The following is a 65,973-nucleotide window of genomic DNA, read 5'->3' as shown; positions in this document are numbered from 1 at the left end:
CCTTGCATACTTAACTTGTAATAATTGGTAGAGAACACCCATGCGACACGTTTTTGTGTACATCAATGCATAAGCTATGGTGTCATCGGTGGCTGGTGCCACCTTAGTGAGTTGAAGTCCTTATCTTTGTCTGCTCATTTTTTTTTTTCATACAAATTACACGTTGCATGCTGAAAATAGAGAAAACTGTCTGCGTGACGTTTACGGAGCAACCTTATCGCAAGCTAAATACTTCCAAGAGAAATGATAAGCAAGCTGCCATGTCAGTTAAACAAAGGGGATAAACGAATCCCCACGTTTTATACAACTGAAAGAACTATACTTGTTAATGTTCTGCTTTTAAAAAATTTGATGGCGACAGGATCATTGATGCTTACCTAAATCTAATCTAATCTAATGAAATGAAGTAGATCAAATTTTGGAGCTAAGTAGTTCTTATGGTTTTTATAACCACCCACTAATCGTAATTGCCAATAAAATCGGATCAAAGACAACAGAGGACACCCTACTTGTAATTATCAAGGTGGATTCTATTTGATACGGCTGGTGATGGAGGTTTACAAGCCTCCACAATGTACTCAAAAGCATCAACATTTCACAAATTTTATTATAACAAGGTGTAACTTCTGAAACCTCACATGCTGCAAACAGACTAGAAGAATGTAAAGGTATATCAGTAATTCTTTCTCCACCACAGGCTGCATCGAACTTTTAATTAATTATCCAACTAACAATGATAGCAATGTAAAGGTGCTTTTGTATCTCACTTTGCTAAGCAACTGTGATTTTACTTCATGTTCCTAGAACGTCACGATTGAGTCTTTCTTTCACAATATTAATACATACAGCCAATAATTCCAATCGTATATAAGCTCAATAGTTAGTAGTGCAACAAATATATAAAAAAAAAAAAACAGAAAATCCATTTCTCATTAACACAAAATCGAAGCCAAATCCTAGCCCAAAAATTCTCTGTAAATTTGATAGATTTCAAAAGTTTACAAAACAAAGTATTTCTAGAGACTAGACGTTGACTGTACATTTTTTTCCTAATTCCTTGCTATATGATTTTACATACCTTTCAAACCTATTCAACTCTTTCCTCCCCAGCCCCACCTTCCTTTCATCTGTTATCTGATCTACACATGGCATGCTGCTAATACATTTGTTGAACGCTTGTTGTATAGCTTTGTCCCCTTCAACTCAAAAAGTCAATCCAGCGAGAGAGAACAATCATGTGCATGAAGAACGTTACAATTCGGGTCATCTCTCTCCCAAACAATATACATGAGCACAAAGAAAGGGGGAACAAGGACTGGATGGAAACGAGGCTAAATAGGTAAAATGCAAGCAAATTAAGCTGCCATCCGTCGATAGCTGAGGATCGTCTATGACCACTTCTTTGTTATACGTTCTGATAACCTGCATTGTTCTTCCTTGGAAGAATGTGGATCAAGCTTATGAAGGCTGTTAATAAACATGCTGGCCTCATCATGGCGATTGTGCTTGCAATACCAATCTACAATAGAGTTGTATGTGTTATGGTTTGGTTTACATCCATGCTTGATCATGTACTGAACCACATCAATGGCCTCCACAAACATTGAATCAGCGGCATAGCTTGCAACAAAGGTATTATAAGTGACCACATCAGGAGCAAGTCCTGAATCCCTCATTTCTGAGAATATCCGTGAAGCCTCTCTCATCTGACCGTTTCTACAATAGGCATATATAACGGTATTGTAAGAAATTCTATCAGGCTTTATTCCTTTTCCCAAAAGTTGCCTAAAAATTTCTTCCGCTTTCTGAAAGTTTTCAGAGCGGCTGTACATATACATCAAGCAATTGTAAGTTGTCAAGCTAGGAGTAAACCCACTCTCATTCATGAAATTCAAAATCTCATTTGTTTTGGTAACCATTTGCCTTCTGCCATATATAGAAACCATGGAATTAAGAGTGCATAGGTCAGGTGAAAACCCTCTTCTCCTCAACTCCAAGAAAGCACACTCCGTCTCCATTAGAAGGTCACTTTTACTATTAACTAAAACAAGGGTCTTCAAAAGCACAGCGCGCGGTTCAATTGAACCAGAATATATCTCTTCTGCCAGACCACTCATGCGCTCCGTCGCCTTGCCATTAGCATAAGCATGAAGCAAAGAACAGTATGTCAGCTCATTGGGTTTACACCGACCACCCTTCATTTCAGCAAGTATTTTCTCAGATTGTTCCCAGAGCCCACCCCGGGCCAATGCTGCCAAAACAGCATTATAGGTGGAAAGGTCTGGAGTAACCCCAGCTTCCAGCATCCTCTTATAAACGGCCATGGCTTGGTCAAAAGAACCACACCTGCTGTATGCACTGATTAATGTGTTGAAGGTGTCCCTTTCAGGCACAAACCCTGCCCTCTTCATTTCCTTAAACACTCCTGATACCTCTGAGTCCATTCCATTCTGCCCAAACACTGCTAGAAGTGTGTTCCAAGTAACAATATCAGGGGCATACTGACATATCTTGATCTCTTCAAACACCTCCATCATTTCTGCAAACTTTCCACGGTTACCATGCATCTTAATGAGTGCATTAAAGGTGCAGATATTTGGTTTGCACCCAGCACTCCTCATTTCCTCAAAAACCCTCATTGCAGACTCATCCTTGCCAGCTTTCTCAAACCCCGATAAAAGGGTGGTGTAGGTAAATACGTCAGGTTTAATCCCTTTTTCCATCATTTGGGTTTTGAGATCCATTGCTTCATCCAGCAAACCATCTCTAGCATAAGCTGATATCAATGAATTGTAAGTCACTACGCTAGGAGAAAACCCACTGATTTCCATCTCTCTCAACACCTCCATGGCTTCCTTTGGCCACCTAGACTTCCCATAAACATCCAATAACGCGTTATAAGTAACCTTATCTGGTGTAAACCCTGCAGACTTCATCTCCTCAAAAATCCCAGCTGCCTCTTCATACAAAGAGCCACGCCGACAACAACTTATAAGCGTATTGTAGGTGTACAAATCAGGGTAAACTCCGGCACTCTTCATGCTGGCAACAAGATCCAAAATCTTATTCCAAGGCATACCCATTTTCCCATACACATTCAGAATCACATTATAAGTTATCAAAGTAGGTTCGCATCCCTCTTCTCCCATCTTCTTAAAAACCTTTACAGCCTCTCTATACCTCCCATTACTAGCACAAGCAGTAATCAAAGAAGTATAAGCATAAACATCAATATCAATCCCAGCTTTATGTAAATCATGAAGCAACGACGCTGCGGACGAAACTCGACCATCCTTGCCAAGAATACTAATTACAACAGCAATAATAGAGCCATTCAAAATCAATTCGCAATCTTTGCGATTCCGAACCCACTCGAACACACTCAGTGCCAAGTCACATTTCTTGCTAAATCCTAAACCCTTAAGTATACCCAATACATCCAAAGACAACAATTCAGAGCTAGAACTTACTTCTTCTTCGGGGGACGGTTCAAACAATTGAAGCAAGACTTCACCCAGTTTAGCGGAATCAAACTGTGGGTCAATAAGAGATTGGAGAATTTGCTGACCTTTGAGGGAGAGCCGGTGGTGGGACCAGGGCTTGCCGCGGTTGGGGTCCCGAGACTTGCCGATGCGCTTGCGGCGGGTTCTGGGGATTGGGGACTGGGGCGAGAGGGGTTGGGAGTTGGGGTTCTGGTGGTTGATGAGGAGGTCCTGCAGAAAAGGGGTTACGGATTCGGCTGAGGGTTTAGGAGGGTGGTGCTGACTTTGGTGGATGTTGGGGAATATGGGTCTTGAGGGTGGTGGATTTGCGAGTACGAGTGGTAGAGCTAATTTCTCTGCCATGAGAGAGAGAGAGAGAGAGAGAGGTTTTACAAGGTGGCTTAGGTGGGTATGGCGAACACGGTTGGGCTGTGTACGAGTTAGCAGCCAACGAGAGAGATCTTTTTGGTCGAGGGACAAAGATAGATAGGGACGCGGGTGTTAGACCCAACTTTTTAATATCTTTTCTTTTATAACTTTAATATCTGTCTTGAATTCTAAATATAAATCTCAATTTCATGCAAACTATTTAAAAATATGAGATTTTATTTTTTTATAAATATAAAAAATAAAAGAAAATTATATATTTTTAAGTGGTATGTAGAATACGAGACTTCTGTATAATATTATTCTATTTGTCTTTGAAGTTTCAACCAAGGATAACATCCGGTTTAGTAGTTAAACTCATTTGAGTTCAAATCAATTTAGTCTAATTTTAATATAAGTCTAACATTAAAATACTCAATTCTTAAATTATTAATTTATCTTAACTCAAAATTTTTTTATACGTGAGACTCAATTTACAATCTTTTTCAATTCAACATTTTTTTATATGTAGGATCCACAACTTTTTTTAAATTTCTATAAATACATCTAAACTCATTTTAAAATCTAAATACAACTCATATTAGGTGGAGCTCACAAAACTCACCAAATCATTTCAACTCATTACTATTCATAAAAAACTCAACTCAACTCAACTTCGATTCATCCAAATGCATAAATTATTATTATTATTATTTTTTTTTTTGAAGAAACAATAATCAATCTCACACCATAGAGAAGATTTTAGGAAGAAAAATAAGGGGTTAATTTAACAGACTTTTTTTTTTTTTTTTTAAATATACACATAAATATACGAACCATTTCAACCGTATGCTAGGCTGATTAATAAGCATACCAACGTGACTGCGGACGGCAATGGTCTGCAGAGACGTGACCGCCGCTCCATTCATCTTTTTGGTGACAGTTCGAGCAACTGCTGCTGATAAAATTTTATGAGTGCGGCCAAACTATTCGCATCTAAATTCTAACTGATTTTGTGCTCCATCAATTGAACGTGTAACAGACATAACTAAGATCATTCACAGAAGTCTTGGCGTCTTTTGTAGTTTGCTCTTCTAGACTTCTCATTTAGCAAGTTATATGGACTTCTCATTTGGCACCCTTTATTATCAATATAGCTATAGATGGCCTTATAAAAAAATATATAAATAAAATTGAATACTATCTAACTTATTTAAATTTTTTTAATATCAATCTATTCCCTTATTCGTCTGTCAAAACCAGGATTGATTAATAAGATTAGAGGATCGTCTATTTTTCAAAAAGAAAAAAAAAATCTATTTCTTTATTTAAATAAAAAATCCTAAAAAATAATCCAACACAATCCAAACTAATAATTATGAATTTATCTTTAATAGGGTACATAATCCCACTGCAGATCATGTTTGGTGAAACCGCTGGCCATGTACATATTTACTGTTTGGAATGTAGATATTGAATTGAGTTGAGATGAATTGAATTCTTTATAAATAATAATAAATTGAGATGATAAAGTAAGTTTTGTGGGATCCACCTAAAATGAGTTTAAATATATTTATAAGAAATTAAAAAAAATTATGAGTCTCGTATTTAAAGAGATATTGAGTAGAAAAGTTAGATATTTTAGTTATTAAATTTAATTTAAAATTAGACTAAATTAAATTAATCTCAATTCTTTCAACATCCGGACTCGTGGAGTCGGACCGTCGAGTCGAGATGGAGCCACTGTTATTTAGTAGCGCCCATTAAGACAAACGAAATCCATACAATTCTCGTGTACTTGGGTGAATACTGCCAGAAACTCTATAAAAGGAAGATTTCCTGGCTCAACCTATCCATCCTTAATTGGCATTCTCATCTTTATAGCTCTCATTTTTTGTTAATTCTCCTTGTTCAAAGTTTTGATCAGCCAGATGGACATGGGAAGAGACGCTGCTGCAGTTGTTGCCACAGTTCTGCTGCTGGTTCTGCTCCTCAACAGTGAGAACGCTTGGGCGGCTACCTTTACTGTTGGAGATGCTTCCGGTTGGAATTTCAATGTTGATGGTTGGCCGGAGGGAAAGACCTTCAATTCTGGTGATGTACTAGGTAATAATGACCTGTAGGAAACTCCTCTACTTTGCTGTGCCTACCAGTTTCAGATTAATTAGGATTGATTTCGTTAAATTTATTTAAAATATATATTTTTTATAAATTTAAAATTTTTTTATTTATAATTTCAGATTAATATTTATTCGATTCATTAAAATAATAATATAATATTATTTTTTTAATAATTTTTTTTTTTTTTCATATTTTGTTAATTTTTTCTTTCATATCTAAGTTCGGATTTCCATCTTCCAAAAAATATATTCATCTTGACATCCCGCAAGTGGATGAACGATAAAGAGAAAACATAACTGCCACTTGACCCAAATTCAAAAGAATTTACGAACCTATCTGCTTCTAACTGTACAGTTTATTTTGGAGAAAATATGTACCAAATGAACCAAACAAGGCAGGATCCTGCCATTAATCTTAAAATAATGCCGATAACCAATGAATGGGAAGTCTTCAAATTTGAAGATAAAGGAAAATATACTATAGATAAAAACTTGATATTTGAGCATATAATAAATCCAATATCAAGATTTTAAAGTTAAAATCATTAAATTTTGAAAGTTAGACTCATTTGATAAGTCTAATACTAGTGCTCTAAGCTGTGTTTGGATACTATTATTTAAAATTCCATCGTTAGTCTTCACTTACTTTTCACTATTATTTAATATTTTATTATTAATTTTTCATCATTTTTTTACTATTATTCACATGTCATTTGAGATCATCTCTCTATCCAAACGTAGCCTTACTAACTATTTTCTCCTTGTATCTATACTAATTACAGTGTTCAACTACAACCCAGAAAGGCACAATGTGGTGGTTGTGGACAAACAAGGTTATGATGCATGCATGGTATCCGAAGGAGATACAATATTTCAGAGTGGGAGCGATCGGGTCACGCTTGTGAAGGGACAGAACTATTTCATTTGCAGCTTTACTGGGCATTGTGAATCCAAAATGAAAATAACTGTCTATGCATTGTAACTTAAGCCAAAGAGGTCTCCTTTTCAGTAGTACAGAATGGACTAAAGTTCATATATTAATAAGAAAATATATTGCTCTGGGTTCTAAATTCATTTTGTCTGTCAAACACTTAAGAAAGTGAATGTTATATTCGCTGATCAATTGATGACATCCTGAGAAATATAAATCCGCTAGCTTTCATCCTCCAAATATTAAGAAGAATGATACTTGCAGTCGTGAGTGTGCAAGTATCGTACAGTCGTTTTGAAAAAATTGAATAAATATAAAACTTACATAAAAAGAAATTAGTTTTTTAATAATGGACTCCACTCTTTTTTAAAGTGACTGCACGGCATTTACGCACTCCACAACTGTATGTAGTATTATTCAAATATTAAATATGTATCTTCTTCAGCCTCTCATCGCGAAGTATCATCTTGTTTTGTCCTAAAAGAATGAAAACAGAGGACAAAACCCAGAACAAAGTAAGGGTATTTATAGCGTAGTGGATGTTACGCATTCGAAATCTCTTTGATGCACAAAGATTTAGCAGCTTAGCCCCAGTGCCTAAAGTGCATAATAAATCATATTCAAAGAACCCAAAAATAAACTCTCTGCAATTTCCAAACACGAAACTCTCAGCCATGTGGAATCTGTAGGGTCAATATGGAACATCAGCCAGTGCCACGGCATGCTTCAACTAATCTAAAACTTGCTTTCTCCTTTTGTCAAAGCCGTTACTACATGCACAGGAGAGCAGCTTGAGGAATATATTGGGAAAAACAAGAAAAACTATCCTTATTTGACAAAACCAAGTCTCTTTAGTAAAAATTATATCTACTAATTTTGTAGCCGACTATGATCATGTTTGGGAAAATGAAAAAAAAAAAAAAAACCATGAATTCATGTTTTTGAAATTTCTTGTTTCCGGTAGATTATAGATTAGTAAATACTCTCTCTCTCTCTCTCTCTCTCACACACACACGTACACCTGCAATCCTACATGACCTCTACATTACTCAACTACTAATTAGAGCAATGTTATTCCCATGTTTGGTGATCAGTGCAGAAACTCCATAAAATGAACATTTGCAGGGTCAAGTTAGTCACACATTTAGTCTTCCATCCTTGCCTTTCAACACTTCATCGTTCTTCTTGTTAATTTTTCTTTGGTGGGGAAGTTATATTGGGCATGCAGATGGCCCAGGGAAGAGGTAGTGCAATTGTTGCCACAGTTGTGCTATTAGGTATGCTCCTAATTCACTGTGAGAACGTTTGGGCAGCTACCTTTACTGTTGGAGATGCAGGCGGTTGGACCTTCGGTGTTGATAATTGGCCTAATGCAAAGACCTTCATGGCTGGTGATGTTCTGGGTACGTACATATGATCGATACCGTACACTTGCAACTTGTCATGAAATCCCAATTCAAAAATAACTCTGATTAAGTTGATATATACGAGGTTAGAACATTAAGCGATTTTCCGACAAATTAAGACTAAAGTACTGTTTTCCATGTTTCTATATTACAGTGTTCAACTACAGCTCGGCAGTCCACAATGTGGTGGTTGTAGACAAACAAGGTTACGAAACATGCAAGGCAGCTGAAGATTCTCAACAATTTCAGAGTGGAAGCGATCAGATCACGCTGGTGAAGGGACAAAACTACTTCATCTGCACTTTTCCTGGGCATTGTGAATCCAAAATGAAAATAACAGTCAACGCATCGTAACTGGACCGAAAAATATGTCCAATTCTGTTTGCTTGGCTTTGTTCCCAATAAGACACGGTGGAATCAAACTCATTTGTACTATGTTTGAATTTTAGATTGCTTTCATTCGGAGTCATTTTTGGAAAGTCATGCTGTGTTTTATTCGATATATTTTTGCCTTGGCAATGAAATTACTGCGATATTTATTATGTCAAGCCATTAATTCTTTCCGACGAATGAAGAAAGTCTCGTAAATTAAAACGAAAAATGATTCAGGGCCTTAAGTTGAAAATTAATTAGACTTTACTTACTTCTCTATCATTTTGAGGCATCCGAACTTGAAGTATCTTAATCCCTCCTAAAGAGAAAACAGTGCAAAACAGTTGATTCAGGCCTTACTAGTAACAAAAATGCTTCTGTGGCAATTCTGGTCTGGAGTTCCTCTCAACGAAACTGTTTCTTTCTGTTTTTCCAAAGGGAGAGAACCTTCAAAATCGTCGCCAGTCTTAGAAATCAGAAAGAGTAATTGATGACAATTCACCGATTTTCTTTCTGTTCAGGGCCCATATATATTGGTCACGTTTCGCTTTCGAACTCCAAAAGTAGGAAATAATACACTATTTTATTCTACGTGTGGGCATATTTAGATCGTCCGGGAAGGATTCTCATACAATAAATCCAAGATTAAATTGAGCAGAACAAGAAGATTTATGTAGGCATGGGGAACATAGCATGGGAACATTTGACAAAACACGATTAATTGATACGCGGTTCCACCAAAATCTAAGATGTGGAACAAAACAAAAACTAGCCGCCATAGCCGATATTGCAGTCGAAGCCTACATTTCTAAGAACCTGGAATTTAAGGCTGCCGAATACTCCTAAGACTAAGATAACACTACTGAGTTGCAAAACGTAGCTGTCTTTAATTATCATCAACCAAATCACAGGCGTCAAGCACAAACGATTAGCTTCATAACACTTCCACCAAGTTCATCTTGGTTCTCTTGCATCCTTGGTTCACTTAAGAAAGTGAGGACTAATCAACCCTGCAATCTCGAGAAACCCAATCTGATCTCTCCCTCCAAATATCTTCTTCAGCTTCTCATCGCAAATTATGATCTTCTTGTTCTCCGGGTCCTAGAATAATGAAAACAAAGAAACCAAATCAGGAAAACAAATTAGGGGTACTTAACACAGACATGGCACAGTTGACATGACATGTTATAAATCCACATTGATGCAAGAAGACTCAAGTAACAGACAACCCAAGAAAACTAAAGTGCGTGATAGAACAAAAAACAAGGGGGAAAAAAATTTTAAGCATAGAAATAGTAAATCTATCACCAAAATGGAACCAACAATATCTTGGTCTGAAGTATTTCTTAATTGAAGTTGTCTACAGTGACGAAGTGCTACGGTTATAAAATCTATTGACAGAAGGAATGAAACAAGACACATCTGACCTTCGATTATTAAATGCATTTGACTTGAGAGCTACTTCAAGACTAACTTATTGGCCTGGGAGGATGAGGATTTAGATCTTTGCCACACAACTCAAAAAGCACTCACAGAAAGTGAGATACTTGCAAAATGCACATTTCATCAACAAGAACACAAGTTATCCACACATGGAAGCACAGAAAATTGATATAAAAATGTTGCATCTTTCTTTCCACTACAATTGACACACTTTTCCTGAAAACTAATAGAGTGAAACCTATATTTTGTCCACCGCCATAGTCTATGCAGATTACAGCAAAAACAAAATGCACATATGAAAACCCAAGAGGTAAACTTTAGCAAAAGACACTACATTTGTCCAACTTATAAAACCGCATAACCAAACCAAACCTGCCAAATGGTTTCAACACACAAAGTGTTACTTACTCTATAAGTTAGAAAAATAACACCATGTTATTGGCTGAATATAATACAAATAATAAAATCTACCTCTTTCCATCAACTTAACTTTTGAGACAAGTGGTGATTTTACAGTGACATACCCCAACTTTCAAATCCAACGCAGCCTTATCTAGATATAAATACCCAACTAAACCCCAACAAACAGAAACCAGCGTCAACCACAGTAAAGAGTTGCAAAAATCAACAAGCACTTGAAGATATTAAGAAGAAAAATCAGAGTAGCACCAAAGCCTAGATTTCATTTACACACAGCAGTTATTCAACAATGGAGACTCGTGTAAAACCCAAAAATAAATAAATAAATAACAAAAAACCAAAGCCCACATCAAACACACACTACGGTTTAACAAACAGCATACTAAGTACTAGACAATTTGAGGCACAACCACTGTTGCCTAGCCTTCTTTCATCTGCCCAAACAGAGCCTTATCCAGACACATAAACCCATCTAAAACCCCAAAATACGAAATCCACAAATAAATCGCATTTATTAGCATCACCACAACCAACAACAAATCCAATGTTCAACTCACTGCAGAACCGTAGAACCCCATGAAAAACCACATAAACGCAGACCATTTCAAATCATACGAGGCACGCTGATAGAAAAACATAACCCACATTCCATTCGCACCAACAAAGCCGTATGTATCCAAACATAAACCCTGTCTAAAAACCCCAATAAGTAAAATCCACTTCAAACACACAAGGGGTTAAAAAAACTATTACTTTCGAAATAATAGAGGAATAAAAAGGAAAAACTAAAATTTACGATTCAGACCTGAAGATTGTGTTCCTTAATGTGGGCCCAAATCTGCTTGAGAGCTTGGGTGCGAGAAATCTCGGGGACTCCAACGAGGGCTTGCATCTCCAGAGAGATACGCCGCGGCTTCATAATGCCTCGGGGGGCGCGCTTTTCTTGGGCTTCGTTTGAAACGGTGGCGGAGGTCACCATGCGCACCATGCGCGGGTGAGCTGAAACCCTGTGGGGATGGGCGAGGATGACGGAATAGGCGGATGAGTGTTTGGCCGTCAGCCACGCAGTTTTGCCGGAGATAAAGGTCGAGAAGAACCCAAGAGAGGTCGCCATTTCGTTTGCTCAGTGACGGGATAGAGCGTGACTCAGACACACAGAGAGAGAGAGGGAAAGGATACTAGACAAGTCTGTAAAACCCCCCTAAATCCTCTGGTGTACAAATTCTTAGCTTTTCCAGATCAACATAATTACGGAAATATCCTGTCCTTTTTGTCTCATATATTTTCGTTTTGCTTGTTTTTCTGCGACGAACAATCTAATATAGTAATTAAACTAAAACGTATTATAAACGTTGATTTTGTTGCGTAGACGTGATTTTACGGAAATAATTGGCGTGGAGGGAAGGATAAACAGATGAATAAAGGAGGGGAGTGTAGGCCAGCTAGGTCATGGATGAAGTTTCTCGTGTTTGGGCCGATATATGTTTATCTGTCTGTATTGGGGCTAAGGAATAAGGATAGGTTATGAATTTTGATGACCATCCAACAACCATTTCGAAGATCCAATGTGTGATGGTCCGGCTCCGCTCACTTTAGATGGCCCATAGCTCTACCAAAACTTCAAATAAATAACACACACAAAAACAAAACAAAAAAAAAAAAAAAGGGAATTTTTTGGTTCGGCAATTGAAGTGAAGTCTTTGGTTGCGGAGAGTGTACTGGCTTCTAGAGCTTCCAACCAATGTTTTGAATACCGTACCGGATGGCGTACCGGTCAAGACACTGGAACGAAATATTTCGATACCGGTACCGTTTCGTGTATCGTTTCGGGATAGTCGATATATGAATAAATTATATATATAAATATATATAACAATTATATTCTAAAATAATAGTTTATATATAAATAAATTATATATAAATACATACATACATATAAATTATAAATAGTCTAATCTAAATTGAGGGTCAAAAAATAAACTTGTAGTTTGAAAAAACGAAAAAAAAAAAAAAAAAACACAGGTCGAAATATCGGCCGGTACCGGCCGAAATATAGGCCGGTACAGGCCGATACAGGCCGAAATTTAGGCCGAAACGGCCGGTACAGTATATATCTAGTACCTGTACCGGCCGGACGGTCGAAACGAAAAATTTCAACTGTACCAGCCGGTACGGTACGAAATTAAAAATATTGCTTCCAACGCTGTAGCCTAAAGTAACAAAAATTTTGTGGGCAACCCAAACTTGAAGGAAAAGTGAAAGAAAGGACCCCACACCACATTCCCTCTTAATTGCTCTAGCAGATACGTAGCAGCCTGGCTTTCTGGCTCCTTATTTAAGTTATACGTTATTATGAACTAAAATTCAACAAGTCAATGTTTTGAAATCTACAACACCATGAAAATATGTTATGTATTAACTCCATACCATAAGCTCAGTTTGGTGCACAACAACCAATCACAGAATAACACATGATGCATGCCGCTAGCTGATAACAATGATCATTCGGCATTTCGATTACGATGTCCGCTACGTACGTTATTGTCATAAAAAAAATAATAAAAATTGTTGCCTTGTAATTGGCTTTGTGTTTCAGATCTGCTTTAAACGCATCTAGCTGTTTCTGTTTGGTAATTCTTTCACAAGCTTTTTAGTTTTTGCGTGACGTGAGTTGAAAAGAAATCTGATGATAATAAATTCAACTCAATCAGTGGCGGATGGTGGCGGTGGTGGTGGCGGTGGAGGTCATTTTGAGCTTTTGAAAGAAATGGGCCAACAGGCGGAGGCTAGCCAGTAAACATCATTCATGCTATCGATATGACCGTTAAACCAACATGGCCCATCCGTAGCTTTAGCTTTCTCTCTACGCTGGTTTGGGCTCTGGGCCCACCTAAAATTGTAGCTGTCCTCCATTACCACGATGATTGTTTCAGGAACTTTGTTCATTTCCTCCTGTCATGATTGTCGTGCTTTATGATTCTTTCTCGAGCTGCAACAACTGCCGATAATTTAGCCCTATTTCGATGCAGAGTTAGTTTATCTCGTTTCATTTTTATTATTATAATTTTTTTAAAATTTTCATATTAAATATAATAAATAATTTAATTTTTAAAATTTTAAAATAATAATATTAAAAAATAATATTTTATTAAACTCATCTAAAACTATTTTATTTCATATAAAATATAAAGTTAAAATTATTACTATTATGTATTAATATTTAAACTTCAAGAATAAAATATCTCATGCCCGATATGGCCTTCCAGGCTTCCAAGCTCAATCTAAGGATGGAGTTCTCTTCACAAGGGAAGAGAGAGATGAGTAAATGAGGGAAAATTGTTGAAAAAAATAAAAGGGCGTTAATAAGATATATGACATAAAGGATGGAAACATGTGACGTAAAGAAGGAAATGGGTAGAAGAAAAAGATGGACTTCAAAGTTCAAACTGCTATTTTGGTTTCTTCAATTTCGCGTTGAGAGCTTTGAAAAAATATTTCTTTTAAGAAATATAACTCAGACTTTAATTGTATAGTAAAAATAAAAGATCACGAGAGACTATAAAACAATTATATTATAATAAATTTACTTATCTCAAACAATCTGTGCACGTAAATATTATACTGAACTATATAAATTTGTATATCTACATATTTTTTTTATTATTATCTCATATTTATTGTTATGGATGTACATATAGATATAGTATATCCATATTAGACAGTCATTGAAGGCTTCAAACCACACAAATTAGATGCGTTTGAATGTTAAACTGAATTGAATTGAGTTAAGATGATAAAATATTATTATTTATTATTATTATTATTTAAAAATTTAAAAAAATTAAATTATTTATTATATTTTATATTAAAATTTAAAAAAATTATAATAATAAATTGAAATGAATTTAACTTCAAACGAAACCTGCAGCTCGAATCGAATCGTAGCAGCTGATCAGGAATGGCTCTTCATCTCTCGGCCTGTTGTGCGACTTTTGGCGGCCCTTAATAGGAATTAAGCATTAACAGGGGTAAAGCCGTTATGAGGTCTTGATTGGATTGTAAGCAAACTAACAACCCTTTCTTTTTCCATCAGTTTTTTTTTTTTTTTTTTCATGTGTCCTAAATAAATTTAGAGAAGACACGTAGATCCAGATAATGATGTTCACTCATTGCCAAAGTTTAGCTGTAATTATTATCTCTTTCAAACATATATATAAAAAAAAAAATAGCAATATTTCCCATTCAAGGCCCTTTATCACGGCGTGACAGACAGCTCACAAAGCCCACCAACTGAGTTTTTATTTATATTTGTATTTTCATATTTATATTTTGCATTTTGATTGGCGATGCTTCATCATTGCTCATACCGGCTCAGTTCGTTTGATTTTTTTTTTTTTTTTTTGCCAAAGCTTGGCGTACAGATCACATTTGCAATAAAACGGTCGATAGCATGAAGTGGCAGGCCACCCCTAATCATAATCTTGCTCCATCTTCCAACGGACGAAAATCCTGCCAACTGTGCATCAAATAATATTACAAAATATATATATATATATTTTCCTATATATATATTCCAAGATAGACCAATTTATTTATAATATTATAATTAAATTGCTTATATCAAAATTAGATTCGCGGTATATTAATTTTACCCATCTTGAAAGCTCATGATTATGATCCCCATCCACATTATAGAATCATTAAACAAAGACCAACCGTGTAATAGTCACACCAACCAAATTGGACCTGCTTCCTTGTTAATTTGTTAACGACCACAGTCCATAATGTTTCTAACTTGTTACTACTTCACAACTTGTGCTTCATGCCAACTAAGGTTCGCCAACACCATTAGGAGACATTTAGTACAGATCAGCTACAAATTGTAACTATATTTATTTACATTAAAAACCAAAGTGCCACGTTCCAATACATTAAGGACACACGAAATAAGATTAAAAAAAAAATTAACTAACCAGATTTTAAATAAGATTTAGGCCTCATTTAGTTGTTGGATTGTACTGAGATCAATTCAGTTCAATCTAATTTTAAGCTGTATCTAACATTTAAACACTTATTCTTAAATCATTAAATTCATTTTAACTCAAAACATCTTTAATTTATACGTGAAATCCACAATTTTTTTTAATTTAAAACATATTTTCAAGCAAAACTCATAACTTTTTTTAAATTATTATAAATATATCTAAACTCATTTTAATATATAAACATATATAAATTTATCTTAAATATATTTCACAAAATTTACTCTATTATCTAACTCATTATTATTTATAATGAACTTAATTCATCTCAATTTCTAATCGTGAATCTTAAATACATGTCTTAATCCGGTACGATATCAACCGTCCAACCACGAGGGGGTCCCGCAGCATCACCGGTCACCGTTTTTAACCAGTACCTGACTGGTTAAAACTTAAGAGTCAAAGTGAAAATCACTACCGTAAATAAAGGTGCAACGTGGCGCCCAGATGCATAGTGGGACCCTGTACTGAGGCCTAGGATTGGACACCGCGGATCCGTGTGGTAGCGACGAATACAGTTAGGCCATGTGGACGGACGAACCCGAACCTTCCCCTCACGTTTACGGATCCGAAACTGAAAGGCCCTTCTTTACCCTCGCCGTCACATAACGCCTATTTAATCCGTCCCATTTTCCCACTCAAAACACACGCATCAACCCAAACACTCTGCACTCGCTCTTGCTCTTTAGCCTGTGCTAGACTACTGCGCAGGTTAAGCAGGGAGGGGTGCGCATGATAAGAGAAATGATGAATCGGAAGGCTGTTCTCTTCGTTGGTTTTGTCTGCATTGTGATCGCCGGTGTTGGTGGCCAGGCTCCGGCTACTTCTCCTAGCACGACGCCGGCTCCGCCGACGCAGACTAGTCCTCCCACCTCTTCTCCACCGCCAACCACGACCCCACCTCCAGCCGTTACATCTCCTCCCACGGCAACTCCTCCTCCCGTCAGTTCTCCGCCTCCGTCTTCACCTCCTCCAGCAACACCTCCACCGGTAACCTCTCCTCCTCCTGCGACTCCACCACCAGCAACCCCACCCCCCGCAACTCCTCCCCCAGCTAGTCCTCCCCCGGCCACTCCACCTCCAGCATCTCCTCCACCAGCGACTCCTCCTCCCGCCAGTCCACCTCCGGCAAGTCCTCCACCGTTTGTGCCCCCTCCATCTCCACTTGCATCTCCACCTGCGATGGTTCCAACTACGGCTCCTGCTCCCTCGCCAAGCAAGAAGGTGAAAGCTCCTGCTCCGTCTCCCTTGGGACCGAGTCCACCTGCTCCTCCGACGGGAGCTCCGGGGCCGAGCCAGTCAGCGCTCTCTCCCGCACCAACTCAGAACGACAACGTACGTTTCCGTTTCTTTATCCATATTTTTTTGCTCCCTGCTAAAATGCTTGATAGTATACTGTCAACAATCAGATCAGAGTGTTCTAGATACGACATTGGTGGTAAGATCCTTTTATGCTCTTCTATCTAGTTCGGGTAACGATATGGGTTATAGAATAGTTACAACAAAAACGAAAAATATAAACTTGTTTTTGGTACCGATCTCGGTTATAGTGTTATAGACTGTCAGTGTCGGAATACTTGAGCACTTGAGCGTGATGCAGCTAGCACAGGAAAAAGATTTTTCTGGCTTAAGTTACTGGGGCCTGTTCGTTTTCCGTTCTAGTGTCTCGCGCTCACGTGAGCTTGGGGAGCGGTTTAGGTCTGATCGGTTCGAAGCGCATATAGAAAAGCGAATCAAACAAAGCCACGTGTTTAAGACCTCACGATCTTGCTTTTACTGTTGGATCAAGTAACAATGACATCTCGGGTGCTCAGATATATGTTCAACAGTTCATGGAAGAAGCATGAAAAGTATTGATTGCACTATCAACAAATTTAATCGTATTCTTGTAAGGCATAAGCCACAGATCAAGGTAAACGGTGAGTGAGGAAGAAGGGTGACCATGTTGACTAGTTTGTTGGTGCTGGGTAGCATTTCTGAAGAAGGTACAGAATCTAGTGGTAGGGAGAACACTAGGTTACAGAACCCTAAGGATGTGTGCTGAAGTCCAAGGTGACGACCAGTAGCTCGATGCCTATACTAGCCTTCAGCTCTTGTTGCTATAGATACTTTAAATTTGGTTGATTGAGATTTTGGTCGGCATTTATTGCAACTTAAAAACTTTTTTTTTTTTGCAAGTATTTATTGCAACTTAAAACTAGACCTATCACTCTGAGTACATTAGCTACTAATTAAGAGCTTCATGCAACTCTTCTTGGCGTCTGATGCGGTTCTTGTCCTGATACAACGTCAGGCCTGAAATGGGTAAAAAGGGGAAAGGCTAATCGAATATGCAACAGCTGATGAAATGGTCATTGATAATGTCGGATTATTGTGTTTGAGATGTTATTATATATGTATGTATATATAGTCTTCTATAAATATGCGATCCTATCGTTCAACAGGCTCTGATACAATCTTGTAATATTGCAGAGTGGTGTTGAGAAGATCTTTTCCATTCAGAAGATGGTTGGGAGCTCGATCTTTGGTTTGGCTCTCCTCTGGTTGGTGCTTTAGAGCTACATCTCAGAGTTCTCTCCTTTTTTATTTTTTTTTAAATTTCTGTTTTATCACTTTTGCATCTATATATTTACTGGCCATCATGGTAGCCCCACCTGATGATGGAACTTGCTACTTGTATTTGGGATATTATTACATTCGGTTGAATTCTTTTGGGAGATTTTTGAGGGGATCAGTTTTTATGTACTAGAGACTATTGAGGGAGTTGTTTTTGTATTGGATTGGTGGCTGGCTACCTCTTTCTCTCATTATCTCTTTATTTGTTGCTACCTCACTTTTAGTTGATAAGTATTTTTTCTTTATCAAGCTTTTTGAGCACTCTCTTTATAGTTCATACCTAGTCGATCAACTTGGAACACCTAAGAGCATTGGCAATGGTCTAGTTATTGCCAAGTCTAAAGTTTGGCTAGAATCTTAATTTTTAACTATAATATCAATTTTTGACTAAGTGAGTTCACATTGGACTAGTCATTATAAAGTTAAAATAATAATATAATATTTTATTTTTTTATTTATTTTTATTTTTTTATTTGCAAATACAATTTATATATTTCTTAGATCTTCATGCTTTGTAGAAATAATGTGTCTACTATATCAATCAGTAGAAATAATGTGCATGTCATGCATGTTTTACCATTCAAAAAGTGATGAAATAATTAAATATTAATTTCCATTGTGAATAGTAGCTAGTCATATTTGGAGAGGACTTAAGATTTACTATTCATCAAGTCTTAAGTTTTAGACTATTGGCTAGTCTAATGTGGAGGCTTTTTCTCACATCTAGCTAAAGTTTAGACTTACATTAACATTTGGCTAGTCCATTGTCAAGCACCCTTTGATTTCATTCGTCTAAGAAAACGACGACGAAAACAACAAAGTAACATGGTGACCCATTTCATCGCAAAAGAGCTGGCTAATGATAGCAATGGCAGTGCCATGGGCTAACAAGACCGAAAGCATCACATGCACGGGCCATCTGCTTTACAATTCACTTTCCAATTCTGAATTGGTGATGCTACACATGTAAAATTTGTCAAAACCCAAAATGTCAAAACCCAAAATTTATGACTCGAAATATCAAAATGCAGAATAATTATAGGTACAAGAGAAAATATAAATGTAAGCCTACTGTTTATGGAAGCCTGAGCACAACCTAGTGCATTGAGTGAAGAAAAAAAAAAAAAAAAATTGGGCAGTGTACTGCGGTGTGCGGCTGATGCGCAGCACAGCCCTAGGTATATAAATCACGAATGATGTCCAATCGGCCTCAACGCAATTGCACCCAATTCAGCCCGCCTGCACTGTTACAGCTGCAACAAGAGCCTAGCTATATATATGCACATGCATCTTAATTCAGTTGTACATTCTCGAACGGGATAGTCATGGGCTATGACACCCCTTGTGGGCCTGTGGCCTGCATGGCCTCGTCGTTTTTGGTCTGCAGGTTGTTTCAGCAACCAAACTCCGTGGGCTGCAATGCAGTTTCACTGCCAGGGAAGGTTCGCCGTCTGTTTTTGTGCAAACAGGAGTAGCTCCTGCCTCGTGTTCAATGTGTCACGTTCTTGAAACACGCCGTATAATTTACAAGTCTCTCATGCGTAAACCTCTCATCTTCTTGCTAGAAAAAATGTCCATTCCTTTGAGCTACACCCACCACGATACATTGTTTGGAACTTGGAAGGACAACAAACCGATCAACCTTTACAATTCCTCTTTTCTTCGCCGTCTTTGGTATGTTTAGAGTAGAAAGTGGCGATACAGAGGCCGTTTCTATCTTCCTTCAGGGTTTCAGTTCTTGTACTTTTTTTTTTAAGTGTTTCTTCGTAGAGAAGTCTAGAAGTTGGATCGATTATTCTTTCTCCTTCGTCAATCATGTTTACCTATGCGTATACTTTTGTATATATATATGCCAAGTCTGTTGATTTCTCTTCTTTTTTCAATTACATGTAATTCACCTTTTTTGAATGAATGATTAACGATCTATATATCTTTTGATTTATTAATCATTAGAGGCTCGCCAAATGGTTAATTAGCAAATTATATATCTAATTCATTAACATATGTTTTTCCCTTAGCAAATCACATTTCCTCTCATAATTTTCTCTCCTTTTTCTCCCTTTATAATGTTACGTTTAGATAGTAAAGTATTCTCAAGTATTCTGTGAACAGTAATGAAAAAGTAATGATAGAATATTAAATAATAGTAAAAAGTACCGTCCATTCAATTTTTGAAAATCAAAAGGTGAACTATTAATTGATGGATAAATATCTTACCAACACAATATAATAAAAGTATAGTATAGAACGATAATTTTAATTTATTATTTCAACTTGGGCTTAATATGGAAGCTTTGCAAATTTTGATTCTGAGTTGAGCCCAGATATCATCGCATCATCACATGTAGAAGCTGATGTGCATTTCGACCCATTCACCTTTAGCCTGACCGATTACTACGGGCGAAACGAACCTTTTCGTGTGGCTTTTTCCACTAGGAGGAGGCCCTTTGCGAGGCCCATCAGAACCACATTGGACAGCTTTAGGTCGTTGTCAAACGAAACGAGTAATTTTCAACGAGACCAATAGCTATAATGAATATTAACTATAATTTTCACCAAACAGAGAAGAGGAGATGGCCATTTCATCGTAATGGAATCCAACCGACAACTCTAAGTAGGACTAAGCTCCGACTCTAACGGAGTTGGAGTTGTCGTTTCCGACCTCCGAGAGTCGGAGCCAAATTGTCCCTCCGACTCCGAACTGGAGTTGGAGTCCAACGGAACTCCGACTTCCGAGCGAAACTTTGAACGGAAGTCGGAACTCCGACCTCCGAATGGAAGCTTCGATCTCCATTTAGAGTCGGACCGTTTATTTCTCTACATTTCTAACATATTGAAATGTATTTGGACGGCAAAATTATATGGTGGAGAATATATAATAAATTACTTGTTAATGTCAAAGGTAGTACTTCGAGCTAATTAAAGAGTACTTATCTCACGTCTTTGATCAGGATATAATTACATAAATATAACTACATAAATATAATCACCAAAGCCCAAGTCCAAATCTGTAAAAAAAAAATACTGAAAAGATAAAAAAAAAAAAAAAACCTTAAATACAATAGTTTAAAAAGTAAATAACATGTATGATGTAGCCATAAGTTATAACAGTCTTATTTATAACGTAATAACAACATTGACTTAGCTTTGAAATATAACTACATAAAAATTAAACATGGATTTCACTCAAATGCTTTTTGTTCCATTGGTCATGCCTGAAATGAAGATAGAAAATTGCAATCAATAAATGAAAAAAAATTGATAATAAGAAATTGAACAAGGTAAAAGTATAATTTGATTCTTACCAAGACTATCAAGGGGCGTCCGTTCCATACTCTCAATCATCGGCAATTATGTTAGGATTCACAATTAAATCTATAAAATCATAAAAAAGTAGAAGTTAGAAACATTAAAAATAAATTTTGGTTCCTTAACTCCTCTCAACTCATTATTACAACTTTTTCAAATCTCAACACAAAATATAATAAATAATTCAATTTTTTCAAATCCCAAAATAATAATAATAATTTTAAAAAATAATATTCTAACAATATTTTATCATCTCAACTCAACTCAACTCAACTCATTTCAACATCCAAATACAACCTAAATCATCATTTACAAGCATATAAACTTATCCGATTCAAGTCTATAGCTCTCGGCATCAATGCCAACGGTATCTAGTCCAATGGGTATTTCACTTATCCAATTCTGTGTGTAAACGAGGGTCTCTACGGTTGACGGTGACAATGAACTCCGATAAGCATCCAACACGCGACCTCTAGTGCTAAATGCCGACTCTAAGGCAACTGTAGTGACATGAATTACTAGCACATCTCGGGCTACATGAGAAAGGACTGGATACTTGGTGGAATTAACTTTCCACCAAGTTAATAACTGAAATACATCACTAGGTGCCTCGACAACTTCCATAAAATATCGTTCAACCTTAGATGTACAATGCATAATATTCCTTGTTGACATGAGTTGATGATACTGTTGTATAATACGATTGCCTCTAACCCCTACAGATGGGTCAGTATCACCTGAGGAAACTGTCGATCCCGTCGGCCTCGAATGTAAGGAGCTACCAGCGCTCGAGCGGAACCCATACAAAAAAGTTCGCTTGAAGTGCGCTCGACGTGGTGCTCGAGCAGAACTCTTCCATAGAGGTTCGCTCGATGTACGCTCGACTCAGCGCTCGAACGGAACCCATGCAAAGAGGTTCGCTCGAAATTCGCTTGACATGGCACTCGAGCAGAACTCTTCCATAGAGGTTCGCTCGATTTGCGCTCCACATCTCGCTCGAGCCAATGTTCAAAACAACGTGCACTCAACTTACGCTCGACACCTCACTCGAGCCAACAGAGCAAAAATCGTAGGTGTTCTGTTCTTGATTCTGTTGCACATTTTATTAAACACATTGCATGCATACAACACAACATACAATTTATCAAACACATTTCCTTATTACAAATTTACAAAACCAATTTACAAGAATCACAACAAAATACCAATTGATAAGAGACGTGCTGTAGAAAATCAAATTGCTTGAATTAAATTTAGGGGTCGGAACCCCTTACTCTCACCGTAGGTGGAAGCTGAACGGAGGAGCAACAAGGAATGGCGGCACGGAGGAGCAACGACAAACGGCACTGAGACGCGAGAGAGAAGGGACGCGAGACGACTTCACTGGTTCAGACTTCAGACGGACTTCATGAGACGCAAGAGAGAAGGGAGAAGGAAGATCGAAGAAGGAAGATGGGGGGTCCTACGTTTTGGACCCCCTAGTGTGATCAAAACGACGCCGCTCCATATTAAGTGGAACGGTGTCGTTTAATTTTTGGATTTTTGTTTTTTAAAAAAATCGGAGTTGGAGTCGGAATCGGAGCTCCTTGGAGCTTCAACTCCGACTCCGATTATCTATTCTGAATTACTCCGAATTTCGACTCCGAATTCCGATGACTTCGACTCCGTCGGAGTCGAAATCGGAGAGGATGTCGGGCAGAGTCAAAAATTTTAGAATTTTACACTGCCCTAACTCTGAGAACGCTAATGAGATGAGATGATAATTTTATTAATAGTAGTAAAATTATTTGTAAATAATAATAAAATGGTTTGAGTTAAGATGTTTTATTGGGTTCTGGTAAATGAGAGAAAAAAAATTAAATAAAAATATTATAAAGTTAAAAATATTGTTAGAATATAATCTTTTAATATAATTTTTATTTTAAAATTTCAAAAAACTGTATTATTTTTGTGTTTTATTTGAAATTTTAAAAAATTATAATAATTAGATGAAAAAATGAAATGAAAAAGTGTTTGTATTTAAGAAAGAAATTATAAGAAGTTTTGAAATGGGATGAGATGATCTCAGTTCCCAAACAAGCCGTTAAATATATTTTCCAATCGGAACATAATCTGAAGCATACCACGACCTAAACCAAGCTGGCCGTACGAACTCGTCCGACTGTTCCAATCATGCAACACCCATAGCTCATTCCTGGAAGTATCAGGAACAATAATAAGGCAATATGTCTTCATCCCTCGCTGTAAAGTTAAGCTTTGAGATACAATTTGGCCACATTGTTCAGTTGTTAAAGAAAAATTCTCTGTTTGACAATCGCAGAAAGAAAGGTGGATTTGTAAGACAATCGAATTCTTGGTGTCTCCATGACCAAAATAACCACATCATGAGATGCTGCTAATCCATACTGTAAGATTCTGCAATTGGGTCTAAAAAAAATGCAGACTTTGCTATCAAACCAACGACTTCATGACTTCATTTCTCACATTCTTTGATAATTAAGATGCTGCCACTGCCACTTGCTTTTATTTATTGGAAACGTGAGTAGACCCCCACAAACAAATTTGCAAAAAAAATGGTGCATACGCACAGATTAACAAGCTACGTTTTTTTAGTATCTAGACTGAGATACGATTGTGGAGTAGAGTTGTAGGCTGTAGCTCGGTATGGGTCCAGCTTAGACATAATAATAATAATAGTAAGGGTGTGGCCATGGGGAGCCAATAAAGCCTCATAAATTGGATTGCATCAGTTACAGGACGTTGGTAAATTAAATATCATAAATATGCATCCATTCTTTGGCATTACAAGAAGTGGAAAGCAAGCTTCCTTTGCCGACAGTGCTGTGATTTTTATTTTCTTTGCTTTGTCTACCATCTTGATTTCTATATGTATGGTTTGGTTGAGATGATCTACATTACAAGAAACTTCCTATATATACTCCTCCTTGAAACGCTCAATGCACCTCCTAAAACCCCGCCGAGTTGCAGGATTATAGTAAACATCCCCTTATAAATAGGGGCTACAAAGTCAATGCCAACCTTTGAAGCCCTGCCTTTCACTGCCCTCTATTCCCGTTCGTGAGCCAAGGTTAAAGAAGTGGGTCACTCCCAATAAATTGTGGGCATATATAGTTTTTTTTTTTTTTACAATAAGGTTGTCAACAACCGAGGAAATTAGGAAAAGGAAAGTAGGCCATTCCCCACGTGCACTTCAATAAAATACAGTCAAGATCCAAATTCCTGATAAAACTATTTCTTAGAAAACACTCTGAACCTTCTACAGTTACATATTTTGAGAAAGATAGATGGGTAGATAAACTACTCATAAGGGATTTTTAAATGACAATATGAAGTCAACTTTAGAATCTGGCTCAGAAATCCAACTGATCAAAGAGAAGTGTTTAATTAGTGTCCATAATTAAATGACAGGAATTGAAACTTCAGTTCCAAGTCAACCTCGGAATCTAACATTTCAGTCTAGTAAGAATGGAGATCATGAGGTCAGAGTAACCTAAAACAATTACACTTTTAAAAACCAATTCCCATATGGAGGATATATTTTAAATTGTAAAGGACCCAAGGCTGTTTAGTCCTAAGTTTCATCAATAACCCCACTTCTCAGAAAGTCAACACCTTTCTGTCCTAAGTTAGCTAGTGGGTTCTACTCTCAACTCTGGTAAATACATGTTTCATAATTATAATGTTGTGCTTTAATTTGAAAGAATTTCATGAGTTAGTATAACTGACTGACCCAACATAATTGGGTTGTGCAGATTTTTTGTGTTTTTACTTTTGACCAACCTTGATTGCATTGCCTTCCCCACAGCCCGAACTGCACGATGGTCAAACGAAGGCACACATGAGCTGCTGCCCGCTAAATGGGGTGTGAAAACGACAGCTCTAGATTTTTGTCCGTTGTGTCGGTTTTCGCATTTACTCTTTTATTTAAAAAATAAAAAATTTTGTTGGGGGCGATTTGTATATTTAGGATTAGTTTGTTTTCAGAGATGAGATGGAATGAAATGAGATTAAAGTTAAAAAGTTGAATAAATTATTGTTAAAATATATTTTTTAATATTATTTTTATTTTAAAATTTAAAAAAATTGAATTATTTATTTTATTTTATATTAAAAATTAAAAAAATTATAATGATTAGATGAGATGAAATGAGATATTTTTTGAAAATAAATTAAATTGGCACTTTTAGGTTTTCTATGCCACATCTACCTTCAAGATAATAAATACTGTAAACATTTGTTTGTAAATGTGCACCTTCCACCAAGATTTACCACAAGGCCTCTCGGTTCCAGCGGCCTGGACCTTCAACCCCATTGTCCCCACTGAAAAATAAAGCCTAGGGCCTCGTCTGTTCACTTTGACCACTCAGGAACATCATCACGAGGTGGAACCTTCACACCCGCAGACAAAAAACTTCAAAAAAAAACAAAACAAAAAAAGAAACAGAAAGGCCCAAGTCGGGGGTAAAGAAATAATGTCAGTATTCTCAGAATTGCTTTTTATCTTGGTGGAAGGTGCACATTGACAAATAATATTTTTTATTATTATTTAATATTTTATTATTTCTTTTATTACTATTTATAACACTTCTCACTACCCAGTCGATAAATATCACATATACTGATCATAGGTCTTTGAGGACTGAGCAAATACACAGACTACATATCTTATTTCACTCATTATGCAATCCAATATATTCATAAAAAGAGTTCAAATATCAAGATCATTTTTTTATTTTTTATGTTGACGTGGCACCCTTCCACACATATGCAATGAATACCAAATAAGCGATTACACACCAAAGAATAATGTTATATACTATATTTTTATTTCACTTTCATCTTACTATGTAACATGTAATATTTATTGCTAACAAATAATTATTTAATAATAATAAATATACAACATCTTACATAATAAGATGCAAGCACGAGAGTAATATGATGTATAGATTTTTTCCACCAAACCTGTAATAATATATCAAGACAGTCGTTTGGTCTTAATATACATATCCATCTACAGTCTAACCCTCGCATTAGATTCAAAAAGTAATTTCACTTGAAGTTGCATAGACCCCACGATGGAGACTTCTCAGTTCTAGGTGGGGGGGACAAAGATGAAGCAAAAAGGTCCCAAAGAGTCAAAGATTTATGGGTACTTCTAAGCACCATGGAGATGAGAAATAGAAAGTTAGAAACATACCACAGAGAAATGGAGCATTGCCAGAAAAATCTCATCAGCTTTCAAGATAGCAAAATTCTAGGAGACCCCACAGATGGATGATATTAGGAAAAATTAAGCAAAAAAAAAAAAAAAAAAAAGAAACAGATTCAATATTACAGATACTTCTTTCTCCTGGTAAGTCAATATTGTAGGCATTCACAATGTGATGCGACAGAAGATATTCAAGCATTAAAGATGCTGATCTATACATTCATGAGCATTCAACATGTTATGGACAAGATGTTTCGTTCGCATTTTTCTAAAAGAAGCACCGACTGTCACGATGCAATCGGAAACCCATATCCGATATGTGCGGGTTACAGCCGCTAAAGAAAAGAAATGGAGCTTCAACTCCTTCACCAAGCCCTCCTTCCCAGACAAAGAAACAACTTTTGAACCCATGGATGATGGAACAACCACACAGAAGTTAGCAATCTTACAAAGGGCAAAATTAACAAAGTAAGTATTACGATCAAACCCGTCGGTTGAAGCCAGTTTCCTTCTTATCGTCCCAACCAAATTCATTCAACGAAATTAGTAGAAAAATTATAAAAGGTTAGCGGCTCTAATATTCCCAGAGCTTCACCACCTTCATAATAAGTTGAAGGTAAATTAAAAATTAACCTCCACTTGCTCTATTCCTAAATGGAAACCTGAGCTCCAACTACCTAGTTGGATTCTGCATTGAGTATAAAGATTCAACCAGGCCCCAGTGAAACCTGTGAATGATTATGCTCTATTTACAGATTAATTTAGGAATAAACCAACTTCCAAAAAACTAGCTGAACTCCTAATCCGCGACTTCTAAATGTTAGTCAACTAAAACTAGCTACCAATATAAACAATTTCCCCTATTTGGATCCTATCCTTTCTTAGGCTTCCATCTTCCAAATCATGTTATCAACTGAGCTGTCATTGTCTTTCGCCAGGGCTGCAACTTTGGCCCGATGTGCTGCGAGTGCAATTGCCCCCTTTCCCCTTTCGTCCTGGGGAAGTTCACAGGTCTCGCTGATGGATCCAGATCTCAAATCTGCTGGCGGAATGAAGCAGTCTACCGACAGGCCTGGAACATTAAATGCAACCTCTTCAATTGTCCAAGCTTCTTCCATCTTTGTTTTGGTATGGCTCATTGCCATCTCACCGAACCTGAAGAGTGTCACCACAGAGCGCCCAGAGTGCGCAATCATGATCCCCTCAACAGGCCTGTAATCGTCAAGGAATGAATTGATAGTAGTCTCCCAGTAGACTGCATCACCACCAATAGATTGGATGCGGGTCAGATGCGAATCCTCCATGTGAACAAGAAGCCCAGTCTTCTGGCTGAAGTAGCCAAACAAGACATGCCTAATTATCTCTGCCGGACCTTCACTCCTGGCCTTCAATGTCCGAGGGTCAGCACAAAGCTTGAGGATAAAGCAATCCTCGCCATCGATCTTCTTCTCTCCTATGCATCTTGCATCCGCAAACATACTGGCGGTAGTTCTCGGATCAAGGCCCTGACATATATAAGAGGAACCAAATATTGAAACGGCCATAAAACTAAAACAAACTTGCACAAAAAGCCACAGTTTTTACCTGAAGTGCTCGACGCAGAGGCCTCACGGGTCCTTTTGCAGTGTGGGCACCAAGCCAGGGAGTGTGCCTCCAAACAAGCTCGCCATTGCAGCCAGCATGAACCTTGCTTCCCCCAACTGCAAGCTCCACATACCACATGTCGGGGTTCATCTGCCAGAGCACAAACCCTCCCGATTCAGCACATCTAGAGGCATTCCGGTTCTTCATCACCTTCGTGGCGGTTTCAAACTCGGAAGCTAACATCTTGATCTTTCCCATCGCATAGGCATTTTTAATCGAGCTCTGCAGCTTCTGTCCACCAGAAGCCGCTGTGTACTGCTGCAATATGTACTGGGCGGATGAGGTCTCCTGCATTAATAACCGTCAGGGAAAACGAAAAATTAAGACTGGGTTTTACTAACTTTACAGTATTTTTGTTTTAAATTTCAAAGAGGAGAGAAACACTAATTCCAAGTCTAAAATGCAAATTGTAGTATATTTTTCTTTTCTTTCTTTCTTTTTTACTTCAATAAAGTAGCAAACTTATGCTTATTTTCATTCCAACTGAGGATTCTTTAGTGTGTTTTCCTCTGTTTTCTCATCAACCAAACGAGGACTTAAACTGGGAAAAAAATTAAATAATCCAGCATATATATATATATATATAAGGAGCACTCAATATCCCAATTCCACGTATATAACATATACCACTAAAAAAACCGAAGGTAACAAAACGAAACCAACCCAACTCTTTACGACTCTGGAGTCACCCCACAAACGATTGAGAAAAGCTCAATATTATCATTTTTGCATGAATAAGTGAGGATCACCGTAAATGAGAGAGGCAAATGGGTTTGTAAGAATGAGAGATGGGAGGAGAGACTGACAATGGGGGTGTCCTTGATGCTAAGATGAGGCAATGAGTCAGTGGTGCTAACGTGCACCGGGGCGAGAGGAGCACCCATCACCCCAATCAACAGCCTCAAATCAGACCTCTTGCAAGCCGCCATGGAAGAGGTTACGGAAGGCGTCCTCGCCAGTTGCCCCTTCATCCACTGCCCCAAACTTGATCCGCTCCTCCTCGAGTCCCCAATTTCCCCTCCGTCCGGGTCCGGACCCTCCATCAGCGGCGCCAATGCTTCCCCCAGTGGCCTCAGACTGCCGGATCTCGCGATCAAAGGCTCCGGATGCGCCACGGGATTTTGGTGTTGGCTGCCCTTCTTTCTCCGGAGCAGGCCCGATATGATAGGCGAACCGGTTCTGGCAGGGCTGTTGGCCCGAGACCGAGACGGCGAGAGGCCCCTCACCACCTCATCTTTTAGCGCCGAGAAGAACCCCTGCTTTCTTTCCATTTGAGACTCTACTTCCCCCCTATTCAAAACGAAAATCTTACCCAAAAGAAGTGATACGAGAATGTTGTTTTCTGCTTCTGTGGGGGAGGGAGTAGTGAGTGTTTGGTTGGTTAGAGAGCAAGGCGGGTTTATGAGCGAGGTGAACGTGAGTGAGACTTGTTCTTCAGAGAGAGAGAGTTTAGACTTTAGTGAGTAGGAATGTGGGAAACCGGTTATGGAGAACGGCTCGAAGACTGACTTTGGGGTGATGGTAGTGTGTGAGACTTTCGAGCGAGGTGTGTGATTCTAGAGAGAGAGAGAGAGAGGAGTGATGTATTTTAGAGATGGATCGAAGAGAGTGGGTCTTGCTGGAGTGTGAAAGAGAAGGCAGGAGAGTTTTTATACTTTTACCGGATTTCTTTTTTGTTGGCGAGGTATACCGGATTATGCTTCTTCTTTTTTCTTTCGAATTCAAAGATTCATCTGAGATAAATACTAAACATAATAATTCTATGGACGTAATATTCTGATGCAATGATTGTATTAAATATAGTCCAATACTCATTCTACTTTTAGCTAATCCACAAGTCCTTGATCATTATTTTTTGTTATGATGATCGAATGCTAATAGCGTTTTATTATATATAAGTAAGTTTGCATATTAATCTGTATATTAATATTATTATTTTTATATTTTAAATTTAAATTAGTACTGTTTTAATAAAATTTACTTTTTAACCAATCATATTGAATGAATAAGCATATTAGTACGTATAATCGCTTATAATTAGATTTTTTCATGCTAATAACTCTGTGTTAACTAATAGATAAATGATAGTTATAACAGTAGAGTGCACAATCTACATATAATCATTTAAAAAAAATATATCTACATAAAAATTAAATTTTATTTTTTAAAAAATAATTACCTAATATTTATGTACTTATAACTATACGTGATATTATGACCATTATCTTTTTGGAAAATGCTAGAGCTCCCGCTGGGGGCTCCCGCTGGAGCTCTAGTGTATTTTTTTATGTGTATTTTTAAATTTTTTTTTATATAGATGTTTTTAATGATTTTAAATATTTTTAAAAAATAAAAAAATTTTATAATATTATTAAATAATACTTGCTTAATCACGAAGTAAAATATAAAATCATATTTATATGATTTTATATTTTACTTCGTGATTAAGGAAGTATTTTTTAATAATTTTTTTTTTTACTTCTTGATTAAGAAAGTGTTTTTAATAATGTTCTAAATTTATTTTATTTTTTAAAAAATATTAAAAAATATTAAAAAAATTATATAAAAAATAACTTAAAAAAAAACACACACAAAAATACACTACAGCCCCAACGGGAGCTCCCAGCGGGAGCCCAAGCGGGGGCTGTAGCACGATCCTATCTTTTTATTTTCGCTGCCTACTCATTTATGCTCAATTATTAGTATTATGGCCATTATCTTTTTCGAAAAACGAGACTGATAAACATTCAATTTGTATGGGAGTGAAGAGGAGTAGAGAGGGATGCAATTGGCTTTTTCTCAATAGATAGCGAAAATCTTGAAATATAAATGGTTTGGAGGCATGGAATACATTGGCAATGTAAGGAAAAATCTTGCATTAAAATCAAGGTTGGTGATGTTCGGAAGAGGAGGGCGGGCTCCAAGAGGATCCAATCCATAATATGAGAAAGTACTGTAGTGTGCTGGTGATGAAAAATAAATCATAATTTTATATTAAAATGACTGCTCCCTATTCTTTGAGATATGGATAGTTTTCTACATGCCATATGTCTAATGCAATATATTGATATTGTCAGGCATGTATAGTAATTTTGTTTATATGCTTGATTTTAACTTTGGATATAAAATATGTGCTTAGCCTAGGTTTGGGTATAAAAAACATTTCATCTCATCTCATTTAATTATTACAACTTTATTAAATTTACATATAAAATATAGTAATACACTAAATAATTCAACTTTTTCAAATTTTAAAATAATAATAATATTATAAAATATTATTCTAATAATATTTTATTCAACTTTCATCTTAACTCACTATTCAAGTTTCTTCTAAATTTTGATCTTGAAGATTTTTATGGTAACCCCAAAGCTTTGTCTATAATACAGTATTACTCTACTACAAGTGAGAACAATTAATGAAGATGATTGCTACTCATTATCTCACACTACACACTTTATATATTTTAAGATTATTTTTTATTTTATTTTATTCTTGTGGAACTAATTAAATTGTTTTACTCATAATTCATACATCACATACTTATTATAAGAATTTTTTTTAGAAGACGGTGTGTTACTTCTATTTTGGGTGCATTATATGTAGAGATTTTCGTTTTTGGAGCAAACTTGAGCATTTTGTTTTATATGAAAAGTAATGTTACTTGTTATTTTTTTTTATCATCATCCTTTATTATTTTATGAGTTGATATTAAATAATTAAAAATTATTTATTATATTTTAATTGTGAATTTATTATTTAATGATGCATAAGAAAATAATTGTTGTGAGAATAATGATAAAAATGATATTTTCTTAAATGAGATGGATTTAAATTTTCTTTTAAAATTGGTATATGGGAGGGTTTTGTTTTGAAGACTTGAAGTTGGCTAAATGCCTCGCGCAAATGGAGAGCAACTGTGCATTTGTGCTCCAATAGCCAAGAGAATGTGATGTACTGATGTTCGTACTTTTTTCGTGCAATGCATGCAGACTACCAACTGAGAGAAAGCCCTGACGTGGAAGGTGCACTGTTCTTCAACCTGGTAAGGAGGAAAGTATCCCACGGCCTTTCGAAGCGCGTGGCATACATTTCCAGAAGGTGGCATCGAATCTTAATCTGGATTGGATTCTGGTAGAGAAACAGACGCAAATCCGTTCATTTTCAGTTTCAGACAGAGAGTTGAACAATTCCTGGCTGCGCAGTACTCTCCCCCAGGCTCCAGCAGTATTTGAAAGTCCTTCTCCGTGAGTTTTATATAGAAAGTGGTAATAATTAAGATGAAAAGAGTTGAGAAGAATTTAAGTGATTTTTTAAGGAGATGTTTGGATTTGAAGATGACTTGAGATGAGTTGAGATGAATTGAGATGTATTATAAATAGTAATGAGCTGAGTTGTGAATAGTAGTGAGATTTGTGAGTTAAAATTGTTGAATAGTAATAAATAATAGTGAAATAAGTTGAGATGAACTGAGATGACTTGAAAATCCAAACGTCTCCTAAATCTAAACCAGATCTTATAGCCTTATTCACATTTACTGATTTACATGTAACTATATTTTGTTTAAACTTTTTCTCTAATTCTCTGTCCTAAAATTTAAAATGAAAATTTCTAGAAAATCTTGATACATTGGACCAACACGTTATAGGACGCATTTAATTTAAAGAGTATACCAATATAATTTTCAATATAAATATATATATATACACACGGACGAGATGAATGTAGTATTTTTATTTATTTTTATTGATATCTAGTGTTCGGGAACAATGTTCTAACTAATCTTGAGAGTGCATAGGTCATTTGTAAAGAATTTTCTATAAGTGCATCTTAAATAATTTAAGGAAAAAATCCCTTAATCCGATAAATTCTAGAGATTATTTGCACTTAAAAGAATTTAGACAGGAGGAGAGCCTATCCCAAATCTAAGATCTTTATCACTTGAACCAACCACTATAGATTAAATGCAGTGATTTGTGAGCGACAAAAACATCAGTTAACATGTTGGACATACAGAAGATGGTCCTATATATATATGATAAATAATATTTACAATCGTAAAATATGTAAACGCCGTGTAATTTTTTTTAAAAAAGTATATAAATACAATATTTACATAAAAAAATTATTTTTTTAATAATAAATTTTACGCTTATTTAAAATGATTACATAACGCTTACGCACTTCACAATTATGACTATATATAACATTGCGTAAGCTTGTGCATCATTGCGTTTATTACTTATATATCTCTCCACTCTTCTAGATTTTCTTTCCTTGGTTTTATTTGCCTTGATAGCGATTAGACGTGCGAGTTTTCTTAGTTATCACTTGTAATAAGCCTCGTCGCGATAGGCTTATTGCCATGAACTATATAACCGATAACGTGACAATTCTTCCGCGTTTGAGGCTAAAAGAAATTACGCGTTTTAACTTTATTTATATAGTGCGTACAGCTAGAAGCATGAATGATGAATGGGCCTACTTCCCACTTTGTGAGGAATGAGAACCTCCTGATATCCTACATCGTACGTCCTGCTTAATTAGTTTTTTTTTTTTTTTAATTATAATTATCCAAAAGCATTATCATGCACGGTATAAACACGACACTGTGGCATAAGAGTGTTACTGTTAAATTTGTACAACAGGTTAGAAAGATTGGAGAGACTAGAGAGTCCTCTCCGACCCACATTGTGGTTTGAGGAATCAACGGTATAGTTAAAAAGTCCATGATAGTGGTTTAAGTGTCGATACGGTGCTCGAACGTTCATATATAAAAATAGATAGTATATAACCATATAAAATATAAATAAAGAGAGTGGTGTAGAGATTTACGTGATTCAATATAAATACTTACTTTCACAGATTCTTTGGGAGTGAAATCCACTAGACTTGATAATTGTAAAATCTCTCATAGCCTCACATATCTCTCAATACAATTAAAGATGTTAAGATTTATAGAGGTTAAAAAAAATACCATCATCTTGAAGAGAAGATTTTAAAGGTCTTTGTACGTAGTTAAGTCTCCCCAAATTTGAGAAGATTCTCTCCCTTTATAGATGTTTCTTTCATTCATTTGAATAATTGAATCACACTTGTCTTATGAAACTTTTTCATTTTATGTGCCTGAGTGAACTTGCCTCATTTCCTTTTGGTAATAGACTCTCAATAGGCTGGATCCAGCATATTTTATATCCAACAAAGAGTATCTAATAATAAAAATATTGACAAGTAATGCTATTTGAAAGTGTTTATACCGCATACTATTTATGTGAAATGCTTTAATTTGTAAGATTAATTAAATTTTAAAATTTATTTTTTGAATTAAATTATGTCACGTGAATGATGTGTGATGTAAAAGAATATTTTTAAATAAAATTACTCAAATATTGATACATGTGATTGTTGCTTTCACACACATATATTGTTATTTAAATTATACAAAATAGACGAAATGCGTCCAATGTACGACATATATAGCGTGGGTTCCATGTATATTTTGTTATCCTGTTTTTTCTTATATTCCGACAAAAGGATCCACGTAAATGTGCTTGATTCGGGAGGTGGCGGCCTGGAGATCATCATGCTAAATGCCCATGGCCATCCTTCATGTGTAGGCCTGACCATGCTTCATGGGGGCCGTTTGTTCAGTTGGATTCATGTCCTGCAAACACCTTGTCCATGTTCCAGTACCTGTTTCCTTATGTGTTGTTTGTTTTTAGTCGATGCGGCTAGATTTCTTGTCTAGGTTAACTTCCCTAGCTAATTTCTTCAATGCATGTAAGATATTTTTAAAATCAGAATTAAAGATTTTTCTCACGTCTGATTTGAAAGAAAAGCTCCTTCAATTCATGTATTCGTACATATGGCGTTCAAGCCACGATGTCTGTATTTTTTTAAAAGCAAAAAGACGAGGAGCCGTCCAATCATATTAGAAGTAGGCTCCACCGAGATCAAACTCAAATAATCAAAGGGAATATCACTCTCAAGAATTTAACTCAGGGTCTATAATTAGGTACAAAGTCCAATAGATTAATGATTTCAACTAGGTTAATTAAAAAATATATATACATATATAATTATATTAATTGGTAGCTTAGTACTTATTTGTTTATTTTTTTCCTATTTCATTGTCGCTTCTCAATGGATTTAAATAAACCAAAACGATACGTTTTACATCACCAATTCTTGATGATCATCACAATAACAAGAACTTTAAAAAAAAAAAAAAAGTTTTTATAGGTATTGGCATCTATATATACGTTGTTTTTGAGTGTGTTGGCATCTATGTAATGGATATATATGCGATTCCTCCGATATATGCTTTGGATTTTGATTGCGATCTTCGCTTTATTTTAAGTCATGATAATGCTGTCCCTAAGAGTCCCATCATCCATGCAAAAATATCTTAAACCCCCGATCCAATAGCTAACATATATCCGATAATATTATTCAAGCTGCTAGCCAGGTAGCCCCATGTTCACCTTTTTCGTGTATATATATATTCCTGCTTTATTAATCAAACCTGTCACGAGTGGGCCACTGGAATTACAACTAAACCATAATTATTGATCTAGTGCATGGCCCACATTTAAAGCTTAAAGAAGGTAGCCAGGCAGACAAAAATACTGCATGTGTTGTTCCTTATAGACAAAGGCATATATACCAAACTCCTTGCCAATCTAAGTCCAGCCTTCATCTGTTTACTGTCAAAAAGGTTAAACGATGTTTTGTAGTATGAACAGATACTCTGACAATATTCTTTTCTCTGAGCTGTAACTTGCAGATCAATTTAACATGAAAAAGGTAAAGCAGATCTCCCTATATATGCCATAAATATATATATGAAAGATTTTAATGATATATATTCACTTAATTTATTCTAAAATATATTTAATAAATTATATAAAATTACATAATTATGTTATGATTGTAGGGTTAGTACTAATTTTATAATGAAATTACAAAAGCCTACACTTTGTTTAACTTTACCACACATGTTAGTATATACAAAATACATATACATAGAAAAAAATTCTTTTCATCAGTTACTATTCACCACCCCACATCTCACACCTTATGAAATACACTCCATACCATATGAAAAATAAGCGTGATGCTTCTACTTGACTATTACTAAATGTAACGATGATCAAGTGACCATCCGCTAATAGAAAAATACTTACCTTATATGTATATATTTATGTACGTATTATTAGATATCATGATATGATGCCTTCCCTCGTGCACAAATGATTAAGTTGGGATCTTCATTTGATTGTTGCCAACTATGTTTTCTTTGGCCTACTGCTTACTGAAAGAACTTATCCGAAGCAACGCGTACGTACCAGCTATATATATATATATATGCTTTCACACTTCAGTGATCATCTGTTCCCACTTATATATCATGTACAGTGTTCTTAATCAATCTCCAACTTAAAAAATTGAAGTTAGTTTGTTGCTGCTTTTGTTTTTTTGTTTTTGTCTGTTTTTTTCCCTGACCAGATCAACAGGAAACATCCGAGGCTAATGTGTTTCTTAATTATCAGTTGTTGGGGTAGCATAATAATTAATAAATTAGAAGATATAAAGCTAGCAAGCTGCATGCAATTAGGACCTTCCCTTTGGCTTTGGGACCCAGATCATGATACGTACCCTAGCCTCTTTTGTCTTCACCAACAACCTTCCTGGCCTCTTTACGTCCCAAGCTAGGCACGTGCAGTAGTACTCATCTAGCAAATTAAGACACGACTTATACTAATCATGCATAATTAATGAGAGAGAGTTGAGCAGCTTCGTAGAAAATTAAAGCTTGGTCATCGTGATTCATGATCTTTGATGGTGAGATCAAGTGAGGCGAGCTTTGCTACTTTTTTTTTCCTTTGAAGAAGAGTCTGTTTTAGCTAGAAAGAGAATGGGAGAGAGGGTGACCTTTCTTCAAGTTGGGGGCTGTCCAATCTGGGATGACAAGAGACTGTCGTATAATATATATATATATATATATGTATGTATATGACCAGTATTAATTATCATATTTAAGTTAATTAATTATAAAGTCATCGGACATAGAGTCTAGACCGGTAAGTAAGAGGTGACCCTTTAAACCTTTTTTCCCTGCTTGGGGTTACATACTGCATATGTTCCTGCTTCTTTTTCATACACTTGTCGTCTATGATTCCCCAACTTTAAAATAAAGTCGATCCGTATGGTGTTGGCCTAGAGAGACGATTCAATGCTTTGTTTGTGTAAAGCTTGAGCACTGAGATTGACTGGTATAAAATGTTACCATTTATAATGCCCTGATCGTAATTTGTTTACCAATATTAATTCCATTATATTAAAATTATTATCAGTTTATAGAAATGAAAATTTTAATTTTTTAATTACTATTCCATTAAATCTTAAAGAATTAGCTGGGGCTTCTCAAACTTATATTTGGGCTTAGAGGAGTGCATGTTGTTGGGCTCAACTGAACGGCAATCCCCAGTTCAGTGAGTTTTTCTATGGGCCCAATTCTTGGGCTTAAGGTCTGTATTCTCTCTCTCGCCCATCACGGAGAAAGGTTTTAATTTTAAATCAATACAAGGAAAGGTTTAAAAATAAAAACTGCCATTCTTAACTCTGTATAAATGTGTGTGTAAAGAAAAAAAAATCAGTCATTTTCTACTGTTTTCTGGTAATTCGAAAGCTCCGGTCATTGAGATCAATCGTCATGGCCATCGATATCTCAGCTTTGGAAGAAAGGTTCACTTCCTGTTTTACCTCGGTGTATTACGACTTTAATTTTGTTTGAATATTTGGCTGAACTTTCAATGATATCGTTGCAGTTGTTCAATGTTGTGTAATCCGATTATTCTTTTATTTTGTTTTCGTGGAATTTTTTATTCGTCTCTGCATAATTTGAATTGCTGGTTGTAGACAGGGCGTGTTGTAGTAAAATTTACGCTCCAAGTTTTATTTATTTTTGTAGTTTTTTTTTTTAATTCGCTTCTGGATAATTTGAATTTCTGGATATAGAGAGGGTGTGTAGAAATAAAATTCACCGTTCAAGCTTTAAATTCATGGAAAGGAGTTTGCACTTCACTACAATTTAGACAGTCCTAGATTTTAGAGATGGAACTTCAATTCTATTGCTTTTTAACTAACTTCTATTATGGTCATCAAGGGTATAAGAGACATGATTGTCATTAGGTGTTTCAAGGGCCTACTCATTGTGACCATTTAAATGTATTGGGGCTTGTTTGGACACTGGGTTATTGCAAATTAATCTCGGGGAAGTATGTGGAGGTTTTTTTTCCTCTTTAACAGCAGCCATTTACTGTAAAGGCTTTGCATTTTGCTTCCCCCCCCAACCTTGAACTGGTTACTGCAATTTTTTTTCCTCCCACTAATCTCTTTCATGTCCAGTCTCTTGCTACACCTGGTCTTCTTTCGACTTCTTGCTCTCCGACATCTCCATTACTTTGCATCAACTTGTTTATGATCTAATTTGATTGAACCGATCACCTTGTCTATAGGATTGATTTATTTCTCGTTTAATTATTCATTTATTCTTTTGGTTCTAGGTACATTGATTCTTGCAAGAAGCATGGTGTCATACCTAATACTGCAATTTTGTCTGGTCTATTCAAGGTTTGTATCAATTGTGTTGTGTTATAGGTAAACAATTTTAGTTTAATCATTCAATTTTAGTGGACGTTCTGTCTGGTCTAATCTGGTTTACTTATTCAAATTTTCTTTTCTTCAAAACGGGATATTATCATTGGCTCATTGCTTTTGTTATTGTGCATGTGGATGTTGCATGGATAACACACGTATGAACACAAATGTGTAATTTGAAATAAGTTGCTTTAGAGATTGAGCAGACAGTCTGCCCGAGCATTTTTAACTAATTAAAAATTAATACTTATCAAGTTTATCATCTGATTCTGATAGTTTTAACTCTGTTTTTCCTACCATCTTAATTTTTCCTAGAACGTTATTAAAAATTTTGACACTGTTTTGTTCTTATGTTTAGATGCAAACTTCTTCATCTCTTGTAGAATACTGCAAAGAAAGAATTAACATCTAACATTTTCCTGAGCAAGTTTTATGAATCGAGTTTTGTATGCTGGATGAAAATTTTTTTTGAAGTAATTTTGTATCTTGGAGACTGGTTCTAGTGAAATGTCAGTTTTCTTTGTTTTTCAGGCTGTGGTGAAGAAATCCCGCCATGAGCCGTGTAGCCTGGAAATTTTCTTGGACCATCTCAAGGATACCGATTTTCATCCACTTCTTGACATATTTATGGAACTTGATGCTTCAGAGATTGAAGCAATTGACGTACGTAATGAATCATCATGTATGTTTGATGGAGAATATGCTTTGTCATTGATGCGTGCTGTCAATCAAAAGCTTCGACGAGTTGATCTCCAAGATTTTTCATTTGGAAAGAATTTCTTACGGTATCTATTGTTCCCAGTGCCTTATTCTTAATTCATTAACGTAGTTCCTAATTTATTTCATCACAAAATATCTTTATTTGCCACCTTTTTCTAGCAGTAATAAGATAGTGAAGCTCTACGATTTGGCCCAGGAAAATTCACTCCATTGGAAATTTGATATTTGAGAACAAGTGAATTTGATTGACTGGGTACTTCAGTTTGAATTCAGGATAGTTGAACACCTGTGTTATAGTATCTTCCATTTTTTGAAGAATTTTTCTTTTTCTTAGACTTTCATTTATATTTGTTTCGGCAGTTTCCATTTGTAGTGCCATCTGCTTTGTATAAAGTTTCCATTTGCATTTTGTCTGGCTTACTTATGCACAAAGAATTGGTTCTGTTTTTCATGGTGTAGAAAAACAGTGTATCAGTTGACAAAGTTTATGAAACTACAGGTCTTGCAAAGATAAATGACTTTTCATCACTAATTTAATTTTACTCTCAGGGATCTCTCTAAGAGAGGTTTGCCATGCCAAGTCTTAGCCTTGAGGTCTTCACACTTCCGGAAGCTCAACATAATGGGGGAGTTCAAGCGGATACACACCCTTAACCTTGACTTCAGTACTTCACTCACTAGTTTCAAGGAAGATTGTTTTACTTGCATGCCCAATTTGATGTGCCTCTCCATGTGTGAAACGAGAATTATAAATCTTTGGACAACCATTGCCGCACTTTCTAAACTCCCTTCTTTGGTTGAACTTCGGTTTCAGAATTGGCTGTGTTGCAATGATGCTGGGCCTTCTGCCACATCATCTGAAGGGAGATTGGATAGCAGAACTGATTTTTGTCAGTCAAAGAGTGCTCCTTACATTGGAGCATCATCCGTTGATATCGGTGTAATCACAGATTATAACTCAACCACGGAAGAGGCACTCGGGAATTTGTTTTCACTTAATGATGTGGTAACAAATCACGAAGCTCAATGCATGATTGAGGATTCATCAGATGATAGTGATGTCGATTTTTCCTTTCGCCAACAAGAACATGGTTATAGGGAGCTATCATCCACTTTTTTTCCTAGGTTGAATGAACAGTTTGATCAGCTGAATGAGGTAAAGCAGATTGTCCTTTCCCTTAAAATAATTGTCTGTAATCATAATGCAAGATAGGCAGTAAAGTTTATACTTCTACTTTAGATAAGATTCTTTTAGTTTTCTTTTGGGTACAGGGTTATAAACATATATGTTTCTGTTGTCTATATATATGCATCATAATGAATTTTTAAAGCACACCCATGCGTACATGCGTGCGCGTGGCACACACGCAATATTCTTTTGTTGTCTGACTTCGTGACTCGTCTGGCAGGTTTCTTTTGACCCATTACACAGTCAAAGTGGAGAAGAGTCTTTGGCAGCTGCCTTTACAAGGCAAATTTCAGACGTCACTTTGAAGTTTGTTTCTTGTCATGCCTCACCGATATGCTTTGAAAAGCACTATAGAGACTACATGATAGCTTCATTGCCCCGTTTGAAAGTTTTAGATAACTTGCCTATCAGAATGATTGACAGGGAAAATGCTACAGTTACCTTTTCAAAATACTTTGAGTATCTACCGTACAAAAGGAAGCATAAAGAGAGCGTCGTTAGTATCTTACAGAGGCGTGAACTAAGAGCAAGTCACAGTCATATGCAGAATCCAATGCAAAAGTCATCATATACTCCTGGAAAGTCAAAATATTTTTATACCAGGTCTCTTTGTGCTGCTAAAGTTGGGTCTTCTGCCTGGCCTTTATTGCATCCACTTTCAATTAGAAGCAATGGTTTGGGAAATGAAGGTATGGGCTTTCGTCCAAGGCAGTTTGAGTATCATCCATCTGATTCTAGCCTAATGGTCTTTGGAACTTTGGATGGTGAAGTTGTTGTAGTCAACCATGAGAAAGAACAAATTGTTAGTTATATCCCATCACTTGGTGCAATGAACAGTGTGCTGGGACTCTGTTGGCTCAAGAAGTATCCCTCCAAGGTATATAATTTCTGCATGGAATGTGTAAAAGAGATCAAATAATAGTGCTCTACTATTCTATAGAATATCCTCTGCAATTACTATTTCTCTTCTGGGAAATTATTACTTCATTTTATATTCGGACGGTGCTACATCATCAGGCTTTTGCTTGCTTTGTCATTTCCTTTAATATTTATATGAAGCCATGCACAGATAGATTACATCAAAATACAGAATTGTTGTGTGCTGTGGCTAGTAGCTTTGCTAACAGCAGGATGTGTTATTTGAGTTCTCATCATTAGAACTGTTTGTAATCATACTCTCAAGTTAGGGATTCATTCCAAACTATGTGCTGGTCACTAGGTACCAGCTTAAGCCAGAACAATTGGCATTCTCCATTGGTGAATTTGGAGCATTGGCTCTATGTCAATTTTATGTCTAATGAATATGGTGTTTCTAATTCTGTTTTAACTTTTCCCCTGGTGAATGTCAGCTCATAGCTGGTTCGGATAATGGTTCATTGAAATTATATGATATCCAACATATGCCAGCAACTACTGTGAGCATATATGATAATAGTGCTGGCTCTGTCTCCTTTGATGAGTTCGACCAACTGACGTCTGTTCATGTTAACTCTACGGATGAACTCTTTCTTGCAAGTGGATACTCAAGAAATGTTGCATTGTATGACTTAAGCAGCAGAAGACGCTTACAGGTTTTCACTGATATGCATCGAGAGCATATTAATGTAGTGAAGTTCGCTAACCATTCTCCCTCCATTTTTGCTACTTCTTCCTTTGATCACGATGTCAAGTTGTGGGACTTACGGCAGAAACCACTACACCCGTGTTATACTGCTTCAAGCTCTAGGGGAAATGTGATGGCTTGCTTCTCTCCAGATGATCAGTTCCTTCTTGTTTCAGCTGTTGACAATGAGGTAATATTTGGATGGATTTACAATATGATTTGAGGGTGTTGATTTCCTTCTATGTTCTGAAATATCCAACGTATACTTAGGTCTTATCCTAGGTGTTTGGTTCCCAAGTCTCAGACTTTTAAATGCTTGTTGAGATTGGTCCAGGCACAATAGAAAGTGTCTTAGTAAACTAGAAAGTTTGTTAGAACCTGCCTTGAAGCATGGCCATCGAAATGGAAGATTTCTATGAACAGGATTACGCTGCTTTTTTTCCCCCTAAAAATTTTTCGCCATGACGTTTTCGCCTTATTTTACATGATAAACTTTGATTACTAAATTTGGTATATCGCTGGTGTGAAGAATTTTTTGTGATACAAGTTCGACACCCAATATTAAAGGGCCTTGACATGCACAAGACTAGGATGGAGTTCTGAACCAATGCCATGAAAGCCTCATTTGTGAATTTAGCCGCCACAAAGTTTCAATACACTCTAATATGCAAGTGGTAGATAAAGGATGCATAGTGAATGGTCATTCTGGATTGTTTCTGTTGAAGATTGTTTGTGGCATGGTGGTCTGTTTAGAATGAAGGAAACAAATGATATTTTCTAGTGGTGGAAGTAGGTATTGACTGGGTTCTTGGGATAATAGCAACTTAGTTGCTCTTTGGTGTAAACACGTACTTCAGTCTATACATCAGACAGACTCCATTTTGGTTATTGTGAATTTTTTTTTTCAAAAATGTGCATTAGAGTTCAGATATATGTTCATCTTTTTTTCGTGTGTGTGTGTCTATATATATATATATATATATATATATATATTGTGCGTAGTCCTTTATTGCTGTACTTATTGACATATTGATCATCATCATCTTCTTTTTTTAAGAGGTTAAGTGGAATTGAGATATCATGCGCTTTGCCAGGTTAGACAACTTCTGGCTGTTGATGGGAGGCTCCACTTGAATCTTGAGATAGCTTCTACGGGAACCTCTCAGAACTACACTCGTTCCTATTACATGAATGGAAGGGATTATATTATCAGTGGGAGTTGTGACGAGCATGTAGTCCGCATTTGCTGTGCCCAAACTGGAAGGCGTCTAAGGGATATCTCTTTGGAGGTACCTCATATTTTTATTTATTGTTTTGGGCTAAGCTACAGTATCACAATGTATGAACCACTTATGGGTATGGATACAATGTTTAAAATGATTTAATACTGAAATACAAGAAGCGTCTGCCTTTGTGACGTCAAACTCTATCATGTTTGTGGAGCTTCATTGTTTCCCGAGAACCACAGGAAAGAAAAATGACGGCTTTTGTCTTGCAGGGAAGTGGCTCAGGATCTATGTTTGTGCAATCTTTGAGGGGTGATCCTTTCAGAGTGAGTTCTTTATTTTACTTCTGGTGCTTTAATAGTCAACCCTCTACTGGTAAATGAAGCATACTTCTGGAATGATCCCACATTCTGCTAGCGCCATTTAATGATTTCATATAGTGCTTCATTTCAATCACATTGCTTGATAAAACATCAACATTGCCAATGCATGTTGCCAGTTGAGACACAGAGCACTCACTTCTACGCTTGATGCCCAAATGTTTCTCCTATAGTTGTGGGTGTATTTGTTTTCCTCTTAATTTAGCTATTGAACTTTGACTTGGATTCTTTTGATGCCCTCTTCTTATGTCCCATGACATGTCGAGTTTTTCAAAATAAAAGCACTCATAATTTTTACTTGGAATTGTTGTTTTAACTACCTCACAATTAATTAGTATATTAACATATTCATGTATGATAAGACGTTAAATTGATGTATGCCCTTTTCATATCATTACAAATATCATGTACCGTGAAGAATCAGTTTTAGGGTTTGTCTGTCACGTCACTAGTACACATTTAAGGGTGAAATTGTTGTGCCGGTGCTCATGCAATCTTGATGTTTCCACTATGGGATACAAGTTTTATTTCCCTTTGTTTTTTTCAATGTCTTTGCATCCAGGATTTCAACTTGAGTATTTTAGCAGCCTATACACGTCCAAGCTCAAAGTCCGAGATTGTCAAGGTAGAAGTCCTATATTGTTTCCTTGATGATGTCAGATGTCCAATGTCTATCTTTCTGTGAAATTTAAGATATCTAAGTTACAATCTTGACAGGTCAATCTGCTGGAATCAAGTGACTCTGCCAAGGAAAATTCTTTCAGCCGGAATTCCTGCCCATTCAATAGTATGGGAGGTTGATGTATATTCTTTGTTTTGTATGTATCTTTTCCTTGTACATATAGTAATACTGCTTCTCTTATCAGTTTCTGTTTATTCGTTAACGAAAAGGCTGTTATTAACTTATTATAGTAGTATCGTGGGACATGTAACTATTTATTTTCCGAGTCCTAGTAAATTGCCCAACGCCAATGATGGGCTGCTAACTTAGTGCATGGGGCACACTATCTTCCAGTCTTGGAATGCATAAATACCGTGCAGTCGTTTGAAAAAGAGCGAAATTCACTATTAAAAAATTAATTTCTTTTTCATATGAATCTCATATTTATTTATTTTTTTCAAATCGACTGCACGATACTTACGTACTAACAATTATAAATATCCTTTCTCATAAAATATATACAAGTTTCAAGAAAAACAAGACTTTGAAAAAGGAGGTGTACTTGGTTGGTTTCTGCATGCATGTAATAGTGGTTGCAGTGTTTGTATGTGCTATATCTTCTGGAGCAGTCATTTTAGGTAGATGACATGCGGACAAGCTACCTATTACTCAGAATACATGAGCCTTGAGGCTTTCCTTTTCTCTCTTTTGGATGGAAGATAAATTTTAAAAGTAATTGCTTTCTGAAGTTTGCTACACAAGTTATGGACACGTGCGGGAATATGCTATATATAATCTCAGCTTTTTCTTTTTACATTTCTTGGATCTAATTTTCTTTTATGATCAGTTGAAGCCTTGGCTTTCAATGGGCTGTGCCTCGAAGTGAAGCTTATTTAAGTCGTAGATTCAGTATTTTTTATTTTATTTTTGTTGCTCATTATCTGCTATTGCAGAGTCGACCCTGCATATAAGCTGATTTCAGGTGGATGCGTGTGTCAGCTGAATCAAATTCAACTCATCTTAAATTAATTAATAATAAGATTTATTATTTTTTTATTTTTTATAAAAAAGTTAAACCTATCTCATATTTTAACTTAAAAAAATTAAACTCATTTCAATCTTAATTTTAGTATTTTACACAACTCATCTTACATCCCAATGTATTCTAGTGGCACGATGAGATCAATAACCTTCACGTTGAAACAAGTGTCGTCACTTTACCATGAAGATTTATGACTTTCTCAATCTTGAGAGAGAGAGAAGAAGGGAAAAAGGAAAGGAAAATATTGGAAATAGGGTTAGCTTCCTTTCATGGCACATGCATGCAGAGAAGGACAAGGAAGTACTAGCAAGCCTTCAAAGCGTCAGAAACGCGGGGCAGAGAGCCTGAACCACAGCTCATCACGTCCTATCTGCTACCGAAGTAAGTTACTAATATGCAAGACCTTCCAAAAGCTCCAGCTGTTCCCTCACAGCATGCATTAATATGCAAGACCTTTCAAGTAAAAGCTGCCACCTCTACTTGCTGCTATAAATGCCCACTTAAGTTCTCGGCGCTAACAACTCACAATACTCTTCATCTAGCTCTGCTTCCTCTTGATCGTCTTTCACGCACACACATTCTTTAACAAGGCTATAGATCTTTGCAGGCTCTGATCACAAAAAGTCCACGCAAAAATGAAGCTCTTCTTTGCCACCCTGCTGCTTTGTTCTCTTCTCCTAAGCTCCTCTTTCTTGGAGCCCGCCATGGCTCAGTCAGGTGACTTTCTTGTTTCAAAACTTCTTCATGCTCTTTCATTTTTAATTTTAATTATTTTTTTGCTTGTGATGGTAATAGTAACTATTGAGTCACTTGGATTGGACATGTCCTCCTAGCCAGTCTTTTGCTTTTCATTTTCCCATTTCATATGCGGGGTAATAATATTAATGTTAATGGCTTTTGCTATGGCTGTGAAAGGATTTTGCAGCAACAAGTGCAAAGACAGGTGCGCAAAAGCAGCGGTGCAGGATCGATGCATGAAGTACTGCGGGATATGCTGTCAGCAGTGCAAGTGTGTTCCTTCGGGGACTTATGGGAACAAGCATGAGTGCGCTTGCTACAGAGACAAGAGGAATGCCAAGGGCAAGCCCAAATGCCCTTGAAAATGGCTGTTTTAGAAACTTGTGTATGAATGAACAGAGAGATTGAAGAGTGTCGAGAGAGAGGTGCGGTGCATAATAAAGAGTAGGCTTCCAGTTTATTAGTTGGTCTTAATTATGTATGTCATAGTGAGAGAGTCCAACCACGTGTAATAAATAATGTTTCTAGTATGGCTTTCATTTGGATAGACTGGTCTGTCTTCTTTTTCTCTCTCGTTCCTGAGAAACTATGGGCATGTCTTTATTCTCAAAAGGAAAAAAAAAAAAAAATCCCAATTCAATTGAACATTGTCTGTCGATCTATTTGCTTATTATTAATACATGTCAAGATAAGAAAATCAATCGGTTAGAATAGAACACATGTTGCTCTGCACAAAAATTAAAAATCCACTCATCTCTGTGGCCAAAAAGTAGAAAATACAATGTATTGCATTTCTCAGCATGGCAATTCTCTGTCTTCGTCATTTTGAGCTCAATGTATATACCGTTCCAGAGTCAGATCGGTGCAAATAAATCGCAAACCAAAAGAAAAAACACAGAAAAATCTGTGAAACGGATAAAAGATAGACTCATCCATTATATAATATAATATATATATCCATTTTTAATATTATTTTTAAATATGAGTTATTAAATGTTGGTAGTACAATAAAAATGATAAAATAAATAATACAAATATAATCTATGGTATAAATAAAATAATGAATATGTACGTGTTGAATCTTTTGATACTTGTATTTAGATGAGCTTGCTTTCATTAAACCCGGCCCGTTTTCCAACACCACATTCTGTCCCGAAATAAATTTCAAAAATTTCATTTACCAAAGAAAAATAAAACATAAACGACGTCGTTGTATAACATTGCATTTGCCTGGCCTCTCCCCCAAATCTGTGTCTCCATCTCTCCCTCCCTGCCTGCATTTTCATTTTCTCTCAGAATCATAGAGCGAGGAAGATCTCTCGGAGATCAATAATGGAGAACTCAAAGGTTCAAGAGGTATATATATCTCTCTGTTTATATATACATACATATATGCGTACTGTATGCATAGGCATTATCTAGTGGTCGTGGTATGTGATGCGCAGATTCTGGAGAAGCAAGTGCTGACGGTGGCGAAGGCGGTGGAGGACAAGCTGGACGATGAGATCTCAGCCCTAGATCGGCTCGACATGGACGATCTAGATGTGCTCAGGGAGAGGAGGTTGCAGCAGATGAAGAAGATGGCGGAGAAGCGGAGCCGTTGGATCTCCCTCGGCCACGGCGAGTACTCCGAGATCCCTTCCGAGAAGGACTTCTTCGCCGCCGTAAAGGCCAGCGACCGCGTCGTCTGCCACTTCTACCGCGACAACTGGCCCTGCAAGGTTCTTATCGTAATTTTGATCGCTTCATTTTTCAATTTTTTTCCTTTGTGGTTCTTCATTTTGTTTGTGTGTGAGGGATTGATATAAATGGCTATATGATTAATTAGAACACGACCTTTCCCGTAATTCAAATAGAGTAGTAGTTATAATATCGGAGAGCAGTGATCCAAGTGCAGACCGACTCCAATCTATCGCCCTTTCAAAAACTAAAATTCCACTCGTTAACCCAACTTTAAGAAAGCGGCATTGATATCCTGAAGGAGGTTCGATCGAAATGTAGGGAAACAAATTCATGTCTGAAGTCTATTTACAATCGCAGGTAGTAGACAAGCACTTGAGCATATTGGCAAAGCAGCACATAGAGACACGTTTTGTGAAAATCAATGCTGAGAAAAGTCCATTCTTGGCAGAAAAGCTCAAGATCATTGTTCTTCCAACCCTTGCCCTCATAAAGAATGCCAAAGTTGATGACTATGTGGTACGCCAAAGAAACAATTGACTACAGTGCGTACCTTCTATTGTATGAGACTTCACTCTTTCTAACATTTTGGTGTCCAATATAATGTGCATCAGGTAGGATTCGATGAGCTTGGTGGGACGGATGAATTCAGCACAGAGGAACTGGAGGAAAGGCTGGCTAAAGCTCAAGTTATATTTTTTGAGGGTGAATCATCACTGAATCCAAGATCTGGGTCACAAGCCCCAAGGAGCGTCAGGCAAAGCGCAAAGCCGGACTCATCAGATTCGGAGTAAATCAGTGTTGCTTTAGATTGTGATTATGAATCAGTGAGCAAATATTTTCATTCAAATGAGCCTTAGTATTCAACGCCTACCATGGGGAGTGGGCACTCTTGTGATCAGAATTTCTTAGAGCAACACTACTAATGTGAGATTCTACCATCAGTTTTTTTGCTTGCATGCATTAATATATAACTTCATAAGCTTTCTAAACATTCGAATAGTTATTAGTAAAATTTTAAAGTTGTTTTCTCTCTTTAGAGTGGTTAACTTGTTGAAACTCATCACTTTCCCAGAGCTTCCATGCTCTGTTCCTCTAGTTCAGTTGGCTGAGATGTTTGTTTGAACTCGCTGCAAAATAATTCCAGTTCCAGTTCCAGTTCGAGTTGGAAGCTCTATTATGGAATTATGGTCGAATAAAAACTCAAAACCTGGAAAAACAAATGTCAAAAATACCTTTTGTTTCCTTCATGTTCAAGAAATTTGTCATCCAAGTGATCAAAATTCGTTAACACCATATATATTATGCATGCTCAAGATTATACCAACATCTCTAGCAAGCTGTGAAATCTCTCGAAAAAATTACATATCAGAAAATGCTAGATTAGTGTATAACAACAACAGGCCGTGGAAGACCCAAGAATATACAATTCACTCAATAGCTTGTAAGGAAAGCATTAAATACTTTCAAAAAATGCCATCAGAGCAAATTGATCTCCTGCAGCCCAAAGTTCAAACTTACGACCTAAAGCGCAACACAAAAATGAACAGCTAGCAATAACAAATAGTTTAAAGTCCTAACTATATTGATCAGGGCGGGAAATGCAACACGCGACAGGGAAATGCAACATGTGATCATAATTTCAATCGTTGCTGCTTTCCTTTGGTTGGGGCAAGCACGCATTTCCCATGAGGATGGCTTTGCAAAAGTGGTCTGTAATGATCGATTAGATCCATAAGAGATTGGTGGACGGACCCCTGCACTCGTTGAAGACACAGAAAATGAAAAACAAAAGAAAGTAAATCCCCGGGAAAATAGCTAGCAGATATTATGGGGGGAAGCATGTCTTCATGAAAGCAATGCATAGCACATATCCATTTCAACTGTCTAAAAAATAAGGTCAATTTCTTGAAATTTCATTTGATTTAGAGCTATTTCAGATCAACATGATAGACTTCTAACGATGATAGTGACGCAATTAATGTAATCCTAGACTTTGTGCATGCAAAAGAAAAAAAGTGGTGTTGTTTGTTTAAAAATCCATTAATTCCATATGTTAAAGAACGCAAGACTAGTGACTAATATGGGATCTTCTAACCTTTGAAACCGCCTTGGCAGTCTGAGCAACATAATTACCCCATTGATCCTGAAGAAAACTCAAGAAACGTTCCGGATCAATAGAAGTAAGCTCCCGAATAATCCGAGCGGAAAGCTGTTCTCCAAATTCAATCAAGCATTTTTGCACCACATGGCTGCCATGCTTGTTCATAGAGAGAGAAAGAAATCTTCCTTCGAGCTGCGCATGTATAGCTTCTGCAGCAAGTGGCATCCTCTGCCCTATTACGTGCTGCACAACAAAGTTCCTAAAACGAAAAAAATAAAATAAAAATTGATGGTGTTAGATAAGAAAGGCTCCATATTGATCGAGTGGAAGATGCAAGGCACCAAAAGGAGCATCTGACTAATTTTAAGACTTCAAACCCTTTTCTTTTGAAGGTTTGAAAAACAGAAGTTACAAAAAAAAAAAAAAAATGATGGGCGTTGGAGCCTTTTAAAAGAGGCCAAAGAAAAAGAAAATTATAATACACGATCGAGATACTGCATTTCGAATACGGTTAATCTTATTCTTCGAGATGCATGCATGTATTTTAACACATGAGAGAAATGGAGGGGGTCAAGATGAACAAACCCAAAAGAATCTTCTGAAAGGAGTAGCGCATTTGCTACTATTTTAGCCACAAGACGCTTCCTAGTTTCTCCAAAAGCACGATTGACACACTCTTGCATTACACAGCAACCATATCTGTCTGTTGCAATATCAAAACAGTTCTCTGCTATCTCATTCATAATAAGCTGAAAACAGAAGGAAAAGTTATTTGGAATCACAGAATTTAATCTAAGTCAAAGGTACATTAATATTGTCACCTGGCTTCAGAAAAGCATTGATATATATATATATATATATATATGTTTGTCATGTGTGTCTAAATTAATACATATGAGAATTGTTATTCATCATTCTTTTTGCCATCTTTTTCCTGCCATCGATTGAAAAATTGTTTATCATTCAATCATTTGATGTCACATAAGAGAGAGGATGGTGAATATAATTTATATATATACTGCTATTAATACTGTTATTAACATAAGATGAACGCCAATATTCAATCATTTGATATTTTTGTTTAAATTTAGCCATTAGGCAACTTAATTCAGTAGAACCGCAACCTTGGGTAAAGAAAATTAGATGCATGCATGTTGTAGAGGCATATATATATATATATATAATACGCATTAATTACCTCGTTGTCTTGGGCGGGGAAAAGTTCCAAGCACTTCTTAATTACAAACTGACCACTCGAGCTCTTGGCCAAGGTAAGTGTTAAATTCCTTATAGCCCATTTTACCAAGGATATGTGCTCCGGGGTCAAATGCTCCAACAATTTTTGCATTGACCGACTTCTGCATTGATAAATTTCAAAATAATTTATATAAATCCGAGAAGAATTCTCTCTAAATTGGGCCAAACAAAAAGGCAACTATATTTCCATCATAATTTTGACCCAACTTTTTTTTTTTTATAGGCATTTCGACAAACAATTAACTAGTTAAGTAAACGAGTCATACCCTTGGCTATCGGTGCATGTATACTTTAGTTTTTGTTCATTACTGATCAATGCAAGAAGAATTTCAGTCAGCTGTTCTCCATTGCTTTCTTCGAAACGCTTCTGAACGTGATGAGAGCTACGCGGGTGAACCATTAACGCGTGCAAATCGTCACTCCACTTCTCAAACTTCTTCTGAAAGAAAGCATACCCCGGCCAGCTTCGGTCTTTGGCCACCGAGAGCAGTTGGCCGTTCAATTCTTCTATTGAGGGGTACGACGTTGGACGCTGTTGTGACTGCTGCAATGAAAATATCCCAGCAGACCTCAGACCATTACTGGAAATTCCCCGACTTTGGAAGTTGGAATCAAATCGAATCCCATTACAACTCGGAGAAGACGGCCAAATAGGATAATCATAACTCATTGTATCTGCAGATTGTCTTCCGCGATGCCAATCAAACACATTGTTAATGTTGGAGCTAGAAGAGGACGCAGACTGGTTCTTTCCTGTCCCAAAACTTGGGCCCGCACCAGATAAATTTCTGTGCAGATAATTGGCAAAACTTGGCCGGGAGCTCGAAAGTTCATAGTCATTGCTCAATATTAATGGCACTCCACGGGGCCTTGTATCATAAACCATATGTCCCATCACTGCAGACCGAATTCTCATCGACTGCAAATGCTGTTCTCTCAACTTCTCCAAATATTGCTGTCCTTGACATTCTTGTGCATGCGTTGAAGGAGCAAGACCTCCGGCCATTACATAATTATCATCGAAACCGTTCCCTAAAGATGGCCCAGTAGTACTACCACACCAGGCATCTTCTTGAGAGGCCGGTGGAGCGAGAAACGAAGATTGATGAGAAGGAGTTGATAGGGTTAGCCGCCTCAATGAAGTTTCAAGGCCTTGTTCAAGAAGGGTCTCGTAATTGAGACCAGGGTTTAGGTCCATCCCCGAGATGGCGTCTTGAAAATTAACGCTCCCAGTGGTGGGGATTTGGTTTTGGGAGATGGGGCGGGTTTGAACTCTAGGGTTTATTATGGTTGTTTTCAGGTGAAGGGAATTTCCAGACGAACGGTTACCATCATTGTGGTTTGCCAGGGAATCAGCAACGACAAGGCGGTGGCTTTCCCGCGGTGAAATAGAAGAAGGGTCAATAGGCTTTTGATCAGGCATGAAACATTGGAAGTCTGAAGCTTGTTTCTCTCCCTTCTCCATAGTGTAACGCAAGGGAGGGAGGGAGGGAGGCAGGAATGGAGAAAAATTAATCAAGGGTTTGACTGAGAGAAAGAGAGCAGTAGAGGTGATTAATTTTAGGGAGTAAATATCGGGAATTTATATCTGCGCGTGGGTTGATCAATCATCTTTAAAAAACCTGATTAAGTTTATAGAGACGTGTTTGTAACAAAACTGATCACAATAAAAAGATCATGAGTTATCATATATATATATATATATATATATATATATAGATATGGAAATATTGAATCCATATTCCATCCATCGGTTTGTTTGTTGAGGAAGATAGGGTTTTTGGGAGCTGGTGAGTTGCAATCTCTATCATGATCTTCTCATAAAACGATCATAAAAAGATTGACGCTGAGGATGATGATGGTCTTATATAGAATTATCTGATCATCACTACTGCTTAATTTCGCTCCAAGTAATTTCCCAAAAAGATGAGAGAGATAACATAGTTACGTGGATTTCAGCAAGTTAAACTGCTTTTTATTGATAGCTACGGATCCTATATGCATGAAAATATAAACTCTTGATGCTTGCCCACGTGCTAGCTTCCACGTACGTAACATTATCATTCTCTCTCAAACTAGTACTAGTCTTTTTTGACCCTGTACGATTTTTCCCTCATTATTTAATTAATTTGTTTAGTGACCGATTTAACAATACTTAGTTTATAAATAAATAAATTATAAAGATCATGTTTATTGGTTAAGAGAAATCCATTGCTTGCGAAACTGTTGAGCTGGTTAATGATGATGACACACCGAAACGTTAGCAATTAAAGAAGAGACCAGGTCTACTACACTGATCTAGAGCCGATCGTAAGTATCATTTTTTTAAGAGTTCGTGTTATATAGAAATCCTTAATTCTTACGTATTATAGTAATTAAAAATATATGATTTTATTTTTTTATTTTTTTATTTTATATTTCAATTTAATATGAAATATAAAGATAAAAAAGTAAAATCAAAATCATATATTTTTAAATAGTGTACAGAATGTAGAGTTTATGTTTAGAATTTTTTTTAATAATTTTTTTTAATTTTCTTATTGTTAATTAAAATAAAAGATAGTTCTTCTTTTTTATTGATCAATCTTCTCATTTTATGATAAGTAAGGTTGAGCATCTGTTTAGGTAAATAATATTGTCTTTTAAACGTTTATTTGTAAAAAATATCAATAATGATGATGACTAGACTAGTCACAACAAAATAATGTACTAGTAAAGTTTTAAATACATTATTTTAATTTATAATATCATATTTGATACAAAGACATTTTAAAATATATCTTATCGTGAATGGAAATTTTTTTGATAAACTAGTGATGACATGCAGTTTTCCTTTAAAAAAAAATAACGGTAGAGATCATAAGTATCGCTTATTATATTAATTCAGTTAATAATTTGACTGCATAGGTTTATGGTTTTGCTGATCATCGCTGCCAGAATTACTTCAAAAGTACATTTCGTACGAAGCTTGGCATGCAAGTATCTCTTTCTTCATCTTTCTTTTCTTTTTTCGTATTTGTTTTTTTAAATTTCATGGGCATCACTTTGCTTTCAATAGTAATTTAGGCATCCAACTTTAATCCATAGATAACAGTTATATATAAGTATTTTCATAACATGATTACATGAAGCCAGTCATTTTTTATGAGGATATACTCAGGTTGTGTTTGAATGTTGAAGTGAGTTGAGTTGAGTTGAGTTGAGATGATAAAATATTGTTAGAATATTATTTTTTAATATTATTATTATTTTGAAATTTAAAAAAATTGAATTGTTTATTATATTTTGTATTGGAATTTGAAAAAGTTATAATGATGAGTTGAGATGAGTTGAGAGTAATTTTAGAACCAAACGAAGCCTCAGTTTCTGTCTCTACCTCTTTCTTTTTAATTGAAAAATAGATGAGATAAGATCAAAATTAAAAAGTTGAATAAAATATTATTATAATATTTTTATTAATATTATTTTTATTTTAAAATTTAAAAAAATTAAATTATTTATTTTATTTTGCATTGGAAGTTAGTAAAATTGTAATAATTAGATAAGATGAAATGAAATATTTTTTGAAAACAAATGAGCCAAAAAATGATTTATCTTTTTATTTTTTTAAAAAAACTTGCAATCCATCTCATCTCATTATTATAAAATTTTCAAATTTCCACACAAGATATAATAAACAATTAAATTTTTTCAAATTTCAATACAACTTTTTCAAATTTTCAAATAAAATATAATAAATAATTCAACTTTTATTCTACTATTTATAAACTATCTCAATTCATCTCAACTCATTTTTGAATCCAAATCACTCCTAAAGTAGTAGGATGGTCTATATCATTTTCTAAAAAATAATTTTAAGAGAAAAAGAAAGAAAGAAATAAATAAATAACACGGGTGTTGAATTAAACAACGGCTTCATTTTGACCTTTTTCTTTATGTGCTGCTGCATATATAAAGAAAGTAAAAAATAACAAAATCTGCAAGATTGTACTTGCAACAAACAAAGCAACACTACAAATATGAACTCTCCATTTGCTAGATCACGAGTTGCCTCAACTTGCATCTCTGATCTCCCTCCCTGCCTCTTTATGAAGCTAATTCGTTATGGGCTCGTGAACTCTTCTATATACAGATAGGAAGCAGTTTAAAAGAGGAGGAACTTTCAAGCAGCTTGCCCGTCACTAGAGGCATTATTCTCAGCACTGCTTGTCAAGGATAGGAGTTCCATAAGCTCCATTCGATACTCCAGGCCTCTGAGCAACAGCATGCACCTATTGGGGGAAAATGGTTGCATCAGTAAGAAAGAAATACCAATTAAATTCAGAGTTCAACATGTTGGCTGAATAAAAAGAAATGTGAACAGGTAGCTTTCTTCAGAATTCTGAAGGAAGAAAAGGGGAAAACAGGAGGGACCCCAGAAAGAATCGCTGAATTTTTCAAAATTTAGTCAATAAGTGGACTTTCATATGGCTCATATCCAAGAAGTGCTAGGGAAATTCACAAATGAACACAATTCAAAACAAGCTCAGCACATTGCTGGATCAAGTTTTCAATCCCAAAAAACCAGGGAGAGAAAAAAGAGATGGACTAACAAGAAGAGGAGACGTGCCAGGTAGTCCTGATTCAGTGAAATGAGGAGTTGGAGTTGAAGTGAGGTGTTTTCAACAATCTCAGCACAATCTTCATTTCCTACATTCACTGTTCCAGTTGGGGAATTCGCTAATAGAGAAACTTTAGAATGCATCTTGGGAGAGAGGGTAGCAAGGAGTGTTGGAAATATTTTCAAAATAATTAATTATATATTATATTTATTAATAATATTTTTAGATTTATTTTAGACGTTGTGAATTATTTTAGAAAGAGAGGAATTAAGGAAAGTTTATAAGCAATAACTTATGGTTATAATATTATTGGTTCTACGAACCTTCATAAGGCAATCACTGGCTTGGTGGTGTTAGGGCCATTGGATTACTCTGAAGGCATGAGTTCGAGTCACCCCTTTGACGAAACGGTTTTTAATTTCTCCTCGCATGAGAAGCAAAGCTCCAAGAGGCATGCAACGCATGGGCTATAGATGGGCGCGACGCATTGATGCGGGCGTGCACGAGGCGTTGCAATGAGGGGGCTCCATGCGCGAGGCGATGCAACGCATTGGAAAGAAAAATTAAATTCCCAATGAGCGCACGCAGTGATTCGAACTGGTGCCATCCAGTTGAAACGAAAGCCAGGCGACCATTGGACTGAGTCCAATCGTTGTGTCATTTGGCAGCAAAAATAATATATGTACTTGTTCTGAACAGTTTTCAGAAATACGAAGAGTTATAACTTTTCGTTCACAACCTTTGGTTATCTATAAATAGACCCATTGGCCTGCCATTTGAGTATGACAGAATAGAATTTCGAATTCTCTCTCTCTCTCTCTCTCTCTCTCTCTCTCTCTCTCCCAAGTTCTTCACTTCTTCGTATTATTAGAATTTGTTAGAATCTGTTTGCTCTCGAGAAAACAGATTTCTAATTTTCTTGGTTGAATAGCAAAATTTGAGGGTATTCGGGGTCTAATTTCGTGTGTGCATAACGCAGTTAGATAAACAGACTTGTTCTGGGCTTCATTGTATCATGGAGGCAAATTCGCTTGTAACCCGTGTGCATACCGTTATTGGTAGGGGCGAATATTGTCTTAAGGAAAACGACATTGTAACGCGTCTTGAAGCAAACTTTCTCTCACTATTGTCTCTTTTGCAGCCCCTTTGGTCCAACAATCTTAAGACAATATTCGATTACTAATGGCACATAGTTTGAGAGAGTTTGCTGCGGATTTTGTTAAACTTGAACGTTTTGATGGAGCCAATTTTCGACGCTGGCAAAAGAAGATGCAATTTCTCCTGGCCAGTCTTAAAGTGGTGTATGTTCTAACCACTCCTAGGCCGTCTGCAAATGAGGACGAGACAATTGCTCAAAGTCGGGCAAGAATTAAGTGGGAACAAGACAACTACATCTGCAAGGGTCACATCTGCAATGCAATGTCTGACACATTGTTTGACGCGTACCAGAACAAAGCAACCGCCAAGGATCTTTGGGACGCACTTGAGGCTAAGTATCTCTTAGAAGATGCTACAAGTAAGAAATTTCTGGCTACCAAATTTTTCAATTATAAAATGGTAGACTCTAGGCCTATTGTTGAACAATTCAATGAAATTATGCATATTCTTGATCAATTCACTCAACACAATATGAAGATGGATGATTCTATATCGGTTTCATCCATTATTGATAAACTTTCTCCATCATGGAAAGACTATAAAAGAAGTCTAAAGCATAGAAAGGAGGAAATGTCTCTGGAAGATCTAAGCCAACATCTTCGTATAGAAGAGGAAATAAGGTTCAGAGATGGTAAAGAAGAGCGTGACTCTTTGACCTCCAATATGCATATGGTAGAGGAAGGGAAGACTCACAAAATTGAACAACCCAAGCAATCCGGATATGAAAACTGGAAGAGAAAGAATAACTTTGGAAGAAAACAAAATTACTTCCAAGGCAAGAATAAGAAGAAACTGAGTGTAAATTGGTGGATTGACTCAGGAGCAACAAGACATGTTTGCAAAGACAAGAGTTTGTTTAAAAAGTATGAGTCGGAAGAAGATGGATGTGTTATCTACATGGAAAATTCATCCACTTCTACAGTTAAAGGCAAAGGCACAATAGATTTGGAGTTCACCTCTGGAAAAGTGCTTACTCTCAGGGATGTATATCATGTACCAGAAGTTAGGAAAAATCTTGTATCTGGTAGTCTTCTGAATAAGTATGGGCTTAAATTAGTCTTTGAGTCAGATAAATTTGTTCTGACCAAAGGGGGTAATTTTGTGGGGAAGGGATATATGAGTGAATGCATGTTCAAACTCAATATTAATAATAAAGTGAATGTTTTTGTTTATATGCTTGATTCATATTCTTTATGGCATTGTCGTTTAGGACATATTCATGCTAGAAAGCTTGATAACATGGTTAATTTAAGTTTAATTCCTAAATATGCTAAAGATATGATAGATAAATGTAGAATATGCATGCAAACAAAAATTACAAGAAAACCTCTTTCTAGAGTAGAAAGGACTTCATCTTTATTGCAATTAATACACAGTGATGTATGTGAAATGCATAGCACGCCTACTAGAGGAGGTAAAAAATATTTTGTGACTTTTATAGACGATTTCTCTAGATATTGCTATGTTTATTTGATGCATTCAAAAGACCAAGTTTTGGATAATTTTAAATCATATAAAAATGAAGCAGGAAATCAATGTGATGTCAAGATAAAATGTCTTAGATCCGATAGAGGAGGTGAATATCACTTTCCTGCTTATTGTGAATCTGTAGGCATTATTCATGAAACTACTATGGCTTACACTCCACAACAAAATGGAGTGGCGGAAAGGAAAAACAGAACTTTAGTAGAAATGGTTAATGCCATGCTTACTAATTCTGGTTTAAACAAAAGTTTTTGGGGAGAAGATATGCTGACAGCATGCTATATTTTGAATAGAATACCCCACAAGAAAACTAAAGTTTCTCCATATGAATTATGGAAGAAAAGAAAACCAAACTTAAATCATTTTAAAGTTTGGGGTTGTCGAGCCATAGTTAGATTACCTGAACCTAAGATAAAGAAGTTAGGATAAAAAGTCATTGAGTGCATTTTCTTAGGTTATGCACATCACAGTGTTGGCTATAGATTCCTAGTCGTGGAACCTAACAGTTCTGTTGATGTCAATACAGTGATTGAATCCAGGGATGCTGAATTTTTTGAAAATAGATTCAGTGAAATTTCACTTTTTAATGATAAAATAGTGGAATTAGACAGATCACTTGAAAATAATGGTGAATCTGGTGAACCATTTGAACCAAGAAGGAGTAAACGAGTAAGAACTGAAAAGTCATTTGGACCAGATTTTGTTGTGTACTTGGTAGATGGTACAAGAGATTCATCTTGTAACCAAATCATGATTACACACAATGTTGAGAATGATCCTATGACGTATGAAGATGCTATGAAGTCTCAGGATGTAGCTTTTTGGAAAGAGACTATTAATGATGAAATGGATTCAATCATGGGTAATAATACTTGAAAATTAGTAGATTTTCCCCCTGGTTCGACATCTATTGGTTGCAAATGGATTTTTAAAAGGAAACTGAAAGTAGATGGAACAATTGAAAAGTTTAAAGCAAGACTAGTAGCAAAGGGTTTTATCCAGAAGGCAGGGTTAGATTATTTTGATACCTACGCACCAGTTGCTAGGATTGCTACTATCAGAACTTTGATTGCCTTAGCAGCCATCTACAAGTTTGAAATCCATCAAATGGATGTTAAGACTGCCTTCTTTAATAGTGAATTAGAAGAAGAAATTTACATGGAACAACCCGAGGGGTTTGTCATGCTTGGCCAAGAACATAAAGTTTGTAAATTAGTTAAGTCACTTTATGGACTTAAACAAGCACCAAAACAATGGCACGAAAAGTTTGATAAAGCTGTAGTGAAAAATGATTTTAGGATACATGAATATGATAAATGTGTCTACAGCAAGTTCAATGGAAATAAAGGTGTTATAATATGCTTATATGTAGATGACATGTTGATTTTTGGCACTGATAATATGAGTATTGAAAGTACTAAGAAATTTTTGTCATCAAATTTCGATATGAAGGATTTGGGTATTGCAAACATGATTTTGGGTATTAGAATTATAAGAAATAATAATGGTATAATTCTAACTCAATCACATTATATTGAAAAAATATTGAAAAAGTTTAATTACTTTGATTGCAAACCCATGGCTACACCTTTTGATTCAAATTTAAAATTGTATCCTAATACTGGGAGAGCAATGGATCAACTTGAATATGCTAGAGTTATTGGTTGTCTAATGTATGCTATGACGTGTACTAGACCTGATATTGCATTTGCAGTGGGCAAACTGAGTAGGTACACTAGTAACCCTAGTCATATTCATTGGATGTACAAAGAATTTTCAAATATTTGAAAAATTCCATAAATTATGGTATTGAATACAGCGAATTTCCTTCGGTAGTAGAAGGATACTCAGATGCCAGTTGGATAACTGAGCATGATGATCACAAGTCAACCAGTCGGTGGATATTCACCCTTGGTGGAGGAGCAATCTCCTGGGGATCAAAGAAGCAGACATGCATAACAGACTCTACCATGACAGCAGAGTTTATAGCATTGGCTTCTTGTAGTAAAGAGGCAGAGTGGCTGAGAAACTTATTAATAGAGTTTAAAGCCAATATAATAAAATCACCAATAATGGAAACTCGACTCAACTCTTGAACATATCAAGACTTGAGTTCAATGAGCAAAGTACATTATATGTTCGTGATTTGCAAGCATTGTGATATTTAAATTAGTTTTCAAACTAATTTAATCATCCCAAGGCTTGAAGTGCTTGGTACTGTAATGAAAATGAGAGGTTGAGCAATAAGCTCTTAATAGACTTATAACATGGTTATGTTAAAGTGTTTAGTTACAGGACACTTTCGATAAGTCTACCTATATGAGTGTCAGGGGTGGTGCCGCCTCCTATGCGAATTAAGGCTTTGTCTCTAGAGCGCTCATGAAACCAGGATATAGACACAAGGCCAATCCACGTGTCGGCTTTTATGAACTACCCAAAGAAAAGAAAATTTATATGTGAGATATATCCAGCTAATCGTATAAAATCGCTAGTTCAAAGCATTGTCTACTATGCCATTCCGGTTAGCTTTGATGTATTTTCACTATGTGAAGGTTCAAGTCCAAAAGACACCTTCATTTATGTATAAGTTTTCCTATTCCAACCAGGATGTATTTTGAAAATGGTGGGGGATTGTTGGAAATATTTTCAAAATAATTAGTTATATATTATATTTATTAATAATATTTTTGGGTTTATTTTAGAAGTTGTGAATTATTTTGAAAAGAGAGGAATTAAGGAAAGTTTATAAGCAATATCTTATGGTTATAATATTATTGGGTCTACGAGCCTTCATAAGGCAATCACTGGCTTGGTGGTGTTAGGGCCATTGGATTATTCTGAAGGCTTGAGTTCAAGTCACCCCTTTGACGAAACGGTTTTTAATTTCTCCTCACATGAGAAGCAAAGCTCCAAGAGGCATGTGGAAGGCATGCAATGCATGGGCTAGATGGGCGCGACACACTGATGCGGGCGTGCACGAGGCGTTGCAATGAGGGGCTCCATGCGCGAGGCGATGCAATGCATTGGAAAGAAAAATTAAATTCCCAATGAGCGCACGCAGTGATTCGAACTGGTGCCATCCAGTTGAAACGGAAGCCAGGCGACCATTGGACTGAGTCCAACCGTTGTGTCATTTGGCAGCAGGCATAATATATGTACTTGTTCTGAACAGTTTTCAGAAATACGAAGAGTTATAACTTTTCGTTCATAACCTTTGGTTATTTATAAATAGACCCATTGGCCTGCCATTTGAGTATGACAGAATAGAATTTCGAATTCTCTCTCTCTCTCTCCCAAGTTCTTCACTTCTTCATATTATTAGAATTTGTTAGAATATGTTTGTTCTCGAGAAAACATATTTCTAATTTTCTTGGTTGAATAGTAAAATCTGAGAGTATTCGGGGTCTAATTTTGTGTGTGTATAACGCAGTTAGATAAACAGACTTGTTCTGGGCTTCATTGTATCTTGGAGGCAAATTCGCTTGTAACTCGTATGCATACCGTTATTGGTAGGGGCGAATATTGTCTTAAGGAAAGCGACATTGTAATGCGCCTTGAAGCAAACTTTCTCTCACTATTGTCTCTTTTGCAGCCCCTTTGGTCCAACAAGGAGGCCATGTACAACAGATCAATAGATTATTTCTTTTAATTCGGGGGACACAATAGCTTCTGATAACTCAGCTACCTGTACATAGAACAATTCGTATTGGGCATAATACAGACTCGCATGAAAAAATGAAAATGAAAGAAGCCAACTCAAAATTAGCTTCAAGTTGAGGGGTAAACTCGATTCCTGGAGTCATTGCTCAAGAAAGGTTTTGCATGCAGATGGGAGCGGAAAACTAGTGTGTAAATAACACATCCAGACCCCAAACATTAATTCAGGAAATTTTTTATAATAGTCAACAATATGGTACTATCTTATAATAGAAAAAAAACTACTAAAACATTTAGTGTAGAAGCATGTCGCTAGAACCAGCAGATATCCTGCACTATGCGGTCCAATAGTTAACTATTACATGAGGAAAAAACAGCTACTGCAGTCCAGTTGAAGCTTCAGCCCACGAACCCATCAGCTTCCCAAGCCCATGTCCTTCTTTATTCCCTTACGGCCCAGCGCAACCCACTCCTCTTCTAAATCTCCCTCATTTCGGTCGAGAATTCACTTTCTACTCATCATCCTAATTTCTATAGTACTAGGTGATTGAAAATTATTTATTATATTATTTTTATAAACTTATCATTTAATGTCACGTCAAGAGATGATAGAAGGATAATGAGAGTTGGAATGATGAATAAATTTTTTCTTCCCAAAACCCTAGTTCTCACCCACAGCTTTAGTCTTCCTCAAGTCTGCTACACCGATCACCTCTTGCCCCTCTTGCCCTCGTGAAACAGAAGAAGAGGGAGGTAATAAGAGAGGAGCGACGATGACGAGGTTGCCATTAGCAATGACGATAACCACACCCAAGACTTCCCTTGCATCTGTCTCTCTTCTATCGACTCAGTTCAGCCAGAACAACCATACAAAAAGAGGCACATCGAGGTAAGGTCTGGGTCCAAATAGTCAAAACAAATCACATGCGAAGAAGCTCAGGTCTCAATAAGAAAAACTAAGAAAAAAAGACTTATCTTTTTAATTATCACTATTTAATTTCTTAATAATAATAAATAATTTTTCGGTTTTGGAACTGGTTGTTTATTTTGTTTTCTGAATGCAATTCGGTTTTCTAAAGCCCCTTCACTGATCCATGGATGACTAGAATTATATTTATAGTTGTAGTGTATAATTTTCGCATATTTTATTTGAACAAATATATAAATTTAGAATTTACATTAAAATATATATATATATATATTTTAATAGTAACTCGTATTTTTTTAAAAAAATACAAAAATGTTACGACTATTATCCTATAACTCGAGATTTTAAAAAATAAATAATTGTTGATGGGCTAAATTCAAATATACACTCCTACAAACCTATTCTAAAGAATGGGCCTATGAACCTGTAGATTGGGTTAGGCAACACGGCCCAACCTAAAGAGTTCCGACTAGACTACCCTCAGAAGAAAAATCGAGAATCCAACGCCAAAAAACGGTGATACTCAAACCTGCCCAATGGCTTCCAAAAGTTCCAATGCCTACATGTGCACTTTGTATTTTCTTTGTTATTGGTACTAGTTGTCCTGTAATAGCATTGAAAATCTTGACTAATCTCGGAGGTGCATAAGTTATGCTTAGGCTCCATGATGGTTGTCTTTGAATTTTTTATTTTATTTTTGTCCAAAAGTGACCCTCTTCCCAAATTTATTGAAAAGTAAAAACTTTCACTTATTATGGAAGAATATAAAGATTACATTTCATTCCAACAGATAACAAATTACTGTAACGACTAATCAACTCTCAAATATGGAAGACCACTTTTATCCAGCCTGACCGAACCTCTAAATTGCAACGACAAATCCAACACATTATTCAAACCATTCGTAACACCATGCACGTTACCTCCCCTAAGGAGGTGGCACAAGGAATAATAAAGCATAAGCTATATTAATATCACTAGGAAAAACTCGATTCAATGCCTACATGTCCATTAGTCAAAAGGTAGTTAGTTTCCAACGCGTTCCATTGTCTGGTTGATTTCATTAATAAAGATAAAAGAGAGAGAAAGTGCAGTGAAGGCCGCCCCCACCAAAAACTAGCACGTTTTGCATGAGCCTTTTCTAAATCAATATGTTTTTGTTCTCTCTCATTTACGGGCCGGGGCCACTTTCTAGACCAATATGACCGGGCCATTTTATTTCAAAGGTTGACAGGCTGTCGTCTATTTTAGATGCTAAATACTGAGGATAGGCCGCTAATGAGTTTCGTACCCGACAGTGAGTCGGTTCTTCGCATATGGTCTGCTGGCCTTTATATTACAAGACAATTCAGCCTAGATACGTAACTTCTTGATTTCTCAAAAAGTTTTTCCTTGAGAAAGTGGAACTGTTTAATTTTGGATAACCATTGAAATGCCCATTCGATCCTGACTATATATATATATATATATATAAATTAATTGAATTACATAATTGGAGTGGCGGAACCAGCAAATTTTTTTGAGGAATCAACTTTTCTATCATACGAGAAGTTTATATAAAATAAAAAACTTACAAAATCATAAAATATATCTATATATAAAATTAAATCTCAATAATTGTTCAAATAGCGTATAAATAAAACTTTAAAAACATAACTTAATATCTCTTTCAGATTTTTTATGACAATATTTCATAGAATAATATTATTATTTTTGTAAATATAAAATATTTAGAAATTGTTTCTTCATAAAAACTATCAAGTAATCTTTTAAAATGTTATTTTTCTTTCTAATATCTAAGCTAGTTTATCAAATCTCATGTAAAATTTATCTAATTTGGTATCACATTAAGTATAGAATGCTACAATTGAGACCTTAAACAAGCTTATTAGTCCTTAATGAAGTTTAGAGGATAAAACATCTCCATTATTTTTTATATAAATCATCAATCTTAAATGGTATTTTCTTGTATTTTTACTTTAGAATCTATATTAAGAAATTTAATATTGTATAATAAAAAGCTTTGGGGTCACATTCTAGAAAATAGATAATATATAGAAATTATATAAAATCTAAGAGTTATAGGAAAAAATTAGAGAGATATATTTCTATGTATATTAAAATTTTATAAATTTTTAGAAAACGTATGAGAATAAGAAAATTATAAATTATTTTGGGGGGCCAATTTCAATATCCATAAAATTATGAATAAAATTTAGGAATTATTTTAAATTTTGAAAAAAAAAATTGGGAGGTTTAGGGGCCCTCAAGCTATATATGTAGATCAGTCAGGCTACTGGTAGTACTGCTTTTTCTACTTTTTTTGGTTCACAATGATGCAATTACTTACCCAAAAAAAGAGAACAAAAATGGATAAGGTACTCGTATTTATAATCATTTCAGTAATTAACAATATCCCTTTTGTCCAACAAAGATCAAATGACAGTACTGCTTTATCATGATGATCATGAGTTCGGTGTTTACACGTATAAGGTAG

General features: G+C 36.1%; 10 protein-coding genes across 11 annotated transcripts; 6 read left to right on the top strand and 4 right to left on the bottom strand.

Annotated features, from left to right (window-relative positions):
- Nucleotides 1–957: 957 nt before the first annotated feature.
- On the bottom strand, nucleotides 958–3,975 carry LOC108996347 (pentatricopeptide repeat-containing protein At5g02860). The gene has a single exon (XM_018972196.2). It carries the CDS (start codon nucleotides 3,843–3,845, stop codon nucleotides 1,389–1,391), a length of 2,457 nt encoding a protein of 818 aa, XP_018827741.1. The 5' UTR covers nucleotides 3,846–3,975; the 3' UTR covers nucleotides 958–1,388.
- A 1,654-nt stretch (nucleotides 3,976–5,629) lies between these two features.
- On the top strand, nucleotides 5,630–7,042 carry LOC108996220 (basic blue protein-like). Its single transcript, XM_018971990.2, has 2 exons — nucleotides 5,630–5,954; nucleotides 6,751–7,042. The coding sequence occupies exons 1-2, from the start codon at nucleotides 5,780–5,782 to the stop codon at nucleotides 6,948–6,950; spliced, it is 375 nt and encodes a 124-aa protein (XP_018827535.1). The 5' UTR covers nucleotides 5,630–5,779; the 3' UTR covers nucleotides 6,951–7,042.
- Nucleotides 7,043–8,037: 995 nt separating this feature from the next.
- LOC108996248 (basic blue protein-like) lies at nucleotides 8,038–8,853 on the top strand. Its single transcript, XM_018972012.2, has 2 exons — nucleotides 8,038–8,302; nucleotides 8,460–8,853. The coding sequence occupies exons 1-2, from the start codon at nucleotides 8,122–8,124 to the stop codon at nucleotides 8,657–8,659; spliced, it is 381 nt and encodes a 126-aa protein (XP_018827557.2). The 5' UTR covers nucleotides 8,038–8,121; the 3' UTR covers nucleotides 8,660–8,853.
- A 427-nt stretch (nucleotides 8,854–9,280) lies between these two features.
- LOC108996408 lies at nucleotides 9,281–11,785 on the bottom strand. Its single transcript, XM_018972298.2, has 2 exons — nucleotides 11,346–11,785; nucleotides 9,281–9,778 (listed from the first exon to the last, which is right to left on the bottom strand). Exons 1-2 carry the CDS (start codon nucleotides 11,652–11,654, stop codon nucleotides 9,659–9,661), a joined length of 429 nt encoding a protein of 142 aa, XP_018827843.1. The 5' UTR covers nucleotides 11,655–11,785; the 3' UTR covers nucleotides 9,281–9,658.
- A 4,425-nt stretch (nucleotides 11,786–16,210) lies between these two features.
- On the top strand, nucleotides 16,211–18,410 carry LOC108996380 (classical arabinogalactan protein 9-like). Its single transcript, XM_018972250.2, has 2 exons — nucleotides 16,211–16,917; nucleotides 18,055–18,410. Exons 1-2 carry the CDS (start codon nucleotides 16,315–16,317, stop codon nucleotides 18,136–18,138), a joined length of 687 nt encoding a protein of 228 aa, XP_018827795.1. The 5' UTR covers nucleotides 16,211–16,314; the 3' UTR covers nucleotides 18,139–18,410.
- An 8,438-nt stretch (nucleotides 18,411–26,848) lies between these two features.
- On the bottom strand, nucleotides 26,849–30,019 carry LOC108996393. Its single transcript, XM_018972276.2, has 3 exons — nucleotides 29,191–30,019; nucleotides 28,325–28,672; nucleotides 26,849–28,245 (listed from the first exon to the last, which is right to left on the bottom strand). The coding sequence occupies exons 1-3, from the start codon at nucleotides 29,653–29,655 to the stop codon at nucleotides 27,622–27,624; spliced, it is 1,437 nt and encodes a 478-aa protein (XP_018827821.1). The 5' UTR covers nucleotides 29,656–30,019; the 3' UTR covers nucleotides 26,849–27,621.
- Nucleotides 30,020–37,989: 7,970 nt separating this feature from the next.
- On the top strand, nucleotides 37,990–45,155 carry LOC108996385. Of its 2 annotated transcripts, none has more exons than XM_018972254.2 (10): nucleotides 37,990–38,132; nucleotides 38,954–39,020; nucleotides 39,579–39,832; nucleotides 40,317–40,923; nucleotides 41,177–41,833; nucleotides 42,306–42,749; nucleotides 43,654–43,848; nucleotides 44,058–44,111; nucleotides 44,728–44,790; nucleotides 44,883–45,155. In XM_018972254.2, the coding sequence occupies exons 1-10, from the start codon at nucleotides 38,101–38,103 to the stop codon at nucleotides 44,964–44,966; spliced, it is 2,457 nt and encodes an 818-aa protein (XP_018827799.1). In that variant the 5' UTR covers nucleotides 37,990–38,100; the 3' UTR covers nucleotides 44,967–45,155. The 2 variants fall into 2 exon arrangements, with proteins under 2 accessions (XP_018827799.1, XP_035540771.1); XM_035684878.1 differs by having other exon boundaries at nucleotides 38,025–38,132; nucleotides 39,562–39,832.
- A 1,183-nt stretch (nucleotides 45,156–46,338) lies between these two features.
- Nucleotides 46,339–47,152, top strand: LOC108996183 (snakin-1-like). The gene is made up of 2 exons (XM_018971951.2): nucleotides 46,339–46,585; nucleotides 46,784–47,152. The coding sequence occupies exons 1-2, from the start codon at nucleotides 46,504–46,506 to the stop codon at nucleotides 46,966–46,968; spliced, it is 267 nt and encodes an 88-aa protein (XP_018827496.1). The 5' UTR covers nucleotides 46,339–46,503; the 3' UTR covers nucleotides 46,969–47,152.
- Nucleotides 47,153–47,777: 625 nt separating this feature from the next.
- Nucleotides 47,778–49,280, top strand: LOC108996420 (thioredoxin domain-containing protein 9 homolog). Its single transcript, XM_018972311.2, has 4 exons — nucleotides 47,778–47,962; nucleotides 48,052–48,327; nucleotides 48,647–48,805; nucleotides 48,901–49,280. Exons 1-4 carry the CDS (start codon nucleotides 47,939–47,941, stop codon nucleotides 49,078–49,080), a joined length of 639 nt encoding a protein of 212 aa, XP_018827856.1. The 5' UTR covers nucleotides 47,778–47,938; the 3' UTR covers nucleotides 49,081–49,280.
- Nucleotides 49,281–49,560: 280 nt separating this feature from the next.
- On the bottom strand, nucleotides 49,561–53,193 carry LOC108996206 (putative pumilio homolog 8, chloroplastic). The gene is made up of 5 exons (XM_018971978.2): nucleotides 51,914–53,193; nucleotides 51,589–51,748; nucleotides 50,976–51,139; nucleotides 50,385–50,649; nucleotides 49,561–50,043 (listed from the first exon to the last, which is right to left on the bottom strand). The coding sequence occupies exons 1-5, from the start codon at nucleotides 53,110–53,112 to the stop codon at nucleotides 49,921–49,923; spliced, it is 1,911 nt and encodes a 636-aa protein (XP_018827523.2). The 5' UTR covers nucleotides 53,113–53,193; the 3' UTR covers nucleotides 49,561–49,920.
- Nucleotides 53,194–65,973: the final 12,780 nt, after the last annotated feature.

The sequence above is a fragment of the Juglans regia genome, chromosome 13 (genome assembly GCF_001411555.2).
Source record: "Juglans regia cultivar Chandler chromosome 13, Walnut 2.0, whole genome shotgun sequence".
Classification (NCBI taxonomy): domain Eukaryota; kingdom Viridiplantae; phylum Streptophyta; class Magnoliopsida; order Fagales; family Juglandaceae; genus Juglans; species Juglans regia.
Note: the sequence above shows the minus strand (reverse complement) of the source record. Positions and strands in the feature narration are given on the sequence as shown.

Bases quoted from the DNA above. Each gene is read 5' to 3' on its own strand.
- LOC108996347 (XM_018972196.2), bottom strand. From the start codon at position 3,845: ATGGCAGAGAAATTAGCTCTACCACTCGTACTCGCAAATCCACCACCC.
- LOC108996220 (XM_018971990.2), top strand. From the start codon at position 5,780: ATGGACATGGGAAGAGACGCTGCTGCAGTTGTTGCCACAGTTCTGCTG. The intron at 5,955-6,750 runs GTAATAATGACC...TACTAATTACAG, and splicing joins CAATTCTGGTGATGTACTAG to TGTTCAACTACAACCCAGAA.
- LOC108996248 (XM_018972012.2), top strand. From the start codon at position 8,122: ATGCAGATGGCCCAGGGAAGAGGTAGTGCAATTGTTGCCACAGTTGTG. The intron at 8,303-8,459 runs GTACGTACATAT...TCTATATTACAG, and splicing joins CATGGCTGGTGATGTTCTGG to TGTTCAACTACAGCTCGGCA.
- LOC108996408 (XM_018972298.2), bottom strand. From the start codon at position 11,654: ATGGCGACCTCTCTTGGGTTCTTCTCGACCTTTATCTCCGGCAAAACT. The intron at 9,779-11,345 runs GTCTGAATCGTA...TCATTATTCTAG, and splicing joins TTAAGGAACACAATCTTCAG to GACCCGGAGAACAAGAAGAT.
- LOC108996380 (XM_018972250.2), top strand. From the start codon at position 16,315: ATGATAAGAGAAATGATGAATCGGAAGGCTGTTCTCTTCGTTGGTTTT. The intron at 16,918-18,054 runs GTACGTTTCCGT...GTAATATTGCAG, and splicing joins CACCAACTCAGAACGACAAC to AGTGGTGTTGAGAAGATCTT.
- LOC108996393 (XM_018972276.2), bottom strand. From the start codon at position 29,655: ATGGAAAGAAAGCAGGGGTTCTTCTCGGCGCTAAAAGATGAGGTGGTG. The intron at 28,673-29,190 runs GTCAGTCTCTCC...TTATTAATGCAG, and splicing joins GCATCAAGGACACCCCCATT to GAGACCTCATCCGCCCAGTA. The intron at 28,246-28,324 runs GTAAAAACTGTG...TATATATGTCAG, and splicing joins CTCTGCGTCGAGCACTTCAG to GGCCTTGATCCGAGAACTAC.
- LOC108996385 (XM_018972254.2), top strand. From the start codon at position 38,101: ATGGCCATCGATATCTCAGCTTTGGAAGAAAG. The intron at 38,133-38,953 runs GTTCACTTCCTG...TTTTGGTTCTAG, and splicing joins ATCTCAGCTTTGGAAGAAAG to GTACATTGATTCTTGCAAGA. The intron at 43,849-44,057 runs GTACCTCATATT...TTTGTCTTGCAG, and splicing joins TAAGGGATATCTCTTTGGAG to GGAAGTGGCTCAGGATCTAT.
- LOC108996183 (XM_018971951.2), top strand. From the start codon at position 46,504: ATGAAGCTCTTCTTTGCCACCCTGCTGCTTTGTTCTCTTCTCCTAAGC. The intron at 46,586-46,783 runs GTGACTTTCTTG...TGGCTGTGAAAG, and splicing joins GCCCGCCATGGCTCAGTCAG to GATTTTGCAGCAACAAGTGC.
- LOC108996420 (XM_018972311.2), top strand. From the start codon at position 47,939: ATGGAGAACTCAAAGGTTCAAGAG. The intron at 47,963-48,051 runs GTATATATATCT...TGTGATGCGCAG, and splicing joins AGAACTCAAAGGTTCAAGAG to ATTCTGGAGAAGCAAGTGCT. The intron at 48,328-48,646 runs GTTCTTATCGTA...TTACAATCGCAG, and splicing joins GCGACAACTGGCCCTGCAAG to GTAGTAGACAAGCACTTGAG.
- LOC108996206 (XM_018971978.2), bottom strand. From the start codon at position 53,112: ATGGAGAAGGGAGAGAAACAAGCTTCAGACTTCCAATGTTTCATGCCT. The intron at 51,749-51,913 runs GTATGACTCGTT...TTATCAATGCAG, and splicing joins ACATGCACCGATAGCCAAGG to AAGTCGGTCAATGCAAAAAT. The intron at 51,140-51,588 runs GTAATTAATGCG...TTCTGTTTTCAG, and splicing joins TCCCCGCCCAAGACAACGAG to CTTATTATGAATGAGATAGC.